This window comes from Schistocerca americana, chromosome X (assembly GCF_021461395.2).
Source record: "Schistocerca americana isolate TAMUIC-IGC-003095 chromosome X, iqSchAmer2.1, whole genome shotgun sequence".
NCBI classification, from domain to species: domain Eukaryota; kingdom Metazoa; phylum Arthropoda; class Insecta; order Orthoptera; family Acrididae; genus Schistocerca; species Schistocerca americana.
In genome coordinates, this window is record NC_060130.1 from 450,856,308 (window position 1) to 450,928,396 (window position 72,089).

Consider the following 72,089-nt stretch of genomic DNA (forward strand, 5'->3'; position numbering starts at 1 on the left):
GGCTGGCACCACAAATATTACCTATTATTTACGTAAGGTTGAGGCGTAATTGTATTCTATGTTCTGGGTACCTCATGCAATAAGAAGAGAGAAACAACTGCTATTACTCAAACCAGCTACCTAATTGAGGTTTTTAGCTATGAGCATAAATGTCTAGCTTTCTTACCTGATTTAACTTCTGCACTTTCTGTCGTGGTTTCAAATTATCTACTACCGATGTCTCGTGACTGGTATGGTATATGAGTGTAGTCACTGCTGACTTGTGGTCTTTAACTAGTTGGTAGTGTTCTATATGTTCCGGAAACCATTTCCTCGAATCTGTTCCTAACTGTCCAATGTACTCTACAGGTAATTTTTTGTACTTCTGACTGTGCAAGTTCGCTTTCTTTGCTATTTTTACATTTTGCCCAGGTTTTTTTAATTGCAAAGACATGTTTGGGTTTTATGTTCTTGAATAAGTTTACTAGCTTGTCTGAGATGGCTTACAGATAAAGTATGCTGGTATGTTTACTTACCTCTGTTTCTTACTCTTCTCGGCGTAGTTATTGTGTGTGTTTAGGGTTTCCATTGTTGTCATAGATGTACTGTCTATTTTTGAGCTGTAAGTGTTCTTAAGAGATACCCTCTTCACAATATGCAGTTCCTCGACTTAGATCTCATGTCTCAGTGAATACTGATTTAGCTGCAACTTTAAGTGATGTTAGATGAGTCGAGTTTAGCGACGTGGTGCTACATGTCACTGTGGGCTTTACTGAAGTTAATATTTACACTTGGTCAGCGTAAAGAATGATGTAACAACATATTTTTTAGTAATAGAGTGGTTATTCATTCCCAATATTTTTGGTTCACTTCACCTGAAAATCGCATAATAATAATGTGTAATGAAATAAACGTGCTCGCACAGAAAATATTATTGACTTACTATTGGCGTTTGCTATAACTAATTATATTTACTGTTATCTACTCCCAAATTTCTCGCGACGTTACCACATGTAAATATTAAATGTTAGGGAGTGGTTATGTTCGCTATTCTCAGTACATCTATGTTCACTTCACCGGAAAACTGAGTAACATCAGTGTGTAATGACAAAAAACATCATTAAACTTTGGTATTTCCTATGACTAATTGTGACACGTGTATTTTAGAATTTAGCACATACCTCTAATCTAACGTTAAGACAGGTACACTAGCTAGATTACAACGAGAATTTTGAAAGAAATTTTATGTTATGTTGTATAGACACTGATTTATGTAATCTGAAAGGCAAGTTTTTACTATGTGGTTAGCTAGAATGAGGATGAGCTATGAGTTCTTGAAAACGATTATGCGGTACAATTAGTAATATCATAACTGCAGCCTGACGATATTTTGTTTACTGTTATTGCTACACGCGACTGCGTTCTCATCATCCATTATATGGAGGAAGAAGTTAATTTCTTAATTTCATACTCTGAAAGCCACCATACTGTACATGGCGGAGGGTACCCTGTTTTAATCCTAATCATGTCCCATCCTATTCCACTCGCAAATGGACTGAAGGAGAAGAGACTGTTTGTACTATTCCGTACGAGCCCTGATTTATGTTATCTTGTCTTTGCGATCCTTATGAGAGAAGTTTTCTATGTAGGTGTCCCTGGAATCGTTTTGCAGTCTGTCTGAAATGCCAGTTCTTTAAACTGTCTCAGTAATGTTTTATCGGCGAAGAAATATCTTTAATTACTTTTTTCATGTTCTAAGACGTGAACTAATATTTTACACAGGTAGTTGAATTCTCTATGCCTCTGGGTCATGCCTTGTGTACAATGATATATCACATGAGTATCGTCTACAGCTCTTTTTCATTTTTGTTTATATAACTGTATCTGTGGACTAAAAAAATCTACTTCTTAAATAGATTTTACAGAGTATATAACTGCACAAAGACTGTTGTATAGGTGATTTGGATTTATTTGCGCTAAACTTTTAGTATTTCGCATTTAATTTGTACTCTAATGTATGAATAGCTCTTGAAGATGCATGACTACCTAAAACTATCGTATAGTTTTAAATTAGTTCCCATTAAGTCATAAGTAGCACCTATTTTACTATTCCTCTTAACGTTTTAGTGCAGTTATTGATAGAAACCGACTGATATGAATGTAAATAAAGTCTATGATAGATGTCGCTATCTGATCTATGCGCTATCTCTCAAGACGTGCCGCGTGGGATTAGCCGAGCGATCTAAGGCGCTGCAGTCACGGACTGCGCGGCTGGTCCCGGCGGAGGTACGGGTCCTCCCTCGGGCATGGGTGGGTGTGTTTGTCCTTAGGATAATTTAGGTTAAGTAGCGTGTAAGCTTAGGGACTGATGACCTTAACAGTTCAGTCCCATAAGATTTCACACACATTTGAACATTTTTTTCTCGACACATTTTCCTTTATTCAGAATGTAAATTTCATTTGATTAGCAGTAGATAAATTGAAGAGAAGTGTCGTATTTTTTGTATGATTATCAATCTCAGCAGTATATTTCCTTAACGATATATTACTAAATTTACGTGGAGTAGTCACAACAATTGCATAAAATTATGGTAGTTACCTATCTTTTCACGCGTAATTAGAGGAAACAGGTTTGGCATGCAGCCTCAGATGTCGCTTTTCAGTATCCTTGTAGATGGGCAATAAAGCACTGTTCCTATCATCTGGCTGCCTCCCGATTTCATCGGACTGCGACCATTATTGGGGGTATATATGCAAGTTATTGACAGAGCCAACATTCCAAACGCGGCTGCAAAATGGAATTCCTCGCTTGGTCCGTGCTCTAATCAAAATAGTTCGGTACAGCTACAGCAGATCAGTGATCATCGCAAATGCCTCATTAGTCACACAAGCACGTTAACTGCGTGTATGTGCGAGCTGCAGCTTGTTGCTTGTGTGGCACGAATAACCTTGCAGGATCATGTCGGATACTGATTGGCTTCGTTTCGCAGGACAGCCATACAACACATTTACTGCAATCAACCCGAAAAGTTGTCCATTTATGTGTTACCTCTGGGTGATTTCCTTAGATGTTTCAGAAACACTGGAATATTGTAAGCCTTACAGTTGAAAAAAGTGAATATTCGAAACATTTAGTATCATAAAGATTTACCTGATGGGAATAACATGAGCAATGCACGTGAAATACCAGATGTGTGAATATAAATACATTTGAGTAAACAAGAGAATTAATGCCGTCTTACTACATACTTTGAAGTTCACTCTACAATTTGTATATTTAATAATTCATAACAACATCCAAATAAATCCGACTGTATGTCGCCTTATGCGGCCATTAGGTGACTACACGGACTAACTATAATCCTGTACGATAACATAGTAATTGATACTTTATAAAGAGACCTATGTGGTGCTCAGATTAGTACATTTAGATCGCTGCAACTGAATGTGGTTTAACTAAGCTTCAGGCATTTGTATACACATTACACCTAAAGAATACACTCACCTTTCATAGCTAAAAGAAAACACGTCTAGAAGTTAAATGTTGCTAACGTATGCTACCATTATGGACGGGAATGCATATAATCATAGCTAGGTGGATAGCTCGATCAGCAGTAAGTTTGACATCTATAATTAAAACGGAGTGTAGGAAATCGACTGTTTGTCGTTATGTGAAAACTCCGAACGCTTAGGTAGTGTTTAACACATTTATTCTCTGCATATTATTATAAATATGTCAGTGATGGTCCACACGCCCATGAAGTCTATTGCTACAAGATGCCAACCACCACATGGGCGTAGTCGAGAGAGACTACAATAAAATTCCATATTTGAAAAGATTGTGCAAGAACGACTCCAAGGAACAGAAACAACTAAGGTAGGCATAACGACTGGAACATAAAATTTATTCAGTGGGAATTTGGATATGATGTATGTGGCCAACATTTAGACAAAGAAATCGTAAAGATTGAAAGTGCCTCCGGTTACCTTACACTTCCTTGTAAACGATTATCTGAAAAATCTACCATCACAGTCTGAAACTTGTAACCGATCCTTCACGATTTTACATACATTCAAATTGTGCCTTTAAGTGGCAGGAAACTGCGTACAGTCGCTTCACGTGGCTTATCTGCCAGTTACTGTAAAACTGATATTTTTTGTGACAAGTTGGTATTACAAGTGTTTTTCTGTTTATTTTAATACCGTTTAAACGGGTCAAGTATGATCAAAACTTTCATACTAAATTCCGAGAACTCCTGGCCGCGAATTCGGACGCTGTACAGCGCTGCGGTCTGCACAGCCGTGGTGCGTGACCGTGGCTGTAGCCTAGATTGTAATTTTTAGTCTTCGCAAAAGTTATCAATGTACACGAAAGATTTGCCCTATCATTCACTGGAGAATCTGCATCGTATTTGTAAACGCAAATAAGGATACTGTTATCGCCTTTATTATGAACTGAACCATGTTCATAATAAATGGATTGATGTTCAGCAATTAAAGTGGTAGACTATTAGTTTCGATGCAGGGCTCAATCTTAAAATTCACTCACTATTGCAAAAGTATGTGGAGATAAAAGAAATTATTCAGGTAGTGCAGGGAGACGAAAATTTAATAGTCATGGGTGACTGGAATTCGAGAGCAGGAAAAGGGAGAGAAGGAAACTAAGTACGTGAATATGGATTGGGGCTAAGAAATGAAAGAGGAAGCCGCCTGGTAGAATTCTGCGCAGAGCATAACTTAATCATAGCTAACACTTGGTTCAAGAATCATGAAAGAAGGTTGTATACATGGAAGAACCCTGGAGATACTAAAAGGTATCAGATAGATTATATAATGGTAAGACAGAGATTTAGGAACCAGGTTTTAAATCGTAAGACATTTCCAGGGGCAGATGTGGACTCTGACCACAATCTATTGGTTATGAACTGTAGATTAAAACTGAAGAAACTGCAAAAAGGTGGGAATTTAAGGAGATGGGACCTGGATAAACTGACTAAACCAGAGGTTGTACAGAGTTTCAGGGAGAGTATAAGGGAACAATTGACAGGAATGGGGGAAAGAAATGCAGTAGAAGAAGAATGGGTAGCTTTGAGGGATGAAATAGTGAAGGCAGCAGACGATCAAAGAGGTAAAAAGACGAGGGCTAGTAGAAACCTTTGGGTAACAGAAGATATGTTTTATTAATTGATGAAAGGAGAAAATATAAAAATGCAGTAAATGAAGCAGGCAAAAAGGAATACAAACGTCTCAAGAATGATGTTGACAGGAAGCGCAAAATGGCTAAGCAGGGATGGCTAGAGAAAAAAATGTAGGGATGTAGAGGCTTAACTCACTGGGGGTAAGATAGATACTACCTAAAGGAAAATTAAAGAGACCTTTGGAGAAAGGAGAACCACTTGCATGAATATAAAGAGCTTTGATGGAGACCCAGTTCTAGGCAAAGAAGGGAAAGCAGAAAGGTGGAAGGAGTATATAGAAGGTCTATACAAGGGCGATGTACTTGAGGACAATATTATGGAAATGAAAGAGGATGTAGATGAAGATGAAATGGGACATACGACACTGCGTGAAGAGTTTGACAGAGCACTGAAAGACCTGAGTCAAAACAAGGCCCCCGGAATAGACAATATTCCATTAGAACTACTGACAGCCTTGGGAGAGCCAGTCCTGACAAAACTCTACCATCTGGTGAGCAAGATGTATGACACCGGCGAAATACCCTCAGACTTCAAGAAGAATATAATAATTCCAATCCCAAAGAAAGCAGGTGTTGACAGATGTGAAACTTACCGAACTATCAGTTTAATAAGTCACAGCTGCAAAATACTAACGCGAATTCTTTACAGAGGAATGGAAAAACTGATAGAAGCCGATCTCGGGGAAGATCAGTTTGGATTCCGTAGAAATATTGGAACACGTGAGGCAATACTGACCCTACGACTTATCTTAGAAAATTGATTAAGGAAAAGCAAACCTACGTTTCTAGCATTTGCAGACTTAGAGAAAGCTTTTCACAATGTTGACTGGAATACTCTCTTTCAAATTCTGAAGGTGGCAGGGGTAAAATACAGGGAGCGAAAGGTTATTTACAATTTGTACAGAAAGCACATGACAGTTATAAGAGTCGAGGGGTATGAAAGGGAAGCAGTGGTTGGGAAGGGAGTGAGAAAGGGTTGTAGCCTATCCCCGATGTTATTCAATCTGTATATTGAGCAAGCAATAAAGGACAAAAGAAAAGTTAGGAGTAGGTATTAAAATCCATGGAGAAGAAATAAAAACTTTGAGGTTCGCCGATGGCAGTGTAGTTCTGTCAGAGACAGCAAAGGACCTGGAAGAGCAGCTGAACGGAATGGACGGTGCCTTGAAAGGAGGATATAAGATGAACATCAACAAAAGCAAAACGAGGATAATGGAATGTACTCGAATTAAGTCAGGTAATGCTGAGGGAATTAGATTAGGAAATGAGACACTTAAAGTAGTAAGGGAGTTTTGCTATTTGGGGAGCAAAATAACTGATGATGGTCGAAGTAGAGAGTATATAAAATGTAGACTGGCAATGGCAAGGAAAGTGTTTCTGAAGAAGAAAAATTTGTTAACTTCGAGTATAGATTTAAATCTCAGGAAGTCGTATCTGAAAGTATTTGTATGGAGTGTAGCCATGTATGGAAGTGAAACGTATACGACAAAAAGTTTAGACAAGAAGAGAATAGACGGTTTCGAAATGTGGTGCTACAGAATAATGCTGATTATTAGATGGATAGATCACATAACTAATGAGGAGGTATTGAATAGAATTGGGGAGAAGAGGAGCTTGTGGCACAACTTGACTAGAAGAAGGAATCGGTTGGTAGGACATGTTCGAGACATCAAGGGATCACCAATTTAGTATTGGAGGGCAGCGTGGAGGGTAAAAGTCGTAGAGGGAGACCTAGAGATGAATACACTAAGCAGATTCAGAAGGATGTAGGCTGCAGTAGATACTGGGAGATGAAGAGGCTTGCACCGGATAGAGTAGCATGGAGAGCTGCATCAAACCAGTCTCAGGACTGAAGACCACAACAACAACAGCAACACCAACATCTTCAGTATCATTTCGATATTGTGAATACATCCATTGGTTGAACAACGTATGTTCCAGGTCCAGAAAAAGAGATGATTGTGTCATGCCTTACTAAACCATCTGAAAGAAATAATGCTTTCTAGGTTCTCACTGTCACCAAGTTCGGAAGGAGTTAACTTAATTAATTTTGAAATTTACTGTGAATGTAAAACCAAATTTATTAGCTATGCCTTATACTCAGAACTGTAATATGGAAGCAAGGCACATTGATTCTAATGCCATGCTTAGGTAACCATCTTTATACTGTTTTAGGTAATGTATTATTGAAAATTATGGACTGAGCTCTGAACATTAAGTTTGCCAAATTTAATTTAGTCAAAGAGAAAGTAAAGGAGACCAGTACACAGAGTTTAAATTTATTCAGTTTGAGTAGTTTGCACTGTCAGCATTGTATTCTGAAGTACTGAATTCTGAAATTAGTATTACCTACGGCAGGGCTTAACAACTGGCCGGTTTTGAGCGCGAGTAGTCGCGTCTGCTCAGGCACGTGCTCGCGAGCAGGTGCAAGGTCGTGGAGTAGTGAGGGAGGGGAGGGAGGGGAAATGCGCACGCACGTTTGGATAGGGCCGCAGCGTGCCTATTGTATTCGCGCCGACTGTGTAACGGTTAAAGTACTACGATCAGCTCTAACAGTCACTTCGCTGTTTAATAATCATGTCAAGTCGCCGTTGTGTAAACCCAACCATGCTTTCGCATTTCAACCCCCATTGGGAGGAATTGTATCTGTTTACAGAAAAAGATGGTGTGGCAAAATGTTTAGTATGTCACAAAACGCTGAATTCTTTTAGGAAATTTAATTTGCAGCGACATTATATGTCGTACCACGCGAAAGACTACGGAAGTGTAAAATGTGATGGACCAGATCGTGCACAGGAAGTTATTAAACTTAAAAGGAAGCTATCCGAAGAAGATCTGGACGATGAAGAAAAATCAACTGAGGCAGCTCTCAGAGTGAGTTGGAAAATTGCTTTGCTTTTTGCAAAATCCCAGCTCCCCATCACTGATGGCGATTTAATAAAAGAATGTTTCGTAGTTGCCGCAGAACGTTTGTGTCCATCTCAAGTTGAACAGTTTCGGATTGTGCCATTATCCAACATGACCATTATGGATCGCATACAGGACATGGCAGACGACGTCCAGAACCAGCTTGCAAATATCCTTAAAGATTTTATGGCGTATTCTCTATCTCTGGACGAAAGTGTTGATATCACAGGAACAGCGCAGCTTACCATATTTATTAGAGGTGTTAATAGAGATCTTCAGGTGAGGGGGGAGCTCCTCGATGTAGTAGTCATGAAGAACACTGCAACTGGAGGTGATATTTTAAGTAGTGTTGAAGAAAGTGTGGAAAACATAGGATTGTCGTGGAATTCTTTAGTTTCAGTGTCTACAGACGGTGCACTAGCGATGACAGGGAAAAATTCAGGTTTCGTCGCTCTGTTGAAGGAGAAAATGCAAAAAATGACCGTGCCGAATGAAACAAGGGGCGTTCACTGGCTGATCGACCAGGAAAACTTATGTGCAAAGAGTATCACTCTAAAAAATGTGATGAGTGTTGTTTTTCGTACAACCAATTATATAAGGAAGCATGGGTTACAACTCAGGCAATTTAAAAGCTTGAGTATGTAGAAAGCCAGTATGGTAGCCTGCCTTATTACAGTGAGGTCTGCCGGCTTAGTCGTGGCGAATTATTAAATCGATTTTTTTGCCTATTAGATGAGATAAATATGTTCATGGAAATAAATAATATGCGTGTTCCTGAATTGAAAGAGCCTTCATGGAAATGTGATCTCGCGTTCTTAGCAGATTTAATTTGCCATCTGAATGCTTTGAACATTTCACTACAAGGTAAAGATCAGCTAATTACTCATTTCATAGATCGAATACGAGCTTTTATAATGAAATTGGCACTTTGGGTGAGTCAGCTGGAAACAGGAAATCTAACTCATTTTCCTACATTATCATCCATGCAAGATGTTCACAAAGACTGTGAACGTTATTCACATGCCCTTAAGGAAGAATTTGATCAACACTTTCAAGATCTGCCAGCATTAGACAGTGATTTTGATCTGTTCTCCTCTCCATATTCAGCGAATATTGAAGAGATTCGTCCTGAGCTGCAACTAGAAATTATTGACCTGCAGTGTGACACAGAATACTGAGACAAATTTCAGAACAAGAAAAACATTTTGGAATTCTACAGAGGCTTCCCTCAGGATAGATTTCCTTGTCTGCACAAACTGGCGGCTACAGTAATATCAATGATCGGTTCCACGTATGTTTGTGAACATCTGTTCTCTGCAATGAAATGTAACAAGATGCACCTGAGAAACGCATTGTCTGATCGAAATTTAAACTGCACGCTGCGCCTACAATGCACAAGAACAATTACTCCGAACATAGACGCAATTGTAAAGGGCAAAAAGTACAAGATAACCGAGAACCCCACACTTCAGTGACACCTTTTATTGTGTAACAGTTCACAAATTAATACGAATGTGGAGGCATACACTAAGCTAATAAAATTATGTGGCGCATGTACATTCTCCTTTATTTGTTTCATTTGTCGCAGTAATAATTCGTGAGTGATATCCCCGCAGGTGGCTGCGGATTTACGTTGACTGGCGGCAGCTGTTGTGTACTCCACGTGACTCTCCCCACTCTCCGCTCTGGTCCGGTAGTGGGGGTAGCGTGCTCGCGCTGCTCCGTGCTCGCGCCTTGCTGCTCACAGCTTGCTCCGCGAGCACGTATGTTGTGAAGCCCTGACCTACGGTCTAATGATCATAGTTTAAATACAAGTTATTATTTGTAATAAATGACAGAGTAATTGTCACAGAAAACTGATGAACTGATTAAATAAAAATGTGATCACTGTTACTAATAAATATTAATGTTCAAATCAATTGTTATTTCATTGCGGCCTGTTGAGATTGTTATTCCATTAAGAAAATTACTTTACTGTCTCAAAATAAAGGTCTTGAATTGGCGTCTCAGATGAGATCGTTGCTGCATATATGGAATGCCTTACACAGCTTCTTCAGGTCCATGATTAATTAATACCCGTCAAGAAACATGACACTTCCCAGACACACTGCTACAGCAGCAGCCATAGCGCACTGATTTCCACAGCGTCATGGAAGTCTGGAAATTCTTTCAAATGCGACTTGATGCTTTCAGAGGCGACATAATAGTGGGGAAGCGAAAAACCAAACTACTTTGGTAAAGATTTCTCGTACTCTTTAACGCCACGACAGTTTTAAATCTATGCCCATGGACAAGTGTTTGCACTGTTCAAGGCCTCATCTCTGCCTGTCATCCCTTTCCTGTTGTGCACATCACCACGGAATGCTCTAAGGCAACCGTGCAATCCGTTTACTTGATTTTCGCCTCATTCATATTACTTTTCGTTAACTCATTGTGTAATCGCTCTGCGTAAAGCAGTCCCTTACAGTAGAATATATAGATACTACAGATTTTCATCTTTTAAATTAGTACACACCAATAAAGATTAATACATTTTACTAGTTTAAAGAGTTATCTCTATTTCCCAAAATCTTATATAGTTTCAAGATAAAGCGACTGATAGTTTTATCGAAAATTCATTTTGAAAAAAATTTTTGTTGATGTGTTTGGGTATAGTTGATGTGTTACGCATCCCCCACATTTTCTTTAGTCATATCCGAAAGAATAAGCAGAAGAAAATGTATCGCCAAAACAACTATACTACGGTCTGTCAGTTCGTACGTCAATTGTGATAAATGTTAAACAAGATAAATAAAGGAAACGTACAATTAGAGTTTAAAATACACTTATGATTTTCATAAACTCTCTATTAACCAATTTCATCAGAATTGGCACGTTCTGTAGAACTGTATATATTTGTGTGTGTGTGTGTGTGTGTGTGTGTGTGTGTGTGTGTGTGTGTGTTTGTGTGTGTGAATCATATGGACACCTATTTTACATTGTGTATTAGTTTCATGCCTTTCAAATGGTACAGTTGGTAAATTAGTTTGCTAAATTTACTTAGTAATTAAAGGTACTCCAAATCTTTTAAACTTTTTAATTGTCTACTACAAACAAATACGCCATTTAATAAGTGTGTATATGCATAAATAATTGAAAATGTATGAAATGTTAAATCACATTTTTCTCAACAACAATGCATTCATTAGTATTCTATGTTCCCAACTGTCTCTTTGGCTACGTTTTTCAACGTTTGGTCAATTAATTAGTCCTTCTCTCGCAATTTTAGACATTATTTATTCTTTTCGCTCAATAGCGATGTAATTTTTATCCTAAATATACTTCCTGTCATCACCAAAAATTTACATCGCACTTTTAATTTTTAGCATATCCGAAACTTACAACAGACATATTAGATATTTCACAAAGACAATAATTTTATGCATACATGGAAATATAACATCTCAATTTCTAATTTCTTTCATTCTATGCTATATTAATGTAGCACATTAATTTATCTGTGTGTAATTCAGGTTATTCTTCCAATTCTGATTATTATCAGTCACATTTCTGGGTTCACATTTGCTTAGGCCTGTAATTTCCAAACTCCTTTCAATCTTCTATATACAGGAAACTATAAGTAACATGCATTGGTATGAGGACAGTTCTCAATTACAAATGGACTGTTATATACGAACTTGAACTTACTTGTCTTGTGCCTGATCACACCTGAATTTTCATGGGCCTTAACCAAAAGCAAATTACAATAGTAAAATTTTGTAGTCTTTGACTTATTATCTTGGTCGTAGGTCCTGGCTTCAGCTTCCGTACTCAGTTTGTTTTAAGCGTCTCTCTTCTTTCAGCAACGGTACTATCTGTACCTCAGGGGCAAAGTATTCAGTTTCTGTGTATGGGCTTGGCGACCCCAGGCTTCTCGAGCTGGGCACTGGTAAGCACAGACATTCCTCTAGCACCTAAAGCTCCGGGCGTGCTTCAGCAAACACTGTGGAAGATTGTGTACCACAGGGACAGGGTGTTTTGGCTTGATTACCTGGATAGTGAGTATCGTAAAATCCTATATAAAAAATTTCCTATATGTCTAGGAGTGCTTCACGCCGATGAGATGCATTGCTGTTGAGTTGGAACAGTCGTTAGCGGACAACCTCTGGGGAAACTGCCACGTCTCAGTTGTATAAGGCTTACCTAGGCACGCAAGGCTCTGTCTGGGTGGACCCTTATTTCCCTAGCTACTCTGGGGACCGAGATAGAAGCCTCGATATTTTCTACTCCACCTCTCAGCGGAATGGGTGGGCCGCAGGCAGGTACAAACACCCGATCAAAGAAGAGGTCTTGTGTAGCCAGTTCTCCAGGTTCAGGAAATTTCCACAGTTCTAGCGTATACAGAGACAGAATGCGTATTGCTAGCCAGAATTTGTTTCTAACATTTAACCGGAAAGAAGACCGTTTTGAGAACATTTCACTTTCCTACATCCAAAGCGGATTAGAGGGCGTTGTTGAAACTTGATATCTGTCCAGAAATTACTAAATGGGACATTACTGGTTGAAGTTGTAGTTCCCAACAGGCAACGAATCTTAGGAAGACCATACGGCTTGGGGATATGCCATCGAAATGGAGGTACACAACATCAAAAGGGTTATATATATGATGTAAAGATCTTATAGATATCCCCAAAGAACTGAAAGATAATTGGGCTGTACAAGGTACTGTCGACGTGCAAAATATACTGAGAAGAGTGGATGGACATATGGTAAAATCCGACTCCTTTATCTTTACCTTCACTAGCACAAAACTCCCAGAGCATAATAAAGCAGATTTCCTTCGCTCAATCATGCGGGCCCATGTCCCCAACACAGTGCACTGTTTTAAATGCCAGCGCTTTGGGGACACCACGCTGTGATTTAAAGGAGAATCCACTGGTGGCAAATGCTGTAACGCCACCCATTGGGGAGTCATTAGTTTATCTCCTCTGAAGACCGTAAATTACTCTGGTGACCACCGTATCTGGACTAGAGGCTGCAACGTCTATCTTGAAGAAAGAAAGGAAGAGGAGTTAAAACAATAAAGCGGACATTATATGCTGAGACCAAAAGGTCTATGAGGCCATGTAGTCTCCGACATTCAATAAATCTTTCGCTGCAGTCCTTAAAAACCTATTGGAACAGCCGATGCGTCTGCCCAAACGGAGGTTGCCAGTGTTAGCACTAATACTTGCGTTTGTCGGAGCACTTGAAAAGCTGCAGTTATTTTGGAGCCGATTCCCCTCGCCCTCCCCCCCCCCCCCCTCTCCCACCCCCAAGGAAACATCATTGCGAAGCTCCTAGCATCTCGAAAGGCATCCATGCGCATTATGTGCTGGACTCCCTCCTTGGTGTGGAGCAACTACAACCACAACTACAGGGTTTCATCCACCTGCCATCCTGGTTACTGCAGAGGTCGAGAGTAATTTTACATTTAGTGTAGTGCAGGAGAGGTTACACACCTGAATATGTTTTAAATACATTATTTTATGACATTTTAAGTGATCACCACAACTGTATAGCTGTATTTAGGGGTGGGTCTAAGCAAGGTGCTCCCCAGGTTTCTTTGTCGTATCATCCTGATCGTGTCTTCATGGTCTGCTTGCCTCACGAGTTTAATGTCCCCGATGCGTAAATATACGTGATCTTGTGTGCAGTGGAGCAGATGAGATACATTCTGAGTGCTACATTCCTTGCGTGCTTCGGTTCCCTGAGTGCCCTTCACTGAATACACCGGCTGAACCCAGCAGATAAAGTAGTTCAAAGTATCTAGGATGCCCCCTCTAGCTAAAAAGGCTGGGGAAGGAAGTGTCTTTGTGCTGGATGCCTGGGCACACGGAAATCTCAAGGAACGAAAGGGCGGATGTAGCAGCCAAGGAGGCATGTCATAGACCTCAGTTAATTCATTTTGTTATCCCGCTGCATGCTATCGCCAAGCTCTTGAGGTGCAGAGTATGCGTCGATGGGAGGAAGAGTGGTAGGAAGCAACAGACAATAATCTCTGTCTATTAAAGCCAACGCAGTAGTGGTGTACCTCCTTCTACCCACGTAGACGGGACGAGGTCCTCCTTATTCCTCTCTGCAGTATGTTGGATGGCTTCTTGCTCCAGCGAGAGCACTGAAGCCAAAGATGTAGTGAATGTCGGAGGCTACATGGCCTTATAGACTTTTTGGTCTCAGCATATAATGTCTGCTTTATTGTTTTAACTACTGTTCCTTTCTCTCTTCAAGACAGACGCTGCGGTGCGCCACATTTTACTGGACTGTGTTTTATTTTCGGACCAAAGGGTTATATCTCATTTGCCGAAAGATCTTAGCTGACAGTCAAATGAACGTGGTACGACTCTTAAAAATTTGTGGATTGGCCGATTTGTACCCTAAAATTTAGGGCGTGGTTTCTAATGTGCTCATCCGTGTTGATGGTCAGTGATCATCCAGCCACGCATCGCGGTGAATCTATTTCAGTTTTCGTCATATCTTCTTAGCTTTACTTAACGGTTGTAGAACATCTAACACTTCTAACGTTATTTAGTATGATGTGACCTAGTCTGAATATTCAGCTCAACATGGGTGAGATTAGGTCCACACCGTCCACCGTTGGTTGGGGAAGGAGACCAGACAGCTTGGTCATCGGTCTCATCGGATTAGGGAAGGATGGGGAAGGAAGTCGGCCGTGCCCTTTCAGAGGAACCATCCCGGCATTGGCCTGGAGTGATTTAGGGAAATCACGGAAAACCTAAATCAGGATGGCCGGACGCGTTCGCTCGGTGAGATTAGGTGAGAGTAATTGTATCTTAGATCGATTTTTATATATAGACTAAGTGAAATTCTATCTCAGATCGATTTTTATATACAGAGCGAGTACAATCCTATCTCAGATCGATTTTTATATATTTTCTTGCATTTGCTCTGGCTTAAACACATTCATTTCCGTTGACTTCACAAGAGCCCTAATAACCTCGTCGTCAAGCGCTCCTAACCCTCCCCCCCCCCCTCCCCCTCACACACAAACGCATACAAACATCTGTTTGTGGAGGGGACTCTTAACTCTTCTACTAAATGAATGATAATTAATGGAAACCCTCAGCTGCCAAAAGGTGTTGTTGATATACCTCAATGGGAACAGCTGAAAAATGTGTGACCGGACCAGGACTAGAGCCCGGGATCTGCTGCTTACTTGGCAGGCGCACTATCCATCTTTTTTTTTATTTTTTAAAGAAAAGGTGTAGTAGGTCAGGGGGCAGAGTGGACAGGGGGCGTACTTAGAGGCCTGGCCACGGAGTCCCCGTCTCCTGACAGGATAAGGGAGAGGCAGCGGGAAGGAAACGTTGTACAATTATGTAATTTTTTTATTAGTAACAAGAATATTTTATTTATTCATTTCATTTTTGTGTCGCAAAAGAAAAATCACATATGAAAAAGAAGGGAAAGATATATAGGGACGAAGTGACATCCTCGACACTTCACTGGGAGTAAATCCTGTCCCTTGAAACAACGTAAACCAGGGACTCCCCACCGCTTCGGGGGGTTATGAAACATGCTGCCTAGAAAGTTCGCAAAATGTGTTTTGTATTTAGAGTGGCGTCGGATGATTTCGTGTTGTTCTAGTAGATAATGCCAATAGTCCATGCCCGATATCAAGGTCCGCGAGAGCACGTAGTGCGATGCGTGTCCTCCAATCCATCGGATTGCCGATGTTTTTTTGTGAGGGGAAAAAGACAGCGTCAGGGAAAAATAAAGCGTCCGTCATGATCGTGGATTCGTCGGTGCGTCGGAGAAGGGCCATGATGCGTTGTGTCAGCTGCCAAAACTCCTTTGCCCCACCGCACTGCAGAGAATGTTCGTCTGTGTCCTGCATGCCACATGTAAGGCATAGTGGGGAATCTACCATGCGAGTGTCGTACAATCGTTGGCGGTTGACTGTCTTGCGGTTGATGAATGTATACCATGACGATCTCGCTGCCGTGGTGAGGAGAGGCGTATGGACAGCTCGCTAAATCTGTCGCCAGTCTCGCGTCGGGTATTTAAGTTCGACAACATTGCTGCCATGATGACGCCGCAAGTATAGATATATCTCACGGGTGGTGGGGATTCTTGTAGAAGGTATCTGTAACTGAAAATAACTAAAATCAACAAAGAATCGCGCGACGTGAGAAAAAGAGGGCGAAATTGTGCCTACCGCCACCGGTGGTTCAAAGGACGTGGGAAGGAGCACATCCAGGATGGCCGATGTGATGGCGTGTTGCCATTGCTTCCAAGTTCGTAGCGTCGCTCGAAGGTATAGAGCTAGAGCCTTTTTCCGCACATCCGTAAGGTTAAGTCCTCCAGAATGGTGTGGGAGAGTTAAAGTCTCGTATTTGATCTTAAACAACATTCCTTGGCTTACATAGTATCCAAAGGCCGCCATTAATCTGTCAGCAATACCATGTGGCATTGGCAGTTCCTGTGCCAGGTGCGGCAGTCGCGAGGCCAGGTGAACATTAGTGTAGTCCACCCTTTGGAGCAGGTCGTGCGACCGGAGTGAATTGTTGCGTATGTGCAGTCGGACGTGCTGGAGGAGACGTCGATAGCTCGCCGCCGCTGATTGCCGTAGCGATCGGGTGAATAATACACCTAAGCATCTCAAGATGTCCACCGTCGTAAACGGACTGTGCAGAGCGTCCAGCCCTCGACCGATGTGCATGATCTTGGTTTTATTCATGTTGACCCTGCTTCCCGCAGCTACTCCGTACGTAGTAAGAAGGGTAACCACCTTACTTACTTCGTTCTCCTACAGGACGAGTATCATCAAGTCGTCGGCATATGCACAACACGTGAAGGAGCTCGCACGGAGTCGGACGCCTGTGAGAGTCCGTCTAAGAGTCTGCATCAATGGTTCGAGCGCTATTGTAAACAGTATCATCGACAAGGGAAATCCTTGCCTAACAGAGCTGCAAACATGAATCGTTCCTACCTCCCTGCCATTGACTCTCACCGTAGAAGAAGCGCCGCGAAGGAGACGCATGAGGACGTTAATAAAATCCTGTGGTACCGCCATGCGTCGCATGGTCGAGTCAAGGAAATCATGGTTGATCCTGTCAAAGGCACGATCAAAATCCACCGATACGAACGCCGCTCGCATGCGACAAGCGTCCGTCTGGGAAATTAAGTCACGGTATTCGCCTAGGATAGAATGTATGTTGCTCCGAACCCCTAGGCAAGCCTGGTCTGGTGGTATTGTCTTGGATATTACAGTCTTGGGCCTTGCCGCCAACATTCGCGCAAAGATCTTATAGTCAGTATTGAGCATCGTGAGCGGTCTAAATTGATGGGCGCTGACACTCGCTGTCGATTTCGGTATTGGTATAAGCAGTCCCGCCGTGAACTGCGACGGAACGTCCGTGTCAGGGCTCAATAACTCATTATACATCAATACAAACTGCGACATCGTTAAATCCGCAAATTCGCGATAAAATTCGAGTGTCAACCCATCTGGCCCAAGGGATTGATGCGCCGCAACCTTTGTGAGTGCGCCCCGGATGTCGTCTTCCGTTAGGGGTTCCAATAGCGCCTCTGCATCCGGACCATCCACCTCCGTTTGCATCTGTCGCAAAATTTCTTCTCCTGTCCGATTGTCCGTCGGCGTCCCAGTGAAAAGGAGGCGGTAATGCTCCAGAAACTCAGCAGCAATGTCCTGTTGTGACGTCAAGGGCCGACCATCGTCATCATGGAGCACTGTGATCAGGGATAGGCGAATACGCGCATGTCTCTTGGACACACGATGCATGCTAATACGTTCTCCATCGACGTTATCCAAGCACCCAGCACGGATCGAAAGTCCCTCCAGTCGACGTCTCGTGATCGATAAAATGCAGGCCTGAATGCGATGGACTTCCGCTTGACGCTCGGGAGATGGGGCCTTGGAGGACAGGTCGCGTAGCACCATGTAGTAACAATCAAGTGTATCTCGGAGCCATTTCGTTTTTTCCTTGCCATACGTTATGAGAGCTCTTCGTATCGCCGGCTTTGCACATTGTAGCCACCATGAAAGAACCGTACGGTGCAGCAGCAGACGGCGAGTGCATGTCTGCCATGTTTCTTCGATCCGCTGGCGACATTCGAGATCCACCAATAAGGATGAATTAGGTTTCCAGGAACTACGACTCCGCCAGACCCGCTGCCGTGGGAGGGTTAACGTGCATAAATATGCAAGGTGATCCGTAAAAGCTGTGGGCCAACGTTCAGCTGCCAACACGTGATCCCGTAATCTGTCAGAAACATAAATCCGATTCAGCCTGCTCGCCGAGTGGCTAGTAAAATACGTGTAGCCCTCTCGCTGCCCATGGATCTTTTCCCACGTGTCCATTAGGGCCATGTCCCAGCAGATCGTGTTCAAAGCGTGGCAGGAGCTGAAATTAGGAGTTTGATCCTTCGGTGCGAGGACACAGTTAAAATCTCCCCCTACCAAGCTGTGGTCATACCTCCCATGGAATAGGGGGGCAATCTCCTCCGAGTAAAATCGTGCACGCGCCTGTCGATTGTCAGATCCGGAGGGTGCATAGATGTTGACAATATGAATGCCGTTCACGGTCGTTGCCTAACCCCGAGCCGAAGAAAGGAATCGAGGTCACATATCGGAATCCCTTCCCGGACTAGTATCGCTGTGCCACGTCCTCCATCTGGAGTCGGCGCTAGATAAGTGTTGTAGCCATGTTCGTCGGGATAAGCAACATTGCAGGTTTCCTGCATCAGCAGAATATCAACGTCTGTGGCGTAAATCATGTCCCGGAGAAGTTGCATCTTTGCAAACGAACGTGAGGTGTTAATGTTCACTGTGCCCACATTATATGCGTGTTCCGTTGTCGTTGTCATGCTCGTGTCATGTCATTGAGAACTCCAAGGGCTTTAGTCCACTATTCGTGCTCAGAGAGGTGCCCGCCAACGGGTTGCCCTCCGTTGTTGTCGTTCCGTGGTGTGCATCCTGTAAGTGAGTTGTCATCATTTGTGGGTGGCAATCCCTCTATGTCTTCGACTGCTTTCGCCCAGCCGCAGTGGTCATCAATCCGAGAAACGTCCTCTGATGTATTTCGATGTGGCTGCCGGGACATTGGCGTCCCTGACTCCTTCGTCGGCAGCGCTGGGTCAGCCGGTGTCAATGAAGAGGGACCATCAGAAAGGCTGGACATCCGGTCACCATCTGACGAAATGCTGTCAGCGTCCTCTAAAGGCACATGTTCCGTGTCAGACAGTTCTTCGGCTAGGATAACTTCCGTGTCCCATAGGCTAGGGGGGCACGTGTCACCCGAACTATGGCGACGTTTTTTGCGGCGCTTCGGCGATCGCTGTTTGCGTGCCCTGCCCTCTGTTGCCTCACTGTGTTCGTCGATCGTCCGTTGGTCCGTTGCCGGGGCCACTGTCGCGACCTCTACTTTCACGCCGCGTGCTACATGTGAGTTTTCGGAGGCTTCCTCCCTCATCTGCCGTGACGTGGGTCTAGGGACATTCTCCGAGTCACCTCCATGCTCCCGTAACTCTGTCTGCTCTTGCATAAACACGTCCTTGTCACGCTCCGAACTTTGCAACACCTCCCGGCGGGCTACCGACACGTACGTCATCGGCAGTTGCGTGGGAACTTCTCCCTGTGACGCTTCTCCGTGTGGCAGTTGCACGACGCGGCGTTGTATGCACTCCGAGCGGATATGTCCTTCTCCAACACAGCCAGAAGAGGTGCGTGGCTGGCCATGGTAAATCACAATAGCTCGACATCCTTCAGTGTATAAATAAGAAGGGATATGTTTATTAAGGACGATCCGCACCTGTCGGACGCCGCTTAGCACCGGATAGGTGCTAAAACTTACCCAGCGTTCAGGCGTATGACTAAGTACCGTTCCTTATGGTCGCAGCGATTCGGTAACCATCGATTCTGGCACCTCAAACGGCAATTCAAAGATCCGAATGACCCTCACACCCAATCCTGAAGGAGCTACTGTTACATCGCTGATATGGCCATCGGAGTGTCGAAATTTAAATCCTCTTTGAGCAGCGGAGAGAGTTCTTTCACACGCAGCTTCATCGGTCATCTTTACGTACATTGTACTGCTTACAATGGACAGGTGTATTCCAATTAAGTCTGCAGCAGGTAAACGAACTTCTTCCCTCAAAAAACGCTCTATTTCGAAAGCCTTGGGTCTGGCATATTCGTTGTCGAACGTAAACTGGATCGTAGTCTTTCGAAAATTGTGTGCCATGGCGATCGAGTCAGACAACAACACGCGCGAGTACCGGCGGTGTAAACACATCCTCGTCCACGCGCGCCCGTGGCCTGGACAGCAGGTCCGCGCCGCGCCACCGCCGAAAGCAGACTGATCCATCTGAGCCACCGAGGCCACAGAGGAGAGCGAGACTGCAGGGACTTATCCCTTGCACGCTTCCTGTGAGACCCACATTCCCAACTGTCCACAACCTACAATCGTATTGTTCCTAATTGATATTTGCCCATTGACTCATTACTCGCACCAACTAAGGTGACGATTTCCGTAAGAGTTCGGTCAAAGTGCGCGCATTCGCACAGAAGAAGGTCAATGGCCGGGGTGGCCTTGAACTATATGAAGATAGTAACTGTTCCGAAAGAACAGATACCAATGATGGCCATTCAGCTTTTCTAGAAAGAAATGATAGTTAATGGGAACCCTCAGCTGTCAACAGGTGTTGTTGAAAGTTGTGGACAGTTGGGAATGTGGGTCTCATGGGAAGCGTGCAAGAGATAAGTCCCTGCAGTCTTGCTACACTCGGTGCCTCGGTGGCTCAGATGGATAGAGCGTCTACTGTGTAAGCGGGAGATCCCAGGTAGGAGTCCTGGTCAAGGCACACATTTTCAGCTGTCCCCATTGAGGTATATCAACAACACCTGTTGGCATCTGAGGGTTTCTATTAATTATCATTCCTTTCTAGAGAAGCTGCACTGTCATTATTGGTATCTGTTCTTTCGGAACAGTTACTATCTCCATATACTTCTACCAAACATCATTTCTTGCAAAATCTCTTCAGGAGAGAATTCTTTGCTCAAACCTATCACTCGTCTGGGTTGTATCGGACAACATCGTTTCGTTCTCTTTCAATACCTGGTATAGTTCATTTTTTTTCATTAACTATTCCAAAAACGGTAATTATCATCTGTCCTAATGAACTGTGAAACTTCTATCGTTCCTTCTCCATTTTCAGTTATTGATTCAAAAGGCACTACTAAGCTTTTATTTCTGCTCATCATATTATCACACATTTGCCGTAATCAGTGATGATTGTTTTACCACACAGTCAATGCTCAATAGGAATCCTGCACAGTCAAAACCTCATTTGTAAGTGAGGGTCTTGGATCTTAATACCAGATAAGGTCTGTTTGTTCATAACCTTGCTCACCTTACTGGTGGCACCTACTACGTTTCCGCTGTTTACTGGAATTATTTCTTTACCAGAATTGTTACAGTTTATTTCAAAAGATATACACTCCTGGAAATTGAAATAAGAACACCGTGAATTCATTGTCCCAGGAAGGGGAAACTTTATTGACACATTCCTGGGGTCAGATACATCACATGATCACACTGACAGAACCACAGGCACATAGACACAGGCAACAGAGCATGCACAATGTCGGCACTAGTACAGTGTATATCCACCTTTCGCAGCAATGCAGGCTGCTATTCTCCCATGGAGACGATCGTAGAGATGCTGGATGTGGTCCTGTGGAACGGCTTGCCATGCCATTTCCACCTGGCGCCTCAGTTGGACCAGCGTTCGTGCTGGACGTGCAGACCGCGTGAGACGACGCTTCATCCAGTCCCAAACATGCTCAATGGGGGACAGATCCGGAGATCTTGCTGGCCAGGGTAGTTGACTTACACCTTCTAGAGCACGTTGGGTGGCACGGGATACATGCGGACGTGCATTGTCCTGTTGGAACAGCAAGTTCCCTTGCCGGTCTAGGAATGGTAGAACGATGGGTTCGATGACGGTTTGGATGTACCGTGCACTATTCAGTGTCCCCTCGACGATCACCAGTGGTGTACGGCCAGTGTAGGAGATCGCTCCCCACACCATGATGCCGAGTGTTGGCCCTGTGTGCCTCGGTCGTATGCAGTCCTGATTGTGGCGCTCACCTGCACGGCGCCAAACACGCATACGAACATCATTGACACCAAGGCAGAAGCGACTCTCATCTCTGAAGACGACACGTCTCCATTCGTCCCTCCATTCACGCCTGTCGCGACACCACTGGAGGCGGGCTGCACGATGTTGGGGCGTGAGCGGAAGACGGCCTAACGGTGTGCGGGACCGTAGCCCAGCTTCATGGAGACGGTTACGAATGGTCCTCGCCGATACCCCAGGAGCAACAGTGTCCCTAATTTGCTGGGAAGTGGCGGTGCGGTCCCCTACGGCACTGCGTAGGATCCTACGGTCTTGGCGTGCATCCGTGCGTCGCTGCGGTCCGGTCCCAGGTCGACGGGCACGTGCACCTTCCGCCGACCACTGGCGACAACATCGATGTACTGTGGAGACCTCACGCCCCACGTGTTGAGCAATTCGGCGGTACGTCCACCCGGCCTCCCGCATGCCCACTATACGCCCTCGCTCAAAGTCCGTCAACTGCACATACGGTTCACGTCCACGCTGTCGCGGCATGCTACCAGTGTTAAAGACTGCGATGGAGCTCCGTATGCCACGGCAAACTGGCTGACACTGACGGCGGCGGTGCACAAATGCTGCGCAGCTAGCGCCATTCGACGGCCAACACCGCGGTTCCTGGTGTGTCCGCTGTGCCGTGCGTGTGATCATTGCTTGTACAGCCCTCTCGCAGTGTCCGGAGCAAGTATGGTGGGTCTGACACACCGGTGTCAATGTGTTCTTTTTTCCATTTCCAGGAGTGTAGTTGATATGGCACTTATTAACGTACCTGTATCCAGAAAAACAAATAAACGATTCATACAGATCTCTATATAAATTACGGTCTGTTATCGGGTATCTGACTTTTTGTTCTGGTTGTCTTCACAACACTTCCTTATCTAATAAAAATTCTTCCCATGGAATCCATCCCACTCTTACTGCTAGACCCCTTGTCCAGGGGTTTCTTATTTCTCCCATACTCTACATCATTCACTGCCTTTTTATCTAAACATAAACGTACAACACGTCAGCCTCCGTTGCAAATATAAAGCAATCGTTAGCTAGGTTTCAGCAAAAATAATTTGGCCTTCTTCAGAAGCTATTGACACTAAACTATTGCATGCGCAACTTTGGCGTGCAATACTTTAGTGTCTATAGCTTCTGAAGAAGGCCAAGTTATTTTTGCTGAAACCTAGGTAAGGATTGGTTTCTATCTGCAATTGAGGCTGACGTGTTATATGTTTAATTATCACAGTTGCTGACTGGGCTGCCCTATTTTAAATATTCCCTTTCTCTCTGTTGAACATTATCATTTTCCTGACTTTCAGTTTCGTCAATTTTAACATGTATTACTACAGAGCCTTCATGAGTGATGGTGTCCTCTATAAATGCATCTGGTTGTAAGCACTTTCCCATTATATTCTCACTAGCATCTGTTTCACTGGATTCCTTACTTATATTCTGACATGGTAACACAAGAACCTCTGTGAATATATCTGTCTCAAATTCATTCTCTAGTATCATGAATCCATAAGAATCGTAAATTATGTAATATCATCCATCCACATGTTTCTATATCTTCCTGTATCACATTAAAATCTACATGTATACTCTGATTCAAAATTGTTACCCCATCAGATACTTCATCATCATGACTTTCATTGTTCTCTGAACCACTTTGCTGCTATCTGTTTCATTATACCTAAGCTTTTCGGGGAATACAAATACGTCATCACTGCTGCTAAATGGATCGTTCTCATTAATACAACATTCTTCCTGTACTTCACAAACATTGAAATCAGAACGGCTTTCCACAAATATCATATTTCGATCATGTTCGTCTGCCTTGAAAGCAGACATTTTAACTGGCTCTAGTTTTGCTACATAATTTACGATTGGGATGATTTCGTGTACATCATCTTTGGCAAACAGCTTTGAACTATGCCCCTTTCCCTCAACGACACTTTAAAGTTCGTAAGGGCCTTCTTAAAGTCACTACCTTCTTCGTTTTTCCATTCGTGAAACACGTAATACATTTGACCGAGTTTCTTCTGCCTCGTCCTTTTGGAGGCAACTGTCATGTGAAACGGCGACCTGCCTTTCTATCTGTGCTTTCGACCTACCACCATAAAAATCACTTACATCCATCTGCTTAATTCCATTGGCCAGAAATCCCTACTGTTTGTTCGTTCCTCTAACGGACTCTTGTATGACCAATTCTGTGCTTACATCCAATGTTCGCACACCTATTGTGTTCCAATCGTAGTTCCTCTTTCCTAACCATTTTCCATTCTGGCAACGCTTTCTCCTCCAGCATCTCAAAAATACGTATGATTCTTACCGTCTTCGTGCCACCTACTTTCATCCACAACCGCCAGGGCCTCGACTTGTGTGGAAACTACTTTCCCTCGTAACTGTGCTTTCTGTCGTTCCGTTACGAGTAAATATTATGCAAGTTGTGTCGCCCAGGATTAGCTGTATTACCCTACCACGTCCTCTCATCGTATTAAATTGTGGTACATTCCGATCACCACCACCAGACACGTTTACTTGCCAGAAATTTCGTTGTTTGCGAGTTTAGCTCCAATGATCTTCATTCTCTACCTTTTTCAAAAATTCGTCGAACATCTTACGGTTACTCACAACCTGAAGTTATGCGTACTCTGGCAGTTCTTTCCAGAGTTCCGATATTACATCAGACTCAGATTTTCTGTGTTTCAGGATTTGAATTTTCGAAACCACGATTCACAGAAATCTTTTATGGAAATCCTATGATAGTTAATTGGCGTTCGTGTGACGAAAAATTTTAACCACAAATCGACTTGCTTTTCGGTACACCATAATTCTTCCAAAAGTTTGTCTTTCATTTCTGCAAATGTCATATCAGTGGTGTCTAGATTCAAACACTATCTTTTTGGATTACCTGCTAAGTCATAAATCAGTATACTGATTTTCCCCCTATTCCTCATGCTATTTGGTAGTACTCGTCCACAGTTCTTTATAAAATCTAAAGGGTGTTAACTCCTCTGTTTCTTGACCGGATCATGCTTCTCTTCTCTACTCAGTGGTCAAGATTTCTGTAAAAGTAATAGATCACTACTGATGCTATTTTGTAACTGATTTTGCAACGGCTCTTGGGGGCCCAGCATTCGTTTGCTGGGTATGGGCTTGACGACGGAACAACAGGAAAAGGGTGGATGGGGATCTGGTAATACTTGACTCCTTTATCTTTACATTCAATAGCGCTAGACTAGCAATAGACTTAGTAGATAGTGTCGGAAGTTCCATGCGGCTTTTCGCGGATGATGCTGTAGTATACAGAGAAGTTGCAACGTTAGAAAATTGTAGCGAAATGCAGGAAGATCTGCAGCGGATAGGCACTTGGTGCAGGGAGTGGCAACTGACCCTTAACATAGACAAATGTAGTGTATTGCGAATACATAGAAAGAAGGATCCTTTATTGTATGATTGTATGATAGCGGAACAAACACTGGTAGCAGTTACTTCTGTAAAATATCTGGGAGTATGCGTGCGGAACGATTTGAAGTGGAATGATCATATAAAATTAATTGTTGGTAAGGCGGGTACCAGGTTGAGATTCATTGGGAGAGTGCTTAGAAAATGTAGTCCATCAACAAAGGAGGTGGCTTACAAAACACTCGTTCGACCTATACTTGAGTATTGCTCATCAGTGTGGGATCCGTACCAGATTGGTCCGACGGAGGAGATAGAGAAGATCCAAAGAAGAGCGGAGCGTTTCGTCACAGGGTTATTTGGTAACCGTGATAGCGTTACGGAGATGTTTAATAAACTCAAGTGGCAGACTCTGCAAGAGAGGCGCTCTGCATCGCGGTGTAGCTTGCTCGCCAGGTTTCGAGAGGGTGCGTTTCTGGATGAGGTATCTAATATATTGCTTCCCCCTACTTATACCTCCCGAGGAGATCACGAATGTAAAATTAGAGAGATTAGAGCGCGCACGGAGGCTTTCAGACAGTCGTTCTTCCCGCGAACCATACGCGACTGGAACAGGAAAGGGAGGTAATGACAGTGGCACGTAAAGTGCCCTCCGCCACACACCGTTGGGTGGCTTGCGGAGTATCAATGTAGATGTAGATGTAAACTTGCTGAGTATGTGAACGTAGGTTTCCTTCGTTAACACGTGATGCCATATGTCCCCGAATCAATGTGCTGTTTTAAATGCCTGTGCTTTGGACACGCCACTTAAGGATATAAGAGAGAGAAGCGACTTGTGGTAAGTGAAGGAATGGCGCCCATGAAGATGTTGTTTCTACATCTCCTGTCGCTTGGGCTGAGGATTACCCTGTCTGAGGTAGGGACTGTAGCGTATATCTTGAAGAACGGAAGATACAAAAGCTTAAAACTACGAGGTGCAATTCGTATGGTGAGCCCAAAAAAATGTTTAAGGCCATGCTGCACCCTCCTTTGCTTCAGCCCTGTTCATCCCTGAACATTGGAACTCCCATGCCACTTTTCCTTCTTCATACTGTCCTGCCTGTCCAAGAGTTTTTTTGGGTCCCGAGTTGGTGACGTGGCATCGCATCGTTTTGGGAAGTGTTTTAAGTGTTACCCTCTTTGTCACAGCCATAAACAGCTTCACATCTACGGTAACAAGTCCGGCATAGTGCGCATTTCTGGGCAATTTTGCAGCTTTCAGTTCCTTCTCCACTGTTACAATAGTGACTTGTCAATTGCAACTTATAGTTCATTTTTAATTTGCCTGAATTCCCTACCTGATACACGATTTTTCCTTTTAAACGCTCTGCGATGTTCCTGGGCTTCAATTTTGACCCTAAACTTACGTGTTTAACACACCCAAAAACCTGGGGTCACGAGCCCAGAAGGCACTGCATATCCTGAAATGCCTTGGGGAGTGGGCAGGGAACGTCTGCTCTAGCTTTATAGAGTTTTTATGCGATCACGGCTGGACTATGGGTGCACAGTGTACAGGTCAGCGACGTCTACTTACCTGAAGATCATTGATGCTGTACACGATGAGAGGATCATGCTGGCCACAGGCGCTTACAGGACCAACGCCATAACCAGTCACTGCGCTCTGTGGATGGTGAACCGCCACTTTTAATCTGCCTGAAATTCCTGGTGGTGCTTCAGGTGTGTAAATTAGTCGTTACCACCAATTCACAACCATACCACACAGCTCGTCAAGCTATGAAACACCTCTTTACCTATCGTCCACGGCAACAAAGCTGTTTGGGATCCGGGTGAACGTGTGAATTGTAAACTGGTGTCGCTTGGTGTCGAGAAAGTTTAGCACCAAATGTAGGGCTTTAACCGCCTGTTACCCTGGTTACTGCGGAGACCCCTATTTAGCGCACTACAGGAGAGTTTCCTCTCCCACATCTGTTTTATTACATTATTTTATGAGATTATTACTGAGCACCACAAACTCTGTAGCTGTATTCACTTTTGGGTCTAAACAAGGAGACTCCGTAGGTTGGCCGGCCGCGGTAGCCGTGCGGTTGTAGGCGCTGCAGTCCGGAACCGCGGGACTGCTACGGTCGCAGGCTCGAATCCTGCCTCGGGCATGGATGTGTGTGATGCCCTTAGGTTAGTTAGGTTTAAGTAGTTCTAAGTTCTAGGGGACTGATGACCTAAGATATTAAGTCCCATAGTGCTCAGAGCCATTTGAACCATTTTGCACTCCGTAGGTTGCTCTGTTGTTTTTTTCTGATCTCGTCTTGAAGATCTGATTGCCTCACGAGTTCCTGTGTTCGACGCGAAATTATACATGATTTTCTGTGAACTGGAGCAGATGATATGTATTCTCAGTGCTAAATTCCGTGTCCGTTCCGATTCCCTGTGTGCCCTTCACTCTGCTCACACCTTGAACCCAGCAGATAAAGTAGTCCATAATATCCAGGATACCCACCTCCAGCTACAAAGGCTGGGGAGTGGGGAGGGGGGGGGGGGGGGAGGAGTCATTCTGCTGGGTGCCAGGGCACACGGTTATCTTAGGGAACGTGAGGGTGGATGTAGCAGCCAAGGTGGTGGAGTAATCCTCGGTTATTTCATTATGTCATTCTCCTGTGTGCTACCTCCTCGCTGTTGAGGTGAGAATCATGCGTCAATGGGAGGAAGAGTGGCTGGAAATAATAGACAACAATTTCCATCTATTATAGCCCACTACTCAGCTGTGGCATACCTCCGTCTAGCCACGAAGACGGAACGAGGTCCTCCTTACGCGCCCTACTGCACATGGCTCCTTGCTCCGGCGAGAAGACCCTCCCATTTTCCGGAGCCGCGTGACTGCTACGGTCGCAGGTTCGAATCCTGCCTCGGGCATGGATGTTGTGATGTCCTTAGGTTAGTTAGGTAGAAGTAGTTCTAAGTTCTAGGGGACTGATGACCACAGATGTTAAGTCCCATAGTGCTCAGAGCAATTTGAACCACTTTTTTGAACCCTCCCATTTGTGGTACTCATGGCGTACAGATCACTGTGCGCCACATTTTATGAGAAGATGTATTTTCAGATTAGAGAGTAGCGGCAAGTTTGCTGACAGATGTGCTCTATATTTCAAGCGACTTCCAAACAAATGTTTTTAGAGTTTTACGGTTTTGTGATTTGGCAAAATGGTTCCTAAGATTTTAAGGAGATTCTCTTAATGTGTTAGCAGGTGACTGGCTCACCCTTGTTTTTTTATATAAATAGTCAGCCAACCACATTTCCCTGTGCCCATTTTTAGCTCTCCTGCTGTTTTAATTATCCTTTAATCCTAGGTATAGCACCTTTCACCCTTTCTCCGATGTCTTAAGGAGTCTGAGACAGAATGATTCTGTGGGTCCACGTGAATGAGGTTGGAGTGAGTGAATGAGTTTTATATTGTAGGTTTCCTCCTCACTGTGTGACGACAATTTTAGCTTTTAGCCATTTCGCTCACATTCGTTTCTTATAATATGTGTAACTGCGATGAAAATCTCGCTGTTTGGTGACCATTAACTACACACACACACACACACACACACACACACACACACACACACACACACATATATATATATATATATATATATATATATATTCGATGCAACGAATCCATTTTGTTGCAAATTTAGTGGTAGAACCACCTTACGTTTCTTGCAGTGCGCGGGAATTTTGAACAGTCGAAAGTACGTTTCTTAACATAGTAATCTCTGATTATGTGTTTGCAGATATATCGGTTTTTACTGACAGAATTAATGTCTTTATCTTCCCACCTACCATTGGCTCAGCACTCTCATATATTCGTTGTATTTCTGATCAAATTTAGCGTTGATATCAGTAAACTGCATTTTAATCTCTCATGTAGTCGATATCATAGAACATAAATTCACTATACTCAGTTATTCTATCACTTTGATTGGTCAAAGCAGATTAAATCACCTCCAGCATGTCTTCCAATTATTCAGTTTTCAATTTTTTTTTTGACTGACATTCATTTTCTTATTGTTTTCTTTTAACTGGGTTGTGGAACGAATCTGAAGGACACACATGTTACTGTTCAACGGATTCATATTTCTGGTCATGGTGCGCATGTGACCACTCATTTCTCAACATTTGCACTATTTCGGTATCAAAAGCCTGTTTCACCTCTACTACACTCTGATCTAACACCCCATTGTCTGGTTCGTGAGCTTCATGTTACGTTTTCACACCCACTAGACATGGAGTGACTGGTTCTACTGTATCTCTACAAAAAACGAAATGTCTTCAAATCCTTCGTCATCTTAGCCACTTATGCCAATAAATTCCCCTGCAGGTGTCAATAGTTGGGAGATGGGACTCGTGGTGCCGTTTTGATATAAAATTGATATCAAATTGATATGCAAGTTAATTAAATTGATTAATTAATTACACCCACCCAAACCCCCCACCCACAGATCATGTTATGTGTTTTGCTGAGCTGACATGTGGGTTCCCGCAACCTCCACCCCACCCCTCCCCCTCCTCCTACCCCCACCCCGCTTACAGTATTGGCGGGAATTTCGAATTTTGGCAGCAAATCTGAATTTTCGGGGTGCAATTCAATTGTCAACTTAGAGTACAAAATATTAACGGAAATTGTTGATGGAAATTGTTTGTAAAACGAGAATAGGTGGTAGAAATCGAAAAAAAATTCAGGTGGCAGGAAATCGGTGAATTATGCTCCGAGAAGGACGTAATTTGCATTTCGTAGAACATGGACACTCTTGTTTAACTTCCGATCGCTTGATATGGTGCAGCAGCAAAGTCATTGAGACATTCTGTGGTTTGCTGCCGGGCGGAAGTGCAATAGTGGTGCGCCTCGGTTCATCCCTTCCCCGCCACCTGCACCACCTCACATAAGCTTGGGGGACCTTGGTCCGTCCCTCGCCGGACCACATTCATAATGGCTGCTGCAGCTGCCTCGCCTCGCCGGACACTCCACGCTTGAGATGAAAGGGCGCCACACCATGTGCATTCGTAACTCTCAGGCGGCCAGAGATGGCACAAACCGCGGGACTTGCGCCACTTGGCTCAGTGCCCAGCGTCTGCTCGGTGACCACTTGCTCGCATCCCCCACCCGAACAGGCAGTCCTCTCGGTTTCCGCGCCACAGGGGGGCGGCAGCCAGCAGTTGGACATCGGCAGAAGATTGTAATGTACACTGCTGTTCTCAAGGCACACTTTGGTGAGCATCTACCACGATCAACAGATTTGTTTTCAAAGGTTAGCATCTTCCTCCAAGAGATGTGTCCTAACGAAGACAACAACACATATTTCGAGTGGTGCAGCTGGCATTGGGTATGCCAGACTATCTATCTGTCTCAAAATGAAGAAGGGATATTTTTCTATAGATAACAGTTGCGTTCAATTTTCCTCCCACTTGTCAACGAACAAAATATTTTTCTCAAAGCTTTCTTTTTTTTTTCATTCTTCACAGTCATGTTCTGTTCCTCAAACACCTGCACCAAGCTTGTTTGAAAAAGAAAAGAAAGCAAGTTATAACTAGCTGGTATGGCATTCTGGGTTCCTATTGGTCATCTGCAAAAGAGAGGGTGGAATCTCAATGTATATAAAGCTCAACCCCCACAGCAATCATCAGTCTTTGTCAGTGCCTAGATGTGTCCTTGTGATTCCTACAATAGGAAATGGTCAGCGAGTAGTGACGCCATTGTTAACAGTTACGGAAAACAGACAAACTTGGGGCAATTGCCATGTAAGTGTTTATAAAAAAATTACGCGTTCAAATTATAAGATTTCGTATCAAAATATTCAAATATTTCGAGACTGTGATACATTTTCATATCAAGTGGTTATAAAAGTTGTTTTTTCTTGGTGTTGCAGCATTCATTCGCGAAATAGTGACAGATTTAGAACGTCAGATGGAAGCTGAAAGTCGCCAGCAGGCTACAGAGATTGTTCTACTATCATATAAGTACAACTCCGAATTCTGTGTCATAGTTTACATGTTCATGAAACAGCTCTTGATGTACTGACATCATAATAAGTTTTATAGAATTTTTGATCTCGCTGTTGCAACGTTAGAGCAGCAGCTGACAAACATTGAGAGGCTGCTAGAGACCGAAATGCAGCAACAACCTAAGTACATTTGCACTATATCGCCGTTAGACATTTTTCATCATATACAGTTATGTGAACCATATATTATTCGTTGTTGTAGGTGGTAGTATAGATCAAGAGGAGGATGAGATTTCAGTATGGGTATGTGTTAAGAATCATGATCAGGAGCCATCACTACCATTTGGTATGAACTTGTTTAAGTTTTCATTCTTTTCGTATTTATGTATAATCAGTACCTCACTGCAGCAAATTCAGTACAGATTTGTTGTTGTTGTTTCTTATAATCAACATCTTGTTGTAGACAACTTCTGAGAGAAAGATCTGTGTCTCCACAACAACAACAATTCTAGCGATGGTGAAATAGCGGAGTGGGAGCGTGAGGTTGTGGCTCCCGAAAGGCAGTGCGATCTCTTCCTTCTGGAAGAGGAGGTGGAGATATTTGACTAGGTGGGTGAACTAGCTGAAAGATCGAATGAACTGTTCAGTCCCGAGGCCCAGAGAGTATACGGTGATTATAATGTGACTGTCATCGTTACAACATATAATTATTATTCTAGAATGCTTATGTACTTAATGGTTGTTGTTTGGTTACAGCATATATTTTAAAATCTTGAATATTGTACTTCATTTTTTCCGTTATTCGTATGTTACAGAGGTGCCACCAACACCGCATTGCCCACATCTTTCTGTGGCACATGCACCTAGAGCAGGTATCAAACAGTCACCCGAGCAACTGGGCAAAGTGCCACTCATTGCCATGCTAGAGGTGGCGGCAGGGTGTCTGTGGGTGGTTCAGTCAGAGCAACGATCTACCATCCCCAAGGCTGGTGATAGTGAAGGCTCCAACATGCAGCAGCATCAACAAGCGTCCTCTTCAGAGCCTGGGTGCTCCCACAGGAGCTCACCACCACCACCTCCTCCTACTCCAGCTCTGGCTGTTTATCCACGCTGGCAACAAAAGGTAGGTGTGCCACGGCTCATACCCCTCCACGCTCCCCCATGAAGGCACCTCCTCCCCAGCGCCCTCATCCACTGGGTGGGCGCATCGTCTACTAGTTATAGTATTATAATGAACATGTGGCTGGCAGTAACGCTCTATCCCATCCTCATAGTGAAGGACATGAGACTATCTGCGTGATTAACCCTCTGGAACACTCAACGGTTGCTAGGGCGTTTGAGGGAAGTATCTCGTTCACTAGAATTGAGAATCTCGCTGGGGGGGGGGGGGGGGCATCACAACCCACTCAGGTTTCTAGAAGCATGCCTCCCAGTGCTCCTTAAAGCCCTAGATGATCTGAGATATAGTGCCATTAAATATAATGCAGTACTTTGCTGCGAGTTGCCTCACCCCCCCCCCTCCCCCGCCCCAAACAGCAGGGTATTCCTGAGGGGAAAAGCGTGCACTACATCTGACGTGATAATGGCCTTATATCTGGGAATACATCAGTCACTTAGTGGTATCGTGAATCACCTTCGCGACTACACTGGCGAGGTTTCCCAAGATGGAAGTAAGAGGGTCAGCTAAAGGAATGGACCAAATACCACACCTCCACGTTGATATTCATGTCCGTGATCCGTTAAATGGAGGGTCTAGTTATATCAAACTTCCCAAGGATATAGGTAATAAGAAAGCTTGCATTAACGTTCAAACTAAACGGGATAACGCTTGTCAATCCTGGCAGGCGAAAGAAAAATTAAGCAGAATCCAGAGTGCACATCTTGATATGGAATACGTCTTAACATTTGTGGATGTTATAACTTTGACGGTACTGAGTTACCTGTAAGGATTCAGGACATACAAGAAATTGGAGGCACAAAATTCCAGGATATTAGTTCACGTTTATGACCTAAAGAAGAAGCAGGAAAGCAAGTCAGATGAGCGGGACAAGCATATTGTAGTTGGCCCATTCCGTTTTTCGGCACATTCAGATGAGCGTGGTATTCATGTAAACATGCTGCTCTTCTCTGAAGGCGATAATCAGCATTATGTATGGATCAAAGACGTGTCCTACCTCCTAAACTCTAAACTCAATAAACACGAGTGTAAGCGACACATTTGCTTCAGATGTCTAAATACGTTTTCAGAAAAAAAGTATTTAAAAAGACATGTGAAGGACTGTGAATCCAAGGAACCGTACATGTTGTTATGCCTACACAACAAAACAAGTTCATTAAATTCAAGAATGCTCATTACCGGGAATGATGTCTGTTTGTTGTATACGCCAACTTCAAGTGTCTGCCGACCGGGGAGGCCACGCTGTTCTAGGCGCTGCAGTCCGGTCCCGCGTGACTGCTACGGTCGCAGGTTCGAATCCTGCCTCGGGCATGGATGTGTGTGATGTCCTTAGGTTAGTTAGGTTTAAGTAGTTCTAAGTTCTAGGGGACTGATGACCTCAGATGTTAAGTCCCATAGTGCTCAGAGCCATTTGAACCATTTTCAAGTGTCTCCATGCCCCTATCATCCGCTGTGAAGGGAACCCCTGAGCCTCACATATCACCTTTATGCAAAAATGCGTAATTGTATGCGGCAGCATACTAACCTAAGGACATCACACACATCCATGCCCAAGGCAGGATTCGAACCTGCGACCGTAGCGGTCGCGCGGTTCCAGACTGTAGTGCCTAGAACCGCTCGGCCAACCCGGCCGGCCAAAAGTTTCAGCTTCAGACTAGGAAAATAGTTTTCCCTTATGAGTATCTGGATAGTAACGCAAAACTCGACGAAACCAGGCTACCCGACATATCTGCATTTACCAGTGCTCTCACAGGCGATGGCATAACTAGTGCAGATTATGAGCATGCCATGAGTGTCTGGCTGGAAATGGACTTTCCCAATTTAGGTGAATACGTAAGACTATACACTGACACTGATGTGAGCTTGCTTGAGGATGTTTTCGAAAAGTTTCAGAATGTATGCATGGCCACGTACTCTCTGGATCTCGCCTTTTAGTACACGGTACTTGGGTTGTCCTGGAATGCAATGCTCAAGAAAACCAGGCGCAACATCGCACTTTTCACTGATGCTGATATAATTTATTAATTTGAGCGCCGGATCCATGGGGGGCTTTTTGGCAGTGTGTCCATAGACATACCAAGGCAAATAATCCATGTTTATGTGTGTAGTTCCATACATCCCTCGATTCAAGTTGGAGTCTATATTTGGATGTGAATAATTTATACGGGCTCGCCATGATGCAGCCACTGCCGGTTGTTGGGTTTCAGTGGGTGCCCAAAGACGAATTATAGGGATTAGGTGGAAAAATATTGGGTTTGGTGGCTGATTGTGCTGTAGGATATGTGATGGAAGGAGACCTCATATACCCTGTTAGTTTGCGTGAAATGACAAGTGTCTTGCTGTTATGTCCTAATCAACAAGCTCCACAAGGAAGCACTATCCCTAAAGTGATGATCATTGTTGGATGTAAGTGGAGGTATATGATTCATTATCGTAAGCTCCAGCAGTGCCTCAGCTTAGGGATTGAGCTAGGTGGAATCACCTGGACTATCTCCTTTAATCAGTCTCCGCGGTTGTCCGAAAAGAGAGTGGGCACGACTAGTGATTTCGTAAAAGGTTTTTATAAATTGATGAATAAATCCATTTTCGGTAAAACAATGCAGAATGTAAGAAATGAACACCAGATTTTGATTGGGACCGAATGGGATGAGCTGTGGGGCTTAAGAAAAGGCAGTCAACGAGAACTTTGTTCATGTGAAGATGTCAGAAGATTTCAGCATAGTTTACAAAACCAGTCAATTTGGGTATCTGTATACTGGACATCTCCAAATTCCACATGTACCACTTCAATTATGAGTTTGCTAAAACTCATTTCATGGAACGAAAGTTACTTTATATGGATACAGATAGCTTCATCTATTGGATGAAGAGCTGTGGTCCATTAGATATAATTGTCACAGTAATAACATAATACACAGCCAATAATCATTATGGTGCTGTTTCTCAGAACATGAAGGTTATCGGGTTAATGAAAGATGAGGCGGATGGTTTGCCAGTAGCGTGTCTAAGTTCCAAAATGTATGTTTATCGTACAATAGATGTAGCCACCCAGCGGCGGGCTAAGGGTGTGCGATGTGCGGCATCATGTGACCTCATGGTTGAAGGCTACTTGCAGTGCCTGTGTGGTGGTGTTCGCGGTGCTCCGCTACGACCTCCACATTTGGTACAGCAAACTAGTATTCCATCAGGCCATGATGTGTACACTGTGCTGCAGTAGCACTAACCACAATTACACTTTATTATTGTATAGTAATCAGAGTTCCAGCACTAATTATATCATATACCGAAAATTTGTGATCAATGAAAGCTGTCACTGGAAGGTATATAGCGTTGGTAGGAGTCTCAACAATATTATACCCTGTTCCAACTGATGGGAAGAATCCGTAAACTGAATGAATCAACATATCACTGAAATGTCTGAGATATGAGTTCGTTGCAATGTTACACTCAACACGGATTGTATTGACAAGGAAAATATCCAATGTCTGATCAGATCTGTAAAATGCACTGGGATCCGTCTTCAAAACCTGTCCCTTTACGACACCCAGAAGCGGGACTACTGAACCTTTCTGCTTAAAGTCAATCGATGCATTCACCATCCTTAATTCAGATTTAAGTGTACTGATGTTTGCACAGAGATAAATCCCTTTTCTGCTCTGTTTTAAAACTTCGTTTAAATCGTCAGTATCATATGTACTAGGTTCAATTTTCATAATTTCGTTTTTACCATTAATTTCAAGATGCAGCGTACTGTTAGCCTCTGAGAGATTTGGGACTGTGTTTTACGTCTGCAGTAAAATCAGCGCTATACTTCAATCTCCAAATCAGTTGGTAGGAAGTAGTTCGCACGTAGTACAGACGATCGTTCTTTTAAAGTCAAAGTGTACATCACTGCATCTAAATACCAACTGGTTAATGGATGCTTAATAACCGTCCTTATATATCATTCGTAAACGTGAGGAGGAACATGATACATAGATGATCACACAGAAATGTATTAAAGTCTTGGTAGCGTCGAAAATTGTAAAATACATGTCTTCTGCTGTGAAGTATCGTTGTAATTCTTCTGCGGGCTGCAGGTCGTCGAATGAGTCGAAATAGTAGACGTTATTTGTATTTCTTTTTTTAACATATGCTACCCAGTGAGCTTCAGGTCCTCTTGCTACACCCAGATTCACAGTTCCGCATTCTCCTGATTTTCACGCAGTCTTTGGTTGTGTAGTTATGTGTTCAGCATAAACACACCTCGGAATCTCGGAACGTTGAATTTCTTCATAACAAACTTTGTAAGCGACTTGTCGGGTAGGACTGCTAGGAGTCTTATTATTTTTTTTATGAACAGACCTAGTCCTTTCTTGTATGGTTTTAAGTATAGCTCTTTTCCTATGGGTGCTTCCTCCATCCAGCTTTCGTGCCTCTTGCTGTTGCTCGTGAGAGTTTTGTACATTCTTGACTGTCCCGACAATAGCTGCAGCATCACGAGCCAATGGACCCACTGTTGAGAGAACGGCTAGGGCAGTAATGAGGAACAGAACAATTCCACCCAAAAGTCTTGAGTAGCAGTAGAACCCTGGGTGGCTTAATCTTTTTTTTCTCGTTCCTTTTTGCTTTTACGTGTATACAGCGCTGTCAGGATACAGTTTTTCACTTTTCATTTGGTTATCATCTTCCTTTTAGCGCCTTGCAGCTCTCGTAACTTGGCTGAACTTCTTCACGCCCAGTCTCAACTTAACTTCACCACACATGGTTTTTTCAACTGCAAATGCTGCAGTGCGTTTACGTATACCAATATCCCTTCTCACACGTATTGCATTAGCTTTACCAGTTATAATTCGATCGGCGGTGTGACAATTTTTATTTACTGCGTATGTGATTTCGTGTTCCATACACGCTTGGTCGAGCAGATTTATCCCCTTATCACATCGTGCCAATCGTTTTTGAAATTTTGTTCTAGGTCCACGGTAGTTATATCCAGGGATGTGTAATTCGACTGGTAGTTTGTCGATAATACCGCCACCTCCTCTAATGCGTTTCCAATCACGCGTGTTATGCTACTGAGGTGGTTGCGGTCTGTGCATCCTGTTATATTGCATCGATCCAGCTATTTTGTGATGCGGGAAAACCAAGCCATTTCACTTACGCTCTATTCGCTCGACGCCGTATGACCGTCAATACGATATGCGCATCCGGTTCCGAGCTCTTCTGTAACTCTTCAGTGCTAAAGCATCTTGCAATTTGAATACCACTACTGTCCTTTAGAAGGTAGCTTTTAGGATCTGTTCTCTGCACATTGAAAACTGTATATTTCTTGGTTGACTACTATGGCGTGTGTACCTTTTCAAATGCTATCTTGTGTTTTGAAATACGTACTGATTCACCTGTATTAACTTGCTGTTTGCGCGGATCTAATATATTAATACGATTGTAGACTGTATCTAGAAGTCTTTTATCACGAACATCGATTGGTCTCATTTTTATTGTGCGGTGTTTGGTTCGCTTAAACCGTGCAATTATTTGCGGGAGGATATCTATCTATTTGTGTGCGCCACAAAGGTTGAATCGCATCCACATTTGCGTTTTCACTGTTCTGTTCATACATTCCCTAATACTCGACTTCAGGTGTATGAACGTCGAATAGTAAGGTATTCCATACTGCTCCAGCACTGTCTTGAAATATCTATTGTAAAACTCGCCACCGTGATCTGTTTGTAGATTGCGTGGGCTTCGATTCATCCCCGTCTGTAGCAATCCCTCAAACACATGGATGACATCGTTTCGGGGTGTTTTCGGTTTGCCGGGTAGTACCCAGGCATATTTAGAATAAATATCAATAATCATTGAAATACACTTGAATCCGTTATTTACACATGAATATCCCTCATGTCGACAAGATCCTCCTGCCACACGTCGTCCATACCTTTAATCATAACATATCTTCGACGGTATATTTTGCATGCTGCTGTGTGAGGCTCTAGAACTACACTCTCCACACTCACTTGATGATACCTCTCTCTCTCTCTAAGATCAGAAAGTATTGAAACAATTCGAATGAACTGTATTACCAGCGGCAGCTGATGCCATGAGCAGTTGTAGTCAGTCTATTACCTTATTGGGGTCGTCGTAATGTACACTATGTAATCAAAATCATTCGGACATGTAGCTGAAAATAACTTATATGTTCGTGGTGCCCTCCCTCGGTAATGATGGAATTCAATATGGTGTTGGTTCACCCTTCGACTTCATGACAGCTTCCACTTTCACAGGCATACGTTCAGTCAGGTGGTGGAAGGTTACTTGGGAAATGGCAGCCCATTCTTGACGGAGTGCTGCACTGAGGAGAGCTATCGATGTCGGTCGGTGAGGCCTGGCACGAAGTCGGCTCTCCAAAACATCCCAGAGGTGTTCTATAGGATTCAGGTCAGAACTCTGTGCAGGACAGTCTGTAACAGGGATGTTATTGTTGTGTAACCACGCCGCCGCCACAGGCCGTGCATTATGGACAGGTGCTCGATCGTGTTGAAAGATGCAATTGCCATCGCCGACTTGCTCTTCAACAGTAGGAAGAAAGGAGGTACTGAAAACATCACTGTAGGTCTGTGCTGTGATAGTGACAAGCAAAATAACAAGGAATGCTACCGCTCTCCATGAAAAACGCGACCACACCAAAACACCACCGCCTCCAGATTTTACTATTGACACTACACACGCTGGTAGATGACGTTCACCGGGCATTTACTATACCCACACGCTGCCATCGGATCGCTGAGGCAGTTGGGAATTCTTGTGTGATCTTCTGGGTAGATGTCTGTCTATTGCCCATTACGACCTTCAACTGTCGGCCGTCGCTGTCATTCAACTGACGAGGTAGGCTTGTACGCTTTTGTGCTGTACGTCTCCCTTCACGTTTCCACTTCACTATCACATCGGAAACAGTGGACCTAGGGATGTTTAGGAGCGTGGAAATCTCGTGTACAGACTTATAACACAAGTGACACCCAATCGACCTCGTTCGCAGTCCGCGAGTTCCGCAGAGAGCCCCAGTCTGCTTTTTCACGACATCTAACGTTTACTGAGGTCGCTAATACGAAGTACCTAGCCGCAGGTGACAGCACAATGCAACTAATATGAAAAACGTGGGGTTTTGTGGGTGTCCGGATACTTTTGATCACATAGTGTATTTACTGGGGGAGTCTATTGCTCACTCTTTTGTGCTGAATGACAATACTATGACTACTGGTATATTTTTCACAATCCAATGTAGAATTTATAATGGATTTGTAGCTCACATTGCTCCGGCTTTTTGCATTCTTATGCAGTTCAGTCAAAAGCAATTTTTCACGATAAATTTCGATATCCTTGGACGAATAATTTACAGTTTTCCTGGGTCTTAGGAAAACAGGGTTCAGCAGACCGTGTGTTCTTCGAAACTGTTCATCGCCCATCTATATTGTTTTCTCGTTTGAAGTTATAGGCTGCGTGCCCAACATGTATGGTTTTTCACCATCGACTCCAAATGTTTTGTGTATCCTAACGTTGCTGTGGCAGTTAGTGAAATCGGCAATAGCGTCATCGTCGTTGTGGAATTTCGCTGAGAGTTCATCGAGAAATTTAGTAACTGGTTTAAAGGTTTCTTGCTGTATCTGCTCCCGTTCCAGATAACCTAACCTCACAAACCCTAACTTCTCGCAAACGACCTTCCGTGACTCGATGACTTCATGCTTAGTCGACATCTCGTTGTACACTAATCGGGCTTCTGTGCCGCTTGAAGTTTTATACACCCGCTCTTTTTCTTCTTTTTCTGCTCCCCCTTCTCGGTAACAGCTATTTTTTCTTCAGTTAAGTCGATTACTATCTTCTCGATTTCATTAACCCTATCATTCAGTGTATTGTTCAGTCTCAGAAGAGTACGGCAATACGTCTCTAGTTCCTTGAGTACGTGTCCAAATTTAAGTTCGAGAGTTAGAATTTTTGCGTCCATGTACAAGTGAATGTTTTGCCTATGCACACCCATCCTTGGTCTATGGCGCTGCAGTCATGGACTGTGCGGCTGGTCCCGGCGGAGGTTGGAGTCCTCCCTCGGGCATGGGTGTGTATGTTTGTCCTTAGGATAATTTAGGTTAAGTAGTGTGTAAGCTTAGGGACTAATGACCTTAGCAGTTAAGTCTCATAAGATTTCACACACATTTGAACATTTTTGAACACCCATCCTATCAAACTATACTCCCGGCATGTATGCGAATTTATTCATGGTGATGCGTATGCCGATGTACTCACTTCATTGCATATATATGTGAACTCCTGGAAGTTCCGTCTATACCTGCAATCATTCAGTTTTTGTATTTTATCAGTAACCAGAGACCTGCACGGTGAGTGATTCCAGCAATCAGCACATATCCTTAGAAAATCATTGAAGAACATACTGGTTCATACGTGAGCCTGGTAAATGTATTTTAAATTCATATTGTCCTGTTTGAATGCTATAATTAGGTTTGAATTGGGTTTGGATTATCCTTCAACAGTTGTTTTGGAATTGTGGAATATGTCTGACGCAGATAAAATACATCAACAGCCATACGGAAACCGAAATATCGTCGAATTTGATCTTGGTTTTCCACCGCAACATCGACTAATTTGAAGACCGTGTTTGGCTTTACTTTTTCCAGTGGAGGGATATCACTGCTCTCAATGAATGTCGTCTATGCCACACAATCTACACCCTGCAACAGCTCTTGTAATAGTTGGTATTTGAGTTGAAACACTGTTTTTGAAAATACACATACATGCTCACAGCGTAATCCATTGGTATGCGTTAGTAGGAACAAGAGAACATTTGTCTAGTGGCAGTTGGATGGACCTACAATTATTGCACCTATGTTGTCGGGAAGGAGTATGCTGTTCTTCTTCCAGTCGTCTAGCACACCGACACAGCTCCAGCCGCTTACAACAAACTCTTGATGTTTCATTCACCCTGCCAGAATATCTACCATAATACTTACTAAATCACGAACTGGCGTGTAATGGGTTTTTATAGAAAATAATGAACACTATGCCCTTCAATGATGTCGGCTATGTCAAATACTATCAAACAATGGGCTTTCACAGAGAATTTTGTTAAATGACATAATTTTCCGCTGTTGCATGTTTGCATGGAAAATACTGGTGGCAATACCTTTAGAACTTGCAACATAATCGGAGGTAAGAAATAAAAACGCACACATTGTTATTTACATTCATATTCATTAATCATACATAGGAGGAGGGAGAGGAGTAGGAGGAGGAGGAGATTAGTGTATAACGTCCGTCGACAGTGAGGTCATTAGAGAAGGAGCACAAACTCGGATTTGGGAAGGATTGGGAGGAAAATCGGCCGTACCCTTTCAAAAGAACCATTTGCCTGAAGCAAATTAGGGAAATAACGGAAAACCGTAATAAGGATGGCCGGACACGGGTTTGAACCATCGTCCTCCCGAATGCGCATCATACACAGGATGCACTACATCAACAGGTTCCTTCTTTATCTTAACACCAGTACATAATATATAAAATAAAGCCTTCTTGTAAGCACAGACTTCTGCATGTATTTCTCTAAAACTTATTGGCTGTAAATTAGTTTTCGTAGGCAACATATTGATCCACTGTTCAAAGTCTACAAATACACTGTTCGTACTTTAGATGCACTGCATTGTCTCTATCCACAGCTTTAACACAAGGCAGTTTCCAACACAATGGATAGCACCATTTGTAGACCGAACAAGTTTGTAACGGTGGAGTGCTGTAGATAAATCGATTTGTCAGCCGATTTCACACAGAGTGCAGAGTCATTGTACCCTATTGTTATGGATAGAGTTAGAGTAGCCCAGTAAATGTTCAGAGGAGAATGGCTCAGATGATACTCGGCAGTCAACTGCTGCTTGATGTAGGTTTTTGCGTGACACAGTTCGTCCGATTCCACTTCCGAAAATTGCACTTAACACTCCTATATTCTTTTTCGATCTATATCATAACACGCTAGTATCTGTCTGCAGTTGCTTCTATACCTGTATGTAAACTCTTCGAACCACTAGAAGCTAAATTGTACAGTGATATGAACAATAGTGGTGCACAGGGCTTAAGTGGTATCTTCCCATCCACTACATCCTCAGTTTGTCCATGCTGTACCACTGGAATATTTTGCGATGGCGCGTACGATGGGGTCCAGTACCAACCTGCGTCATGCTGATTAGGACCCCCCACTCCGTGCACTTCAGCGAATCTGGGGCTCGCTGGGTGTCTTCAACCGACAATAACAGCTTACTGCTCCATCAAGCTGACCAGGTGTGCAACAGGATCCCAGGATACTGCCACTGTTGCAGGTCCCGACAGGCTGGGACACGTCGCTGTTCCAGATCCCGACAGGCTGGAAGACGTCACATCCACTTATGACCAAAGAAGAAAAATCGTTACAAGCGACACTATAAGCACAAAGACTTCATCTTCCTCTCACAATCATAAACACTGAATTAGGCAGGAGATCTTTCCTCCTCTGTGACTTCTTCCAATTCTGTTGCTGCTGCAGCTGAGCTGGGTGGCTCTGGACTATCTCGGTTGGTGTTTCATGCTGTCTGACTGACTGCAGCTGAGGCTGCAGAGCTGCTGGGCCCGCCTTATATCCTTGATGTGATCGGCTGCTGCGTTACTATTGGCTACTGCCAATTTCAAACGTCTGTGGCATTATAGTTATGTTAGTGGGGTGCACTTGGACTTTCCCTCAAGAAGGACTGGGTTCAAGTCCCGGAAAGGGCACCACCATTTTGCTTTTCCCGCCAATTTCTGTGGGATGGAATTGGCTGGGACGTCAGCACAGCCCTGGGATAAAGAAATCCCCACCAATAATCAAAATTCCCGCCAAAATTAGAAATTACCATCAATATAGTAGGTGGGGGAGGGGGAGGGATGGTAGAGGAGGAGCGGACCCTTGTGCTGGCAGAGGAAAACACATGACGACATCTAGGAGAGCGGGTTTGGGGGGGGGGGGGGGGGGGGAGTGTAGGAGCTGGGCGTGATTGTGGGAAAAATTAATTGATCAATTTTATTAATTTGCGTATCAATTTGTTATCAAAGTTGCACCAGGAGCCCTTTCTCCCTACTACTGGTGACACCTGTTGCTAATCAGGTGAATGCTGCATGTTCACATAGATTGATGTGTCACCGTTCGGCTCCATTTTAAAATCTGTTACCACTTCTTCATCACAGTTGAAATTCGTGTTTCGGCACTCTCTTTCTTGCCTTGCTGTTACGTAAACGCACTCCAATAAAGGATTTCGCCATGTTTTGGAATAATTTTCTGTATCTGTTTTGCAAGGTCATGTCATTAGTTTTCTCCAGATTTTGCACAAATGGTTTGAGTTATGTAAAGACATGCCTATGTGTGGAACTGATCGGCAACGAAATTTTCTGTTATGTCAAGCTATGTGACTGGACTTCTTCTAAACCTATATCTGTTTATAGAATTAAAGCCATGTGAATGGACTTTTTCTTGATTACATTACTACTTATAGAACAGATTTTCGTTAAGTCCTGCCATGGGAAATCCACGTGTGAACAGACCCTCACGATTTTACGTATATTTAATATTTGCTTTTGAGTAGCCTAAAACTACTCATTATCACTTCCATGTTCTTGCTTGGCTGCTACTATAAAGCTGATATTTTAGTGACCAGTTCGTTTTATAATAGTTTTATGTATGTGTTAACATCGTCTAAATGTACCAAGTATTGCCAAAACTTTTAAAATGAATTTTGGAAAGCTATATGTCCGCGTCATCGGCCAATACACTGGTAATCGGATACTGTAACTGCCATCTGCAAAGCCATGGCGGCAAACTTTGACTGTTGCTGCCGTGATTTTTACAATTCACAGAAGTTGCCATTTTACACAAAAGAGTCGCTCTACCACTCACTGGAGTATTTTCATTGTATTTATTTGGGAACATAACGATAGTATTATCACCTTTCACTATGAACTGAACTATGGGCACATTAAATGGACTGTCGTTAAACATTAAGGTAGTCGACTACCAGTTCCGCAGTAACTAATGGATGTAGGGACACCGCCGTAAAATTCACCCACTGTTACAAAACACTGCCTTATTCATAGCACTGCCTATCTTCAATATAATTTTCATACTGTGAACACATCAATCGGTTGAACAGAATGTGTTGCAGTTGCAGAGAAAGAGATGATTGTGTCTTACTTTGTGTATTGTGTGTTGAACCAGGGACCTAGAAACGACGGAGAGGCTTCATCCCGCCGTAGCCCTGAGTGGTTCACAATCCCACAGCAGGCCACATCAGTCCACCCACCCCACCGTCGCCCCACACCGAACCCAGTGCTATTGAGCGGTTCGGCTCACAGTGGACACTCACCCCCGCTCCCCCCCCCCCCCCCCGCCCACACACACACACACACACACACACACACACACCCACACACACACACATACCCAGGAACGTCTCACACCAGACGAATGTAACCCCAAATGTTTGCATGGTAGGGTAATTATCATGCACGCGTACGTGGAGATAGTGTTTCGCACAGCAATCGCCGGCATAGCGTAACTGAGGCGGAATAAGAAGAACCACCCCGCATTAGCCGAGACAGATGGCAAACCACCTCAAGAACCATCCACAGGCTTGCCGGCACACCGGACCTCAGCACTAATCCGCCGAGCGGATTCGTGCCGGGTACCGGCAACCCTGCCCGCTCGGGAAGCAGCGCGTGAGACCCCGCGGCTAGCCGAGCGAGCGTGTCTTACCTTACTACACCCTTTGAAAGAAATATCATTTCTAAGTTCTTACAGACACCATTTTCGGAAGGAGTTAATTTAACTAATTCATGCAGAAATTTACCATGAATTTTAAAACAAATTTATTAGCTATGCTTTATATTCATTACTCTAATATGGAAGCAACGCATTTTGATTCTAATGTCATGCTGAGGCAACCATCTTTATACTGTTTTACATAATGAATTATTGAAAATTATGAACTGGACTCTGAACATTCAGTCTGCCAAATTTACGCTAGCCAACTGGAAAGTAAAGGCGTCCATTGCACAGAGCTTCAATTTTTGTACTCTGCAGTACAAAAGTTTGAAAATATTATTAGCTACGATTCTAAAGATCGTAGTTAAAGAACAAGTAATTGTTTGTAATAGATGATAGAGGATTTAGGATACATCCGTGATCGACTGATCAAATAACATTCTGATTGCTGTTTCAAATAAATGTAATATTCTAATTGTCATTTCACTTTGGCCTATTGTGACTGTTACTCCATTTCAAAATTTACTTTACTGAACCAAAATTAAGGTTTCTCGTTCGCATCGTCGAAAGTGAGACCATACTTGCGTCTTTGGTATGGTGGTAGACAATTATCTCACACAGCTTCTTCGCATCTCTCGTTAATTAGTACCCGTCGAACAACACGACACTTCCCAGACACACTGTTCCAGTAGCAGACATAGCACACTGATTTCCACAGCGTCATACAACTCCAAAAATTCTTCATGATTTCAGAAACGATTTAATAGCGTGTAAGTGAAAAGACGCACTACTTTGTTGTAGAGGCGACACACTTTTTAACATCACAAAAGCTTTACGTCCGTGTCCATCAACAAGCGTCTGCACCTTTCAAGGGCTCGTCACTGTCATCCCTCTCCTGTTGCGTACATTATCACAGAATGCACCAAGGCAATCGTACAATTTGATTACTTGATTTCCGTTGTATTTATTTAACTTTTAATCAACTCATTGCGTAAATCCTTGGAGTAGAGCAGTAGCTTGCAATTAAAGAAGTCGTTATTAAATCCTCTCATCTTTTTAAATTAATGCACAATGAAAATTAATACATTTTACAGGTTTACAAACATAATTATATTGCGAACCTCTACATATTGTTTCAAAATATATGATTCACAGCTCTATTTAAAGTGATTTTGAAAAAAAAATATTTTTACTGTATTTTAGTGTAATTTTTCCGTTACAAACTGATTTATCAGATGCAGTCAGCTAGGTGCATGACCTGCTCAACAGAAACCACGAAGCTAGAGTATCGTACCCAAAATCTAAAATAATATGAGCAGTACCTCCACATTATTGTGTCGGCTACTGTGGAAGTCAGCACCGTCATAAACAAGAACGGAGAGAAGTTGTGACGGCTGTCAGCTGGGATTCAAAGTGATCTGTACGTATCAGATTTTGATTAATATAGTACTTTGTTTCTAAAAAGAAGAGAACTATAATTTAACTTGCTTCCCATGTCTGCCATGCCTCCTACATGCACTTACATTATTAGTACTCTCAGAACGCACGCTAAGTATCAGCTCTCTATTACTCAGTACTGATGCTCGAAGTCTGCTACCGGACTGGGGCTGACCAGTGACGGGCGGCTGGTTAAATCAGCATTGAACTCTGTCTTCCTGGATGTGTGGCGCTGTCCCATCTTCCCATTGGAGAGCGGGTCAGCGCCTTTTTCATGCCGTTTCATGGCGCTGGTCGGTGTTCAGTCAATGCTTTAGGACTCTCAAAATTAATTGTGTGAACCAAAACTATTGGCCTCTTTTTCTAATGTGTAGAAGTAGAAAACTCAGAATTATAATACACTCCTGGAAATGGAAAAAATAACACATTGACACCGGTGTGTCAGACCCACCATACTTGCTCCGGACACTGCGAGAGGGCTGTACAAGCAATGATCACACGCACGGCACAGCGGACACACCAGGAACCGCGGTGTTGGCCGTCGAATGGCGCTAGCTGCGTAGCATTTGTGCACCGCCGCCGTCAGTGTCGGCCAGTTTGCCGTGGCATATGGAGCTCCATCGCAGTCTTTAACACTGGTAGCATGCCGCGACAGCGTGGACGTGAACCGTATGTGCAGTTGACGGACTTTGAGCGAGGGCGTATAGTGGGCATGCGGGAGGCCGGGTGGACGTACCGCCGAATTGCTCAACACGTGGGGCGTGAGGTCTCCACAGTACATCGATATTGTCGACAGTGGTCGGCGGAAGGTACGCGTGCCCGTCGACCTGGGACCGGACCGCAGCGACGCACGGATGCACGCCAAGACCGTAGGATCCTACGCAGTGCCGTAGGGGACCGCACCGCCACTTCCCAGCAAATTAGGGACACTGTTGCTCCTGGGGTATCGGCGAGGACCATTCGTAACCGTCTCCATGAAGCTGGGCTACGGTCCCGCACACCGTTAGGCCGTCTTCCGCTCACGCCCCAACATCGTGCAGCCCGCCTCCAGTGGTGTCGCGACAGGCGTGAATGGAGGGACGAATGGAGACGTGTCGTCTTCAGCGATGAGAGTCGCTTCTGCCTTGGTGCCAATGATGGTAGTATGCGTGTTTGGCGCCGTGCAGGTGAGCGCCACAATCAGGACTGCATACGACCGAGGCACACAGGGCCAACACCCGGCATCATGGTGTGGGGAGCGATCTCCTACACTGGCCGTACACCACTGGTGATCGTCGAGGGGACACTGAATAGTGCACGGTACATCCAAACCGTCATCGAACCCATCGTTCTACCATTCCTAGACCGGCAAGGGAACTTGCTGTTCCAACAGGACAATGCACGTCCGCATGTATCCCGTGCCACCCAACGTGCTCTAGAAGGTGTAAGTCAACTACCCTGGCCAGCAAGATCTCCGGATCTGTCCCCCATTGAGCATGTTTGGGACTGGATGAAGCGTCGTCTCACGCGGTCTGCACGTCCAGCACGAACGCTGGTCCAACTGAGGCGCCAGGTGGAAATGGCATGGCAAGCCGTTCCACAGGACTACATCCAGCATCTCTACGATCGTCTCCATGGGAGAATAGCAGCCTGCATTGCTGCGAAAGGTGGATATACACTGTACTAGTGCCGACATTGTGCATGCTCTGTTGCCTGTGTCTATGTGCCTGTGGTTCTGTCAGTGTGATCATGTGATGTATCTGACCCCAGGAATGTGTCAATAAAGTTTCCCCTTCCTGGGACAATGACTTCACGGTGTTCTTATTTCAATTTCTAGGAGTGTAGCATTCTGCGATGGGACGTTAAACTCTGATTTTCTTTGTTTTTCGTAATAGCATTCTACACGCTGGGATTTGGAGAGATTTCATCAGCAAATGTAACCTGTTTAGCTGGAATCTTCGTAACGAGCCCGTTTCTGCCACGTCACTCTACTTGTGCGAATGAACCACGTGGTTGTTGGAATCACTAAGATATTACTACCCCACTAACACAGACCTGTCACCAGCCTCCTTGGTGCCTCAAAGGTAAATTGACAATAGATGGTGAGTCAGATTTACTTGTCGTCTTTGGCGTCGTCCGTTGAATTCGGCACTTGTGACATACATCCGTGGAGTTACGAAGTAAGGCACGCTGGAACAACAAAGACATTTCAGTATGCAGAAAAAAGGGAGAAGTGGCAGCTGTAATTTTCACGCCTTCGTCATTACAAATTGACTTCTAGAAGAAAAGAAGAAATACACTGTCCAGTCACATTAATGCGATCACGAGTCGAAACGTGCAGGAAGAGAGCCAATGAGGTTCCGGAGTTGACAGACAGGGATTGGAGCCATGCCAACTAGAATGCCGTGGTCAGTTTTGTTAGTGATTCAAATGGCTCTGAGCACTATGGGACTTAACATCTGAGGTCATCAGTCCCCTAGAACTTAGAACTACTTAAACCTAACTAACCTAAGGACATCACACACATCCAAGCCCGAGGCAGGAATCGAACCTGCAACCGTAGCGGTCAGTTGTGTTAGTGTTCTCGGTTGAAGACCCATGGTGCCAAAAACCCGATTAAGGTGGTCCCACAGACACTCAATCGGGTTTAAATTCGGGGAATGAAGAGGCCTGAGGATTCCAGTAAACTTATGCTGGGGCTCTTCGAATCACTCACTGTGACACGTTGCATTGTCCTCCTGATAGATGCCATCGTGCGGAGGAATAGCAAACATCATGTGGGGCTGATATGGTCCACAATGATAGATCAATATTTGTGTTGGTACATTGTGCCTTCTAGAATGATGAGATCAAGCAGAGAATGGCCTCTGGCGTGAACCATTTTGGCGATTTTTGAAGGCTGTTTGCTTTCAGACGTTTCACGCTGTACATGCCAACTGCCATCTGTCCAATGGAGCACAAAACGTGATTCATCTGGAAAAGCCACCTGTCGCCATACAGTGGATTTCCAGTTGCGGTACAGCCTCCGTCGCGGACGAACAGCAGTCAACATGGGTGCATGAAGCAGCCACCAGCTGCTGAGGTCCATACGCAGCAACGTTCGTTGAGCGGTCCTTGAAGAGATGCTGTAGGCAACCCCTTGGTTCATCTGGGCGGTCAATTCCTCAACAGTCTCACGTCTATTCACCAGTACACATCACAGCAGGCGTCGTTGACCCCTGTCGTCTATGGGTCGCATCGCTCCATAGTTGCCTCGACGCCGGTTTTTCATAGTGCCAGTCTGCCAGGCACGCTACACTTTAACCACAGCGGGACGCGAGCAGTTTACAAATTCAGCCGCTCCGGAAATGCTTCCACCCTTGGACTGAAAGCCAACGACGATGCTCTTTAGGGCGTCAGAGAAATAGCTCCGTTTACGCATTACAACGACTGCACTGTGATCCGCGCTTTATATACTCTCTGCTGCCAATCTTGCCACTTACCGTCGGTGAGTGGTTCTTGCAGGTTGAAGTCGAACGTAGGCAATATTGTGCTTGCATAGTGTATAAGATTTATGGGCACCATAATAGTTGTAGATGAACATCTGATCTAACACAACTAGGACTAATGAATGATAGTGAATACTGTTTCAGTGAAGATTCAATGTACAAAAGTTTGTGAAGTACATGTTTCCTAGGCGGAAAGTGATACCCGCCGTCCAGTACAACAGTGCCTTCATTTCCAGTAAATTATTACATAGCTTCAGTGATTTGGTTTTAATGTTCGCTGTTTGCTATTCATACGCGGACAGTATACAGTATCATAGCTTTATTGTTTCAGCGAGGCATTTTGAAATAGTTATACAGCCAAAATGACAAATAGATTTTGTTTTTTGACTTTATTCTTCAGGTGGTTGTAATTAAGCCTTAAAAATCGTGAAATATATAAAACAGTTGTTTAGTCCGCCGTCTGTATTCCTGTAAATGAGTCTCTGTATAGTCCTCCCACTCCTTTTAATTAATTCATTTGTATGTAAAGCATACTCTGCAAATAGTCTTCTTTACGTATTGTTCCACAGCCGAGGTTAATTTCTTGAGAGAATTTAATTTTTCACGTAGGCTGCCATACTGAAATAACCAGTCTTTCATTATTTAGCTATCAGCTAGTTTTTACCAACGTGGGCGTTAGCAGGCTACATCAGAGCAAAAGTTTGCGTTGGATGTAGTATGACAATCATTTTCACACGTGTTACGGCATCCCTAGCAAGAGTTTCACAGAGGAGTAGTAGTTATGGGCACTACTATCTCAAACCTATAGTTTTTTTATATCTGTGATAATATAGTCGCGTGGTTGAATTCGGTGACATGGACTCCTTTCGAATTTAAGTTGTTGACAGTGTCATGTTCATTTTCGTTTCAAATGGGAACGGTAACGTAGAACACACATAACGGTTGCCTTTTTTTGTTTTTGTTTTTACAAATAGATTTCAAATCTGAGATAGCACTGCCCGAAACTACAATGAGTGTGTGAAACCTTACTCGGGACGTCATTACATTATACTTTCTCCATACAGATGTGTGCTATACGTCCTACTACAAACATCAAAAGAAGTTTTGCATCATCTGGGTTCCGGGAGTTCCGGAACTTGTACAGAAAATTGGAACAGAGATAAACATAAACATCACTTCCACCCTTTTTATTGCTCATGAAAACCACACATTGCATGTTGTACCACCATACAGAAAGACATTCAGAGGTGGTGGTCCAGATTGCTGTACACATCGGTACCTCTAATACCCAGTAGCATGTCCTCTTGTACTAATGCATGCCTGTATTCTTCATGGCATACTATCTACAAGTTCATCAAGCCACTGTTGGTCCAGATTGTCCCACTTCTCAACGGCGATTCGGCGTAGATCCCTTAGTTGGTGTGTCACGTCGTCCATAATACGCCATTTTCAATATATTGTAGACATGTTCGATAGGGCCCATGTGTGGAGAACATGCTGTCCACTCTAGTCGAGCGATGTCGTTATCCTGAAGGAAGTCATTCACAAGATGTGCACGACGGGGGCGCAAACTATCGTGCATGAAGACAACTGCCTCGCCAATATGCTACCGATATGGTTTCACTATCGGTCGGATTATGGCATTCACATATCGTACAACCGTTACGACGCCTTACATGACCACCAGCGGCATACGTAGGCCCCCACATAATACTACCCCAAAGCATCAGGGAACTTCCACCTTGCTGCACTCGCTGTACAGTGTGTCTAAGGCGTTCAGCCTGACCGGGTTGCCTCCAGACACGTCTCCCACGATTGTCTGGTTGAGGGCATATGTGACACTCATCGGTGAAGAGGACGTGATGCCCATCCTGAGCGGTCCATTCGGCGTGTTTTTGGGCCCATCTGTACTGCGCTGCATGGTGTCGTGGTAGCAAAGATGGACCTCGCCATGGACGTCGGGAGTGAAGTTCCGCATCATGCAGCCTGTTGTGCGAAGTTTGTGTCGTAACACGACGTCCTGTGGCTGCACGAAAAGCTTTATTCAACATGGTGGCGTGGCTGTCAGGGTTCCTCCGAGCCATAATCCGCAGGTAGCGGGCATCCACTGCAGTAGTAGCCCTGGGGCGGACCGGCCTGAGGCCGGCCGAAGTGGCCGTGCGGTTAAAGGCGCTGCAGTCTGGAACCGCAAGACCGCTACGGTCGCAGGTTCGAATCCTGCCTCGGGCATGGATGTTTGTGATGTACTTAGGTTAGTTAGGTTTAACTAGTTCTAAGTTCTAGGAGACTAATGACCTCAGCAGTTGAGTCCCATAGTGCTCAGAGCCATTTGAACCTTTTTTTTTTGACCGGCCTGAGAGAGGCATGTCATCGACTGTTCCTGACTCTCTGTATCTCCTCCATGTCGAAGCAACATCGCTTTGGGTCACTCCCAGACACCTGGACACTTCCCTTGTTGAGAGCCCTTCCTGGCACAAAGTAACAATGCGGACGCGATCGAACCGCGGTATTGACCGTCTAGGCATGGTTGAACTACAACAACACGAGCCGTGTACCTCCATCCTAGTGGATTAAAGGGAACTGATCGGCTGTCGGTCCCCTCCGTCTAATCAGTGCTGCTCATGCATTGTTGTTTACATCTTTGGGCGGGTTTAGTGACATATCTGAACAGTCAAAGGAACTGTGTCTGTGCTACAATACCCACAGTCAACGTCTATCTTCAGGAGTTCTGGGAACCGGGGTAATGGAAAACTTTTTTTAATGTGTGTATACGAATTACAGCTATTTACTACATTGTTACTTGATAGTGCCCAAGAAGGCGAAATTAAATAAGAACTAAATAATGAAATAAACTAGTTATTTCCAAATAAAAATGTCCGTGCAGGAAAAATAGTTTCCTCAATATACTGCAAAAAGGCGGCACTGTAACAAGAATTGAGAGAAAATGCAGTATGGTTCAGATTCTGCGGGGTTGCAACATACTACCTGGTCTTAGCTGTGAATATTTTACCTAGCTGCTACACTTAGCTGTGAATATTTTACCTAACTGTCACACATAATAAGTAACAAGACGAATTCAAATGGCGTTATAATGTTGATCTAAAATTATTATACTTCCACCTGAATCATTTTTTCCGATCTTTTACCTGTTGATATTGTCGTGATGACAATGAGTAAGTTCAGTTCTTACAACGATGTATGTCAAACAGTTTAAATGTGTAAGCACGTAAGTCTTCTCGTGTGACTTCGTGCGTATTTGAGGACTGAGAGAAAACATTTAACCATCCATTGAAGAAAGTAGTTATACGTGACTGGAATGCAAGGAAATTCCCCGTTGGATAACTCTAATGCTGTAAAAAATCTTGTTATTAATAATGTTTAATGTCATGTCTTTGGTCTGATCGATTTCTCTCAAATAAACGGAACTGATTTTCTCAACCTAAATGGATCTTCTTTTGCTGCCTTCCAGAAACATTTGCGTCCCTATTGAGGGTACACTATGCATCTGTTTAAATCCGACAGCTGTATCGGCAAAATCTTGAAGTTACTAAGCACAACTGCTGTCGTAGCACGCGCTTTCTCAAATCGTCATACAAAATTTTACGGCGGGATGCATTAATTTTCCTTTAATAATGTACTCAGCAGAAGTCGTATTGCTGACATTTCGAATGCAGTTACACTGTAAAATATCACGTCAAAGACAAATATTGACTAGAATGTGGAAATAGACTAGAGATTTGTGGATTACTCGGAGAATTTTGACACTTTATTTTTCCGCATAATCGGTATGAGCCATCTTCGGCGTCTTGCATTTCGTTGACCCGTGAAAGCAGTAAAGAGTAATGGGCCCTAAAATCTTAACAGCCCTCATGAATATGCAGCTGAGGAGAAATTGCTTCAGTACCGTAAGCGGAAGCGCATCCGCAGATCAAAGCCTCTGAGCAGAGAACTTCCGTAACCCATAAATTGTAGTTCTTTCATTTGCGGTATCTTTTCGCCGAGAGAGAAGAAGGATTTATTCGTTTCTCGTGATTGTATGGAGTTGTAACTACGGAATATTTTTGAAACTATGTTGCAAATATTTATATTTTCTGGCTTTTTGATGGTAAGTAACGTGAAGATATGGCTCCCTGTCCCAAAAAAAAAAAACAAAAAATATGAAAAACTGTGACATATTTTCTTGAATAAGCAATGTAGTTGGCGTATTGTCTCCTTTAAGGACAGAATTACAAAAGCAGTAAAACTGGCAGTTATGTACATCGTACTATAGTGGGTAAGCCATAGTGAAGCAGCTCTGTCATAGTATGGCGCGCAATCTCGGAGAAGTGAACAACCAAATACATATTCGTTGCCCGTCGACGCAATCGAGTCGTGTTACAGTTCAAAGCGCAAGCCCAGTCAGAGTGTGTTTCACACAAGTGATTCAATTTGCTAGGCTCCTTACTGCCGGTACCGCTTTTGCACAGTATATCTCCGTATTTGGTATATTATGGATGTGGTTGTATGGCCTTCAGGAAAAATAGAGGCTACGCCTACTGGCGTATTGGCGCCTATGCTCCGCAAACCATACTAAGTCAAGGCAGAATTCACTTCGCACCAATACTAGTGACTGTCTGTCCTATTACGTACCTGTAACGAATGACCACATGTTAGTCTCACTATGTACCCTATCTCTCTTACCTAATAACTGTGAGTCCTACGTGAGAAGTATTATGGAGGTATCAGTTTATGTAGCACATGTGTATCCTGATACCGGTTCCCTAAATTACCCCTACAGGTTTTCCGAGGAGCAGCCTCGTTCTTTATTCGAAGATTTCCCATTACGTTTTGTGAGCATCTCTGATTCATTTTCGAACAGTCTATAATAATACGTAAGAATCCTGATAGTTTGTCTCTAAATTCGGTGTATGTCTTCTGCTATGACTGTGTGTTGAGAACTGAAACTTCTGAAGCCGTATTGGGCACACAATCGTCTTTTATGAAGTGTCCTTCACAGATTCATAGCACTCTGCCAGATACCTCCAACAAATCTGTTTACATTCGCCTTCCCTACTACGGATTTTACATTTATTTCATTTATGTACGTAGAATTACGCTCAGATGTTTAAAACGCATGGCGAACTCCAGAATTAAATACTAACCTTATAATTCTTCGTTCTGGATACTGAAATTTTACATCTCGTCGACTACGACGTCGTCAGAAACGATGCATAGACTGTAAAAGGATGATGTCCTGTAAAAAGCGCCATCGTGGTATTCCCTTGACTGACGTCAGGCAGCTATAGAACATCTAAACCTGGCTGGCTGGCCAAAATTTATACCACTGTTCTCCCGAATAAGAGTCCGATGTCTTCCAATTACGTCGCCTTGTCTGGTGGTACTTGATTTCTTCTGTTTGTTATGGGAATTCTCTTGAACAGACATTTCACTCATTTAATCATGTGGAAACATTCTGAATTTCATTACTTCCAACCAGCAACACTACTTCACAGCGGACATCATCTTCGTCACCGACCAGTGTGCAGTGCTAATAAATGTTAGCGTATACAGGCAGTCCCAGACCTTCAGCGTGAAAGAAGTGCAGACATTAGAAAATCGTCAATTTTGTAGTTTAAGGTAAGACAATAATGGTTGGAAATAAATATTTCTGGCACTAAGGTACGTGTGAGACTCGTATTTGTTACCGGCATGTGTACCTCAGGTAAATAAGTCAGTAAAACAGCGAATGAGGGAAATAATTTATAAAATTTTTAATCACTAGGGAAGTACTCATATGGGGTACAGCAGTAAGAAACAGAAAAGTTCCCTCCTTATGATGGGCGCGTCCTTCTTTTGCCATATCAAAAGTCAATTTCTTCCATTTTTTTTAATTTCTGCACAAAATGTTTCCTTTTAGATACACACTGTAATTACAGAAAATATTCCTTGTAAAATTCTACACAAAAAAGCTCTTGTGCATTTTGTAAGCCAGAAGTATAGTTTTAGAGATGCAAGAGTGGTAATAGGATTCCCTTAATGTATGATTTTTGTTGCTGTTGTTGCTTAGTCAGTTATTTAAATGAAAAGTGTAAATAAGCATATGGAAATACTTCGTATATTTTCAATTTGATGAAATTTATTGTGTGTTCAGTATTGTGTGTTGAAATCAGGATTAGGTGATCAGCAATGAAACTGACGAGTCCCCCTTCCCATTCATTCGCTGTTTTCCTACCACTATAGCTGCCGGCTTGTCCTACGTGTGTCCAGTTTCGTTCAAGTTCTGATGCGAACATGCTGAAGCCCTGCGGGGCAGTACAGATTGTCGTGTTATGTATTGTTTCTTCTCATTCTCTTTTCTTTTCTATGGACTGAGAGAAGAATAGTACTGGACATTACTATCTGTTCTGTTTGTGATGTATTTCGAAAGGAGGGTGTCTTCAAAAGTAACGAAAGTGTTGGAAACTTTGATTTATTTCAGCAAGGAACGGAAGGATAAAGCTCATACTCTTCCACAGAACATTTTGACGACTGAAGTTCATAAGGAATCTCGACTGGGATATATTAAGCAACGTTATGTAAAAAAAGTAATTAACCAATCAGCTGCACAAGTAGATGATAGAAGTTTAAGATAGCTTTCGTCTTATACATTCAGTTTCAGCTGTCTTACTTTCTCGCCTGAGGCGATTACAAAAGCAGGAGAGAAATAATCATAATTTATCTCTATACAAAAACGGGAAACAGTGCTGGTGACGATATCCTAAATGATATCGTATTTAAACGTTTTAATGTGCTTGTGCCTCAGGCAAGCAATTCGCTCATACTCCCTCCTTTGCTACGAGCCACTGACCCAGTATTCCTTCACTCCTACGCACAATAATGATGTCGTAAGATCCAGACTTATTTAATTTTGTTGTGGATTTCAATCAAGGGCACGTTTTCTGCGGTTAGAAACTCAATTACAGAAATCTGTTACTCACACAACGACATACTTACGTTACCCACAGCCTTGTTACACGCTACTATTCAGACCCATCTAGTGGCAGAGGGTTGCAGCTTCCGTCAGCGAAACGGTAAGGTCTTCTGAGTAATATCCATGACACGTAATACCTCAACCGGTACTGAGAGGAGAATAAAAATTCGAGGGTATTATTTTTATAGTACGCCTCCGTACCTACAAGTCGGGCTATCGTTGTGAAAGAGCTTGGACCGCAAAAACTCGGGTGAGTTCGAGAGAATCAAACTCATCCCTCTCTCGAGTTCACGCGAAACGACCATCAGCTCCAGACAAGATACTACTACTGATTACACGCGCGTGCTTTTAAGGTTACGGAAGAAAATGCAAGTATATGAAAACTGACTTACGCTGCACGACAATGTGTAAAAGCTGTCGACTACAAGACAGTACCAACGTTCTTCTAAGTGATTTGACAGATTTGGAGGAGAGTTTACCGTAAATAATTATATATGACATCTTATTTCTTCTGAAGGTGGTGTTGTATTCTGAATCTTGATAAATGATTCTAATTTCAAAATAAATATTAAAATGCATTATACTGAACAAAAAACTATATAGCAAAATTGTTCTGAATTAATTAATGTCAGATTGAAAAGGAATTTAACTTTTAACTTTTACTGCAACTTTAATGTACGCAAACCCCATGCAAACAAACTGTATAAAAATAAACTATCAGTACAAAAGTTTCTAAATCAAACAACTTAAAAATTACTCTACTCTCCGGAAACATGAACTTAAAAATTGATGGACACGCACTACTTAAATTGCTGGAAAGAAAAGCAGGACAGTTAAACGGGATACTCTAAGTCAACTGCGCATAAGACTAAACAAAGATACAACTACAAACCAACCTTGCAACCTTTCCGCATTTTCAGGAAAATCCGTAAAGAAAAGTGATACCTTTACTGGTAAGCTTCAAAAACACTAATACACGTATTTAATGAGTAATCTGTACTAAACTAGCTGTTATTGTAACCTAAGTAACATATCTTTAAGGCAGTGCAAAAACTCGCACGTCCCACCTTGTGCGGGGTCCCACTAGTGAAAATCCTCTGCGTTTTTATGAAGCGAAGTTCTTCCCAATAAATCTATGCCTTCAACTAAGACTCATTATCGTGTGGAATCTGTTCATGGCGAGCACAAAGAAAATATATGTTGAGCTGTTCATTCGAAAGTGTGACTGTTCCCAAATTTAGAAATGTTTATGCTTGAAACCACAAAAACAGTGCATGAAATGGCACCAGAACCTTTTTAGTCAGCTGTCACATACCTCAGTGCATTGAAGCCCACTTAGCTGCGGAAAATCTGATTAAACCATACGCTAAAGACGTAAAAAATGTATATCAGGTGAAAAATCAGGAAAATAATAATTACGATCCTACTTTGGAAATAAATGCGTAAGCTGATGCACGGATGAGGAGGTATTGTTTTAATTTAATGTTTAACTGAATATGTTAATATGATCCTGTCTCTCTGACATAATTATATCGTTATCTACCAAAACAACGAAATTAAAGGAGGATCTCAGTCAGCTTAGTTTGTCAAACGTAAATGTAAAAGAAGTGGTTTAAGAATCATTGACTACAATAATCTAATGCTTTGACAAATCTGGGCAGGGGATGTGGAATGTGATTCACATGAACGTGTAAATTGTTAAAAAATTTCTATGCCATGAAGTCGTACTGTGATTGTCGGAGGCTAGTCCAAAAGAACAGAAGCGACTACAGAAGGGTATGTGTTTGCAACTTTGGCAAGAGTTGAAAACATGTTGAGCCTTTAAGTGCAAGCAAGTATTCAGAATTAAGACTGACAGTACTGAATATCGTAACATATGACACGACTTTCCCTACAGTTCGCCTCATTTTTCGGTTGGACCTGTCTGCTGAAGTGGCTGCAAACTCAAGTCTTCGGCTCTGCACCGACAACTTGCGTTCTACAAATACGAAATAGCAACCTCTGTATTACGCGTATTAATAAGCATGATGCAATATTCCTTTGGATATGCATGAACGTCCAAAGGAACAGGCACTACAGCGTCTACAGCCGTTAACAACATGAAATGTATTCGCAGTTGCGACTATGAACCAACTTCGGCTGTATGTTCGAATAACGACAGCGAAATTTTTGTGTCCGACCGAGAGTCGAACCCGGATATCCCACCTTACGCAAGCACTAGTGTTAACCTCTTGTTTTAATTTTTTATTAGATTACAAATGAAGGAAGAACCATAGGAAGAAAAATAAAAGCAAATAAAGTCAATACGGTGATGAAAATCTAACCGCACACTATTTGAAATATAAATGTAACATTCAAACGAATCACCTGAATAAAAATAATAAGCCAACCATTTTGGTTTGATTCAGAGAAATAAAACATTTCGCTGAATTTGTTGAGATTAAGAACTTTTCTTCATTTATAGTAGTCAGCTTAATGTCGGTGGAGACAGATGGAGACGGAGACAATGTGCACAGGGGTCGACACCCGAGGCCTGGCCACGATGCCGCCCCTTTCTCATCCTTTACCGTACTCGCTCCATTTTTGTTCTTTGTTTGGAGCAGAAAGGCAGGTTAAACAAGATTTCTTTATTCGCACAAAGGTCCTCATCTAGGGATAAAGGAAGTGTCCAAACAACAAAAAACAATATTTAAGCGTAAATCCAACATAAAGGCTACCCTTCCAGTGGAACCAATATTAGACACTACACCCGCTGCTACCATCGATCAGCTTGTGGATGGATCCTTTTAACCCGCCATTACGGCCGGGCACGTCTTCACGAAGAAAGGTTCCATACGGTACTGTCACCTGTTCTGGCCCGTTTAATAAAATTAACATGCACGTAAGATTAACCTCTTATACCCATCATATCCCAACAGTGGGGACGGTCCGAAACAGTACCCACATAATAACAAAGTATTGACGGTAGTGCAGATGGCGCTATAGACGAGTGGATCGTTCCAGTACGAAGGTCTAAAAATCAAGAAAGTATCTGTTACCATCCCACTAAGAATACGATAAGATCATACCCTCCATCCAAATCACTGCATTCATCTTAGTACGTGGATAAAACGTCATATCTAGACTAGGAAGGGATGCTGGAGTCATTGCTATAGTGGTAGAGGGTGAATAAGAGCCAGTGTCAGTCTCATCAACCTCCACACCTCCCTTGCAGACCCCCATTCTCGAAGCTGTTCATGTGTATCAGGTAGATAGCACTGGGGACATAACAGAGAATCTGCCGTACGAATGGAACAGAGACCCTGGGGAGTCACACATTTGCGGTCGGCCACCAAATAAGAGGTTGCTCATGTGCCTGAATGGATAAGAGTGCTATGCACTGAACGCCATCAACATGTCCATGGATCCTTCTAATCCGTCATTAGGGACAGGCACAACTTCATGAAGAAAGGGTCCATATGTTTCTGTCACATGTTCTGCTCCATTTCATAAAATTGACAGGCATGTAAGATTAATTTCTCATACACATCATACCCCAACTTTGCTAGGTGGTAGCCTTTAAATCGGCCGCGGTCCGTTAGGATACGTCGGACCCGCGTGTCGCCACTATCAGTGACTGCAGACCGAGCGCCGCCACACGGCAGGTCTAGAGAGACTTCCTAGCACTCGCCCCAGTTGTACGACCGACTTTGCTAGCGATGGTACACTGACAAAATACGCTCTCATTTGCCGAGACGATAGTGAGCATAGCCTTCAGCTACGTCATTTGCTACGACCTAGCAAGGCGCCATTACCAGTTACTATTGATACTGAATTATGTACAGTGAAGAGCGACACTCATCATTAATGGATTCAAGTTAAGTATTCCACCAGCTACGTCCGTTTTTCTAAAGTCTAATTTCCTTGTCCTATTCCAGACCTCACGCCAGCCTGCGTGAGCTAAAACGCGTGCCTTTCGGCTTCCTCTAATAATATTGTGTTGGGTCTCCTGCCAACCCACAATAGTGGGGATGGTCCAAGAAGACACTACCCAGAAAATTAGCCAGTGTTGGTGGTAGTTCAGATGATATTGTAGACGAGTGCATAGTTGCAATACGTAGGTCCAAAAATCGAGAAACCGTTTGTCACAATCTCGGTAAGGATACAATATGGTGATACCCTTAATCCTTATCACTGCATTCATCTTAGTACGTGTATACAACGTCATATCGAGACTACGAAGGGATTTCAGAGCCACTGTTGTAGGGGTAGGGGGTGACTGAGGGTCAACATCAGTCTCACCAACCTCCACACCTCCATGCAGACCCGCATTCCAGGCGGTGTTCAAGTGTATCAGGTAAATGGCACTGAGGACACAACAGAGAATCTGCCATACGAATGGAATAGTGTCTCTGGGGATTCAGATATTTGCAGTTGACCACCAAATAAGAGGGTGCGCAGTCATCTGAATAGAGAAGAGCGCTGTGCACTGTATCTCAGTCCACCAGCCAAGTAACTGAGGGTAGACGGCGTTCAGTTGGATTTCAGGGATGGCCTCACATCATCCAGCAATAAACATCACAGGCCCTCTGCAGCCATTCACTCGGTAATTCGGTGCTGACACAACTTAAGTCCACATAAATCTACTTATCGTGATAGAGTGTCAGTGAAATATGAGCCACTGCAATTGCTGGTTCATGAGAGGCAGGTACCAGTTCTTCAGTCGGAGTTCTCGTGAAGCTGTGTTGATGCCGAGTCTACAACTTCATCATCGTGTTGACACATAAAGCAGCTGCTCTAACCTGTACATCGACCACTTTCTGACCACCCTCTGTGGCAGGGAGGGTGTGCGTATCATATCACACTTTGATGATCATTCTGGCACTGGAAAAGTGGCCAAAGGTAGCCTATTAACCATATGCTATCATCTTCAGCATCGGGAAGACCATAGCCAGATGGGGGTATCCTGGACGCCCGATAAACATTGACATAAGCCACCTGGTAGACAATGTTCAGAGACCGCAGTAAGTAGCAACAGCCATCCATATGTAGGTCTTGCAGGAGATAAGTATAGATGAGGAGCACTGTCTGTCGACTGCCACATCTAATGTGAAGATGACCACAAAATGTTTGACTGTATCCCTGTGTGGGTATGGTGCCAAGTTTCCACGTACAAGGCAACTGCCGATGACCATTACCCCAAACTTCTGCAAGTTTAACTAGCTTCCAGCTGCGGCAGCATACCGGGAAATCACATCCAATGATCTTCAGACTTCGTTGAACATGCACTAATAGCACCAGATCGTCTGCATACGCACATCAGACGAAGGTATGGTCTCTCAAAGTAGGTTCCGGCAGCTGCCATTGTAGTCACTGTAGCATTGGCTCCATGGCAGTGGCATGCATAACCACCAATAGGGGGGAATTTCGCCTCAAAGAGCAGGTGATTGTGATCTCGACCTCTACACTTTCATTGATCGTAATGTGTGAAGTCGCGCCAAGTACAGGAACGCGTGACGGTGTTAATAAAGGAATGGGCGAAGGTCAGCTGCAGCACCACTTTCTCAAGACATTCATGACTTTCTCTATCGAAAGAGAGGTCAAAGTGCACTGTAAATAAGGCTCCATACATGCGACACACCTCTGACAGTGTGATGACATCATGGTAATCACTGAGCCCTGTTTGGATGTTGCTGCTACCGCGGAGACACGTCTGGTCGGAAGGGACGTGCAGAAGACTGCTGTATGTGGGTAGCCAAAATTCCCATAAATATCTTGATATCGTTGCTTCCAGCAGACGTCTTGGGGCCTATATACGGATGCTGTCGACAAAGGCATGTGACATTTGCAATGTAGGGTTCGTCAATTCTTGGTACATCATAACCATCAGGACATCATAATACTGTGGAACGTATGATAAAACTCTACTGGGAGACTACAAGGGCGTGACAATTGGTTGGTCGCCCCTTTATGGAGGGCGTAGGGGACGTCCTCTGGCTTTATGGGGCTCTTACAAGGGAACCTCCCCATCGCACCCCCCTCAGATTTAGTTGCAAGTTGGCACAGTGGATAGGCCTTGAAAAATTGAACACTGATCAATAGAGAAAACAGGAAGAAGTTATGTGGAACTATGAAAAAAATTAGAAAATATACAAACTGAGTAGTCCATGTGTAACATAGGCAACATTAAGGAGAACGTGAGCTCATGAGTGCCGTGGTCCCGTGGTTAGTATGAGTAGCTGCGAAACGAGAGGTCCTTGGTTCAAATCTTCCCCCGACTGAAAATTTTACTTTCTTTACTTTCGCAAAGTTAAGATCTGTCCGTTCTTTCATTGACGTCTCTGTTCACTGTAGTAAGTTTAGTGTCTGCGTTTTGCGACCGCACCGCAAAACCGTGCGATTAGTAGACGAAAGGACGTGCCTCTCCAATGGGAACCGAAAACATTTGATCGCAAGGTCATAGGTCAACCGATTCCTCCACAGGAAACACATCTGATATATTCTATACGACACTGGTGACGGCATGTGCGACCCACCTAACTTGTACACTTAGCGAATGGGTAAAAAGATTCTTCTACCTTGCCCGATTTAGGTTTTCTTGTGTATGTGCTAATCACTCCCAAAAAAGTGATAAAAACATGAGAGTTTGTCACAGAAACTGAAAATAAAAAGTTAAACTTTTCACTCGAGGGATGAGTTGAACCTAGGACCTCTCGTTTCGTAGCTGCTCTCGCTAACCACGGGACCACGGCGCTCCATGACCGCCAATGTCCTTGATGTTGCCTATCTTTTCATGGACTACTCAGTTTGTATATTTTACTATTTTTTTTCATAGTTCCACACAACTTCTTCCTGTTTTCTCGAATGATCTGCGTTCAGTTTTTCAAGGCCTATCCACTGTGCCGACTTATAACTAAATCTGAGGGGGGTGCGATGGGGAGGTTCCCTTGTTAGCATCATGGTCTTCTATGGTGCAGAACTGTTGGTAATGAGCCAAAAGGCATTGACGATATCCTTTTGGGTTGTCAGGTCTCACCTAGCTGGTATATCCAGCACGGGGATCAGCGCTCTTTGACATCTGTGACGTCTGTAGATAATGTGGTGCATGTCGTGCGGTTCACGCCTGATCTGGTTTTGGCTGTGTGTGCACACAAGCCTGTGAGACGGCAGCATGTAATTGTAGCGATCTTTGTTTGCAACTGCTGAACCTCAGCCTTACGTCCTGGCGATGGTAGTTGGGCAGCTATCTCCTTTAGTAGCATAAAATGATATTGCATGATGTGCCACTGCCAACACATAGCCTCTCGGCCGCATTGCATCATCATATGCCGCATTATAGGTTTTGTGCAATCGAGCCACCACTGGATCGTGGAAGGAAACTTTGGATGCTCGTAGTTACCCCAGGTCTCCACTATCCTCTGCCAACACTCCAAATCCTCGAGCAGCGTGACATTCATCTCCCACGTGCTGTTGCTCCGCCACACCGTCTGTCATGGGGGAAGATGGGCAGAGGTAGGCATCATGATCGGTAAAGGCCACCAGCCATATCTCAGCACCAAGTGTCTCCACCGTTAGTCCCTAGGAAACATAGACCTGATCAAGGGGTCTCGTCGAATATCTAGTAACGTATATATATCCCTGTCTGTCGCCACGAATACTCCAGCAGACATTGACAAGGCAAATTCCTTGCATCAGCCAGTGCAGTTCCCTGTACCTGCTATATTATGGTATTCGAGCTTGTGGTGACAGGACACAATTGAAGACGCCCCCTAGGATGATATGATTGATGTGTCCCTGTAATAAGGGCGAGTCCCGCTCCACATAAAACTTCAAATGGTCTCTCGTCTTGTCCATACCAGAGTGGGCGTACACCTTCACAATCCTGAATCCCTGATATGTGATATGAAGTGCTCATGATGATGGGAGGTAGGTCACCCAATCGATCACAGTACCTTCTTCCACAGGAATGGCTGTACCACTGTCATTATACATGCACAGTGTCCACTAAACGTCGTCTTCATAAATAAATGGGAAATGGTCGAGATGTACTTCCTATATGACTATGACATCCTGATCTACTACCTGCAAAATATTATGAAAGATTTGCAGCTTGACCTTGGAACTGATGAGCATTGTTGGCTCTTCTTCGGAGTGTTGGAAGTGGAATACCTGAAGAAGGCACCACCATCAAAAAGGATCCCCTCCTATGTGCATTGGCATTTAATTGTCATGATGTGAAACAACTAGAACTGCTTTAGCTACGGCACAGGACATCAAGTCTTCGACATTGTCGGCCAATGCAGTCAGGCTTGTGCTGCTATCATCCCTCTGAATTAATGGAGTGTCTGAAGGTTATGGCACGTCCGTAACAGAGGCAGATGCTGAATCCATTTACTGTCCGTCATCTAAAAGCATGGCATTGTGAGAGGTCTCCTACGAATCCGTTGCCTATCGAATCCCATCAGGGGAACAGACGATCATATATTTCTGCTGGAAATAGTCACCACCGTCAAAATCTTCCTCTTCTGTAGACATCATCCTGCAGACATAAAATGGAGCCCGTCATCGTTTGTTCTATCGCTTCAAAGCCCGTTTTTTTCCGGACGTGAGTGGCGGTATCTGACAACGACTGAGGTCATTGGCATCGGGGACGAAAGCGGTGATTTTCACCACCAAATCTAGGGTGGCTAACCTCTCTTGTGGGGCCATCCCCCTTCGCATTGTTAGACGGCTGCCGGAGGCTACTCTGGCAGTGCAGAAGGTGACGCTTATATCGACAGTCGATTATCAAATGGAACTGATTGAAGGGCCCCCATCTATGTTAATGGGAGCACTGTGAAATCGGGCTAACTCTTCTCCTGCCCTGCCGCCAGCTGGACGATGCGACGTTGCGTACAATTTGATCTGAGAGGTCCCTCTTACCTGTATGCTGAACAGGTCTTTTGCTGACCGTCGTAAATCACAATGGTTTTGGGATCTGCCGATATTCAAATAGGATGGAACATGTTTACTAAGGTCTATATGCACCTGGCGCATCCCTTCCAGAATTGGGTAGGTGGTAAAACCTGACCATTTTTGCACTGTATGCTTTTTACAGTACCATAGGGCCCAACACTACAATCACCATCTCTGCTGGCACCTCAAACGGCCACTCGAACACATGCATCGTCCTCTGGCCGAGACCTACATGTTCCAGTTTCACAAGACCGATGTGGACATCCGAATATCTGAATTGAGAATCCTTTCACAAGCCGCGTCGTCCCCCAGTTTCACGTAGACCACGCTGCTCATAATGGAGGGGTGAATCTCTACTACTTCAGATAAACGATGCGAACGTCATCTCGTAAAAACTGTTCAGTTTCCAATGCTTTTGGTCGCTCATACTCGGCCATTAAACTGAACTTCAGTGTTGACATTTGTTGTGTAAATGTCATGTGGCGACGAAGAAAATAAGCTGCACAGAGACGACTGTCAACCACCACAACATCGCTGGCGTAAACGCGCAAGGGATGTAAACATGACGTTCGCTTCAGCCATCCCTGCAGAATGACGGGCAGAACCCAATTTATGTATGTCGTCGTCCATGTATCTCTATCTGCTCTCGTACGTTACGTATATCCCCGTCCAGAAAGCGGAAAATTAGAATTAGAGTCCTAGTCAGGCAGAAATTTTCATTGATTTCATGTATTTCTTGACGGCTGTAGTAGCTGCAGTACCTATTCGTTCAGAGATGCATGCGTGCATTGCATCGTACATCTCAAGAACACAGGCACTCAATTTCGTATTTATTCACCAATACCAGGAAATCGACTCTCTATTAATATGTCCTTCCTGGACGGGAATGTACGTAACGTACGAGGGTAGAGTGTGACACATGGACGACGACTTAATGAAGTCTGGGTCTGTGTGTAACTCGTGGTCAGATGACCGAGCAGTTAAGACGACCGCTAGCGTAAATCGGGAAATTCGGGTTCGACTCGGGCGAAGATTTTCATTTTTGTCATTAGGCCTACAGCGGAAGGTGGTTCATTTTCGCAACTGTGAAAACACTTCTAGTTCGATTTGCTCTTAAGTTCAGTTCAACCAGATGCGAGCCTCTCGTCACCCTAAAGTCCGAATATGAAAAAGAATGTCTGTCAAGAAACTTTCTGCAGTGCGCTTCCAACAATGCTGTCACGTAATTTTGATCGGCTCAGTGATGAATATTTCGAGAGCCGACCATTAAGATGTCTTAAGAGACGCTGGTCTCCTTCCATTACTTTCATTTCAGGTGATTATCCAGTTACAACTTGGTTATTTTTGGGGCTCCAAAACTGTACCTACCATTTCCCCCTCTGTGTCTGCGTTTCAGTGCTGGCCAATAAGGGTGTAACGGTGGAGATCTGTAAGTACAGTCTTGTTTCTCAGTCCCACTTCAAAATTATTTTAAGTTAACGAGTGGTAGCTATTTTTACATTTCCTTAAACATTCAGACTTTCAGTATCTTAGTACATGGACAGCATCTCGCGATTTTAAAGGAGTCCAAAACTTTTTTCCCATTACACATTCTAAGGTGCTATCTCAAGAGCGTGTGTCTTTCAACAAGTTCTGACTGCCTGCCATTCTGTCTGCAAGAGTCTGTCTTCTGGGACTCCGCCTAAACAGGACGCAATCCCCACACGCAGCTCATTAGAAACAATCTCCGTTGTGTCCCCACAGACACAATCTGTTGTGACTCTGGTGCGCCCAGCGCCCAGGCGGTTTTTTTCAGAGCACTGTCCAGTCTGATTGTGCCGATTCCTTGCATGTGTAAGTGGACCTACCTCGAATTCTGCTGAGGTGTGTTTCCCTGTAGGCTTTTATGACACACGGCGCATCCCCTCGCCTGCAGCCAAAAGCAGCTTGCTTCCATAGGGGCTTCTTATCTAGGTGCACATGCAATTCCAAATACTAAAATTTAATCAGTGTCGTTAGGTACTAGCAATCACAGGTACTAATTCATATTTCATTTACTGGCAGAGATTAATTTATTCTGATTAGATTTGATCTTTCCAGTTAGTTTTATATCAGTTGGGGGACAGATTCCAGCAAACGGTCCCGTAACACGTGATAGCTCAGCATATCAGGGATTAAGCAGTCAGTATAGAAAATAAACTTATTTTTCGTCTCAAATAATGCAAATTTTCATTGTAAATGGATTCATTTCACTATGTAGCTGGACTCACAATATTGACGGCAAGAGTTAGATATCAGCCAGAAAACGCATTACTGGGTGATATTTTATGCAAATCTCTACCAGTGCGTACTGCTGTAGTCGAAATAATTAGTATATGTTCTTTTCTTAAAGAAAATAAAGTACCACGGAACATCTGCGTAGTTATCTGTACCTACGAGGCAAAGACCATGAGTGGCATAATGTATGTGAGTGACTGCACAGCTTATTAAAAATATCTAAAATACTTTCCTGTACGTTTCTGCGTGACCAATACGCTAGCACATCCTGCAGTACGAGGAATACACTTGAAAGGGTAATAAGAATTTTTAATTACATAAAATCTCGGTCTCTAAATTATTGTTTATCGATATCACTATGTGAAGGCATGAAAGGATGGCAAAGGAGATTTGCTGTTTCAGATTGCGTCTTTAAGTCACGAGATCACTGAACATAATTTAGCCCTTTAAGCCAAAAAAGTGAATGTTTTCAAGGGTCACGAAAAATTTTTTGCAGTCAAGATACAGAAAATTTGTAGATGACACCAATTTTTTCTTGCCAATAAAGACAGTTTGATAGAGGAAGGGGCTGAAATTTAAGAGACCTTTATTCAGGAAGATATTTACCAAATGAAACGTTTCAACGGAGCTTTTAATCAGTCTTTTCTAGATAAACACCATGCAACGTTACCAAAGCAGGCAGGGGAATGAATGTTCGAAATATCGTCTACCACAATATGTGCACGATGCAGTATAGTGATGCTACGTGGAAGTGGGAGACTTGAAGGAGGCTACGCCCTCAATAAAGGGTCCCCTCCTATGTCCATTGGCATTTAACTGTCAGGATGCGAAGCAACTACAGCCGCTTTAGCTACGTATTAAAGTCTAGTGCGTCCGCCCCCTATTCCTTGCAACAGAATTTTAGCCAACTTGCTTACCTTGCGTCTCGAAGATGTGCCGCAGTTGGTTTCTTCTCTGTCGGTCGTTAGCAATAACAACTGTGCAATAAACGGTGCTTAATAAAGTGCCAGTGTGTAAGTTTAAATGTTAAACAAAATCAGAATAATAAAATGTTAGGTCGCTAACTAAATTTGTTTTGTTTTACTAATCGCAAAATTAGTAAAACAATTTCTAGAGCCAGTCCTCCGACAATATTCATACCAACCATTTGTTCCAGAGAACCGCAAAAGTCACAAAAATGCTTCACACGATCTTAGAATCAACATGAAATTGCACAAATATGGTTTCCGAGGCAACTTTAACAACTAATTCCATTTTTACTCGATGTTGCATTTCACACAGTAAATTGCAGGTTGAAACCTCGAAAAACGATGGTAGACTGGCTTGGATTAACACAACATAGCACAAGTAAATCATCCGAGACTATTACACAAGATCAGACTTTATACACGGATTCATTTATTACTTCCTCGGAAATCTATCATAGGATGCAGTGAGCTATTGCAGTAGCTTAGCACCTGCCCTGCACTTGTGATTGGTCCAATCTTTCCATCACTAAGCACTAATAGGAACTAAAATTTGTAATTATCATTTACTGATGAGTTGCATGATATTGAAATTTTTATTAACAAATTCTCATTGCAAGTAACGTCATCATCGTGGTTGGGGCTGTATATTAATATTCAGACAGTAAATATAAATAATAAAAGGTTCACTACTTGGCTCCCAGCGTTGTAGGTGAATCCCCACTGTCTCTCTCTGTTCCTCGGCTCTTGCTCGCCCTCGCCCTGTAGTTCTCACACTTTGGCGTATTGTTCGATGAGTCTGCTTTGTAATCCTACTGTGCATTAAAACATAGCAACAAAATGTAATAAACGTGGGCAGTGATGTGGCATAAACGCCACATATCACACCCCATTAAATTTTTTTAGATTATCTGGTTTTGAACAAAATATAAAATTTTTTAAAAAAAGAAAACCTCCAACCCTACTGAGACCTCAACTGCAATGTTGCATCAAATTTCACTACTATTTTGCCCTTTAAGTATTTGAAAGTACCTTTAACTACTAAGGGGCCGCCGCTACTCTCGGATTACAATATCGTCAGTTGTTTCAGTATTTACATTCTTTTAATAATACATTTCCATAATAAATGTACTTATCTTGTTAACACTTACAACGCCATATACCTGTTTCCTGTGGCCAGTTGACGAATTATATGGTGATGTACCATTTGCTGGTCCTGGTGTTGTTGGCACCCTCTCTCTACATCCCTCGTATATTTTGATACATCCAACATACATTAAATAATAGAAACATTAGACGCACACAATATTGCAATCTTCCTTGAAGCACCAAAATTACTAAATTAAGAATTGCATGGATGGATTATAGTCTAAATAGAGGAATTTGAGTATTAGTCATAAAATATTCATCTTCACCTCATAAGCAACTAAGTCCCAAGTTTGTAAACATTAAATGGAGTCTTATAGGCCGCTGCGCACCGGACAGATAAGCGTCATTCACCTACTGCTCAAAAACGCTGAGTCAACGACCTTGCCACAACAGCTAGGGCTGGCAGTTCGTCACCGTGCACAATGTTAGCCACGTCTTTAGAACTGCTATTATTAGCCCAGCTTACTTTAACAGACGACACGCTCTGCGCTCAGATTACAAAAACCGCTCTTACTCGTATATTAAACGTGAAATACATACATAGTCCGTGCTCAGTGCCACATCATATTAGCAAAACATTAAAATGATCTCACAATAAACACTAAGGTAGTAGGTATACTTCTCACAATCCAAACAATTACATATTGTTATCATCTTCAGTTTCTCACGCTACTGTGATATGACCAGCAGCTGGCGTTTGAAAGGGCTATGCCCTTGCAACTCACACCAGTAAACATAGTCTTTCCAAGTAACACAACTTTAAAAAAATATTTCCTGATTTTTTCTCAATAATTTTAGCAATGCTGTAGTCTCATCATAACCTGTAACTTGATCCATCTGATCATAAGCTACATCACCAACTCCACCGAATAAAGTTACTCTTCATATTAGTAGATTTACACTCATTGTTCTGGTTTGCAATGTCAAAAACAGTATTACCTTCCTCACAAGTCGATTAATTTACGTACTCCTGATCCATGGTACCTGCATTTGTTGTTATTCCATTACTGTTTCATTCTGTACAACAATTAAATTCGTTTTCCGTTACCTCATCATCAATACTACTCTGTTTACCTTCCTCAATACCTTTTCCCACGTATTTAGCCCCTGTTTTTCCTTTAAACTACACTATTTCGACACTAGTACCAGTGTCTGATATTAATTCAAAACTCTTATCCTCACTCTGTTCCATTTCATCGTCATATTCCTGTACTTTACTTTCATCTCAAATAACCTGCCCTAAAGTTTCCTGCTCAGCATTTAATTCACATTTTTCAGTATCCAGGTTCCGAGACATAAACTTAGTTCTTTTTGACA